Source organism: Agelaius tricolor, unplaced genomic scaffold (assembly GCF_023055355.1).
Source record: "Agelaius tricolor isolate 1412-34295 unplaced genomic scaffold, bAgeTri1.0.p SCAF_1, whole genome shotgun sequence".
Taxonomy (NCBI): Eukaryota; Metazoa; Chordata; class Aves; order Passeriformes; family Icteridae; genus Agelaius; species Agelaius tricolor.
Genome location: NW_027269261.1, coordinates 102,376,645 through 102,448,733, shown reverse-complemented (window position 1 = coordinate 102,448,733; position 72,089 = coordinate 102,376,645). Strand labels below are relative to the sequence as shown.

Genomic DNA, 72,089 nt, shown 5'->3' with positions numbered 1-72,089 from the left:
TCAAGCTAGCCGGCCTTGCTAAAGCAATACAGAGTTCAGGGCAGACTAACATGCAATATTTAGCCCAGCTTTGCAGAGGGATTTTGCAGCCCACAGTAAATTCCAGGCTGTTGCCAACACACTGCTGCCAGCAAAATGAGAAAGTTACAGTAATATGATCAGTACCCACACCTTGATCTGTGCTGCAGGTGCATCACAGGGCTCCTAGACTCAAAACCCAGTGTCAGAAATGTCAATAGGCTTTTTTACTTCAGAGGTCATTTTTGATGGCTTCAGATTTCACCATCAGAATCCAAATCTAACTGACTTCAAGGAGAATAAAGTTCCTACAGGAAGTTCTTAGCTTTTGATGTGCATAAGTTCATCTGCAGAACCTCAGCCAGTCACTTCAATCAATAATGTGTGTCTAGGGTGCAAAAACAATTGGCTCCTTCCTATGCCTGATTAATGGACCTAAAATAAAAAATAATAATAAAAAAAAAGAGTCTAAGGTTATCAGTTTAGGCTTACAAACCCATTTAAATGGCCAAGTTGAGTGAAATGAATTCTGGCAGGTACAGGTACTTAAGGAGGATTTAAGGCATATATGTCTGCAACAAGTGGATTGCTCAAAACCAGTATCTCACACATCTCAGGCATGAGCATTTTTGGGACAAGAATGAGAGACACCTGAAGCAACAGCAATGTTCAGGGCAGTCAGTCTATTCAGCCTGCAATGATGTCAAAAAAAAAGGGCTGATGGTCCCGTGATACCTGGAAGCTCTTCATTAACCTCAGCAGGCTTCACAGGTGGCACTGGCCAAGGCAATAGTCTCCAGAAATCACCTTCTCAGTGCACAGAAATTTGTGAAAAAGAGGCACATAGGCACTTATCTCTTCCTGCATTTTATAAACCATGTTTGAATGGGAACCTACACATCAGCAAACTGAGTTTTTCAATTCATAGTTTCCTTTGCATATTTAGCATTTGACACTTAAATCACTTTTGAACATGGGTACTAACTCAAGAGTAACACTGATCCTTTGATTTAGAAATCCAGATGTTTTTAAGGACTGTACTTAGAGTGAGAAGGAAGTACAGTAGACTAGATATGTGAGGCATTCAGTATCTTCTGTATTCATAAGTATTATAAGCTGTATAATATCCATAAAAGCTGATGAGGCATGTATACATGAGAAATACCTATGCTTGCAAGATGAAGGTGACATTTTCTAAACTAAACTACTGTAATAAATTAGTGTTCCTAGAATTTATAAAATTACTTCCAAATGGAGAATGGACATCTCCTGTCAAGATATTGGCCTTATTCAAGGAAACATTAGGTTTATGCTTGTGACTACACTGTGGTAAGCAGACATAATACCATCAGAAAATTAGATCTTGACATTCCCCTTCAAAACAGACCCGATTATTTTCTCTGATGGATTTGTAACTAAGTGCTCAGTACACTGCTGAATCGTGCCCAGCCTGGGATTTCATCTTGAGCATATTATGAACTGTTATTAACAACCCCCTGTCCTATATAATATCCCACTTCAGGTTTTTGAACACAGGATTTTTTTCAAATATGAAAAAACTGACAAAATCTGCCCAGAAAGCAAGACATTTTTTAGTGTATGCCAGTGTTTTACGACAGTCTGGCTTTTGCCTCACTTCCATTTAGGAGAGGTCAGAGGTCCCAATGTAAAGGTGTTTTTCTATCTATAACTTAAACTAAAAGCTCTTAAACTATAGGCACAGGCTTGATTTAATTTGTTGTTAGTTCTGTTTTTTAGCACCATAAATGTAAAAAATCTGACTGTATTTTTCATTGTAAACACAGATAGTAAATTGACACACAAGTACACAGCTTTGAATTAACATTTTGCAATATTTATTTCCCTTTTCAAACTCTGAAGATATATTATCCTGTTGGAAAATATTAGAAGACTGACAGCACTGGACATAGCAGAGGTCCTTTAGAAAGAAAACTATATAAGCAGCAATCACAAAATTGAATTAAAAAGTAAATTATTCCTAATTCATTTTAACAGATTAAGAGTATCTAGAGTATTTCTTAGAAAATCCCAACAACTGCAGAGCAATATTAAAGCAAAGCAACTTCTTTTTTGAGCAACAAAGGTTAGGATAGCATTATCAGAAGACATTCTGCTAAAGTACTAAATAAGATATGCATCATTTTCTGAAATTTTGATTCAGTTACTGCGTGGTGGTATTTACATTCTTAAAGTATGCATACAAATATCCATTGCATCTCTGCATATGAATGATGTGTGCATGGGTGTGGCTATTCTGAGAATAATGAGCACAAAGCAAAATATATATTCATGTTGAGATCTACTGTTTACTTTAGAAATACTAGTTATTTTTATGTGGACCAAATTTTCATTTCCACAAATTATACTCCAAGATATCATTTAATGAAAAGGGTTTGACATGGTATTTGGACAATACAGGAGACATGTTAAAATATTCTGCCCAGTAAAGAAGACGTGGATATGGCTAGCAAAACTTTTTATGTCTTTATTTCAACATCCATGTTGTTTTCATTAAAGATCTGATATATTATCCCTAAAATTTAATTATGCTTTCATAATTTTGAATACCATGCCTATCTATCCAACTTCTGGAATTGCTAAAATTGTTCCAGGATATTCTTGCATTTTACACAGACCTCTTTTTTACAAACAAACAAACAAAAAAAAAAAAACCAAAAAAAACAAACAACAAAAAAACCCTCCAATCTTCTAACAACATAATTTAGGGTTTTGTTGAGAAAGTATTGCCAAAAGGTTATGGAATTCTTTTCCACTATTACAGAGGTGCAATATAAAAGCATAAGAAAACCATGTTCATGCAAAGATCAGAAAAAGCAATTGGAAAAGGGAACAGAAGCAAAAACAGCAGCAGCAGCAAAATAATCTAGAAATGCCAGCCAGATAAGGTAGACTCATGCAATGACTTCACTTTGCAAGTGTTAAAAGAGAGCCTACATTTTTTTTCCCTAAGTAGTTCAAGAAAGGCAGCATACTTTTTTTATTCTCTTACCCATCATCCCTTGAAATCAGAAGAGCCCTGACCTAAAACACAGATTAAAGTGTTTTCAGACCAAATCACCATTCCAACTAGGCATGTTTCACGACTCCTTAACTTGTTAGTACATTTCTGGAGTGACTTGGAACATCCTTTCATGTATCAATCTCCCTAAAGTAGTCCTTAGGGCTTAAAAGTACCACCTAGGGCCAACTACAATGTGTTCAAGCAAGACTTGGTTAAAAAGAGTTTATTCGGAAAGTAAGAGAAAGCAGCAATTGAAATGAAATGTACCGAACAGCCGGCAGACTGCCAAATGTCGGTGCATAAGTCTTCCCCTCCTTCCCAACTGAGGAGAGAAAATGTAGTTAGATAGGCCATTGTTATTGGATGAAAAAGACACTAAAAAGTATTAATGTTCTATTTTTCCCATTGGCAATACATTTGTCCCAAAGTAGGGTCAGGGGGCTAAAGTCAACCTTACAAATTAAAAGGAGGAAAGGGGTTGTTTTGTCGTAAGCTTGAATAGTTTAGCCTGACCCTAGGTGAGACAGAAGGCAATTTTCACCTCTCAAAGAAGGTCAATTGCATTTACCAAGGCACAGCAGATCATCAAAAGGACTTTAATTTCATGCAGCATGACCTTCACCCAGAACAGGGGAGAATCATGCTGTTTAAGGATATCTGCAAAGACCAGAGACAAAAAATGTCAGCTTTCAAGCACATCTTTATCTGAAAAAAGAACATTTGCAAGATTAATATTTTGCTAAATGATGTAGCATAGAGTGATTCTAGAAACTAGGCTGAAAAACCCCAGGCTTGTGCAGTTTAGGAACTGCAAAAGATTCCTACCACATCTAGTAGTCCAAACCAGTCCAAACCCAACGCCCTGGGTTTCTTTAGTTCAAAGGATTTATTTTTTCTCATCATTCAGGTAGGAAAAATGGGGGGGGGGAATGGGTAGCAAACACTTAGAAGAAACATCTCTGACTGAAGAAACACAGAGCTGAAGTATCAGGTTCATATTACCCTTCATAATGTAGGGAAGAGGAATTTGTCAGGAAAAAAAAGAAAAGTTTACACAGAAGCCTCTGAATAGTTCAGAGGCTCTATCTATTGTTAGCTGTGTATGGATCCCCAGCAGGGCTGTTGCAACAGATTCAAAGGAAAGAAGTTGATGGTTGGTGGACTAGTCCTTATCAAACCTGAAAATATGGAAGGTGAAGAAATAACTTTGAGGGATTCGCCTTTTTTTCCATTAAATATTGACATCTTCTAGATGAAGAATGTGCATTGAAGATGAAAAATTGCACTGTACTTTAAACAACACGTGAATTTCTTGCACCCAATTTTATCTGTGTACTTCTACTTATTTATTTGAAACTCCATAACCAAGTGGAATAAGTCCTTTTCCTGGAGAAAGAGACTTTATAAATTAAAGAAAAAGTTGATAAAACTTTCCCCTATTCTTCAATAAAATCAGCTTGCTACAGAAAGGCATGTATTCCCCACTGTACACATGGAAAGAAACAGCTGACTCAAATCATTGAGCTCTATATCTCTTTAGTGTTATTTGTAGAACTAAGTCCTCATTGGATATTGAATTCTTCAGCAAATGGGGCCACCAGTTTGCTATCAACCAGATTTAAAGTGAGCTTGAGTTACTATGGTTTTGTTTTTCCTGAAGTGTTAGAAACTGTTGGTTTGTGATATTAATCCAGTATCTGTTCATCCCAGGTCCCCAATCTAAAGTTTTGTTCAAGATGGGAATACTTCAGCTGAGAAATGTCACAGCTGTGACTTCAAAACTCTGCAGTGCCAAGGGACAGCCTATAACCAATGGTAATTCTCTGGTCAATAGCTGGGATCTGAAGGTCACCAAGGACAGAGACAACCAAGTCTCCAAGGCTGCAGAGCAGCACTGTGGAAAGGGACCTGGGCATCCTGGTCAGCAGTGCCCTGGCAGCCAGAAGGGCCACCCATGTCCTGGGGTGCATCAGGCACAGCATGGCCAGCTGGGCAAGGGAGGGCATTGTCCTGCTCTGCTCTGCACTGGGGCAGCCTCACCCCAAGTGCTGGGGGCAGTTTTGGGTGCCACAACGTTGAACTATTAGAGAGTATCAAAGGAGGGCATAAAGATGGTGAAGGGTCTGGAGGCAAAGCTTTATGACGAGAGGCAGAAGTCACTTGGTCTGCTCAGCCTGAAGAAAAGGACACTGAGGAGAGGCATCATTGTGATCTTCAACATCCTCCTAAGGAGAAGCAGAGGGCCAGGTACTGATCTCTTCACTCTCATGACTAGTGACAGGACTCAAGGAAATGGCATGAAGTTGAGTCAGGGGAAGTTTAGGTTGGATATTAGAAAAAGATTTTCACCCAGAGCATGTCAGGGCACTGAAACAGGGTCCCCAGGGAAGTGGTCACAAGACCAAGCCTGACAGAGGTGAAGAACCAATTGGACAATTCCCTCAGACACATGGTGTGATTCTTGGATGTCCTGTGGATGACCAGGAGTTGGACTTGATTATTCTGATGAGTCATCAGAATCATGAGAGTCAGGAGAGTCAGGAGAGCCATCCAATTCTGCATATTCTATGATTTTAAGTCCTGACAAAATTTGAAACCGCTTTGGTACAGGATACAAAAGAGGTTTAAGATATGAGTGAGTGCACAAAGAGACCACAATACAGGGGGGAAAAAAATAAAGCTCACCAGATCAAGTAGATACAATGAAATAAATAAGTAAAAATGAAAAAAATAAAACCACAGATGACTGTGTCATCAACCTTCTGATGACACTGCTGACACTGAGTAGGAAGCAGTGAACAACAGGATGGTGAGTGATGAAAGATGGGCAGAGAAAGGATGGGAACACAAAAGTAAAGTTTCCTGACCTAATGTTTGAGGAAATGTTTAGACCTAGAAATGGAAACAAAGCAGGAGCATTGCTCAAAAGCAGGGAGTATGAAATAAAAAGTCTAACATGGATACTCATAATTAAGGAGCTGCTCTTGTTTGTTAACATCATGAAAATGTGACGTGGGGAAAATTTTTAGCAGAACCTGTTAACATTAAACTTTATCCATACACCACAGTAATTCTTGCACCCCTAGGCAGTTACACTTTGTTTTTCTTTTTTTCCCCATTTTTTCTTTTATTTGCTGACTTCCAGCTGCATTTTTTCTCACAAGAAATTCACAGCCCATTTATTCAATGAGGCTTATGGATATGACGGCTTGATGTTCACTCTATAAAAAAGCAAAGGCATCAGAACTATCATATACAATGCAGGGCAGCATCTTCAGCTTCAGCCTACTGATCTTGACTCTTTCTGTTGCATCTCTGTCACCTGCTGTGTAAGTCATGCAGTCAGTTCCTTAAAACAAATACTTCACCTACAGAAGTAAAAGGGTCCTCCACCGAAAAAAGTGCTTTAGCCTAAGAGCCATTACAGCTAAACAAATAACTCAGTGCAGTAGAAGCAACTTAAGCAAATAAGTGCCTTGGAACCTTTAGTTCTTAGTGCAAGAGACTACCTAAAGAAAGTCTAACCTTGCTGTGGAGGAACGTAGACTGGTATAACTGCTGTCCTTGGACAGAGTGATACACAGCCAACAGAGAACTTACAGAGCTTAGCTGTCCAGCCTTTACTGGGTCTGTCACACAGTGAAAAGATTACTAAAGGAAGACCCTCACTCCCGATCATTTAAGATTTCAGACTTGTTCTAATTTAGTGGCAATCTACAACACTAGTAGTGTGTGGTGTATCTTAGTTAAGAAGACTTTCTCTGTGAGTCTGTGGCAGTTGCAGTTTCCCTTTTGTCCTTACTAAGTTGTAATTTCCATTTCTTCAGGCTCACCCAAACCTACAGCTAAGCTGGCATATATGATTTACATGTACATAAAACATTTCCAAACTTGGTAAAAGGACCTGAAGGTCAGTTTTAACATTTTAACATTAGTATCAAATATATGCTAATTAATACAAGTTTCAGAATCCTGATTCATTTTTCAGGTTTTAATATGGTCTTCCTTTTCCTTCAATCCCACAGCTTTAGAGATAGCCTCTAACACATGAATTAACATTATGCACCATGCAACACAGTTGTCACGATGTTTATGCATATAATGGTGGTATGAGGTGACAGAAAAAAGCATGAGGAGACAAGAAGAGATAAGAAAAGGACAAAGATTCCTCTGTGCTCATCCCATATACTAGAATTTTTTTGGGTTTTGCTTTTGAAATTTCTCAAGGTGAATATGCATTAGTGAACATGAAAGTAATTACTACTAATAAACATTAATAAACAATACCAGGATAGATATTATGAAAAAAATGTATTCTAGTTCTCTAAGAAGCACCTGCAGAAATATAACAAGTCCATCTCTTGTTTCAATGTGGACAACTTTCCAGACAAAGTATCCATGCCTAAAACTTACCTTTTCTAGTGCACCATAATGTTAGCTCAATGTTTTACTAGAGAGGTTGAAGAAATTAATCTATTTTTTATTTATTAAGTTAAAAGGCCATATTCAGTGTACCTCTTCCTCTGGTGCAAACCTCTGTCTAATATGTATACCTTATTTTTATCATCTTCTATTGCTAGGATAAACACCAGCTTGTCCACTGACTAAAACTGACCATGTGAACCCTCAGTCTCTGTATATCTCAATTAATCTCAATTAATTTTGCTGCTAGTAAAATGTACTTTAGTCTTTATTTTTCCACAGCCAGCAGTTCCTCATTTTCTCCATATATCTTGGTAATTCTTCCATGTTTTATTTCTTATTGGAGGCAAACAAAAATTAATTAATTTCTTGAGGAGAGGATACAACAGTTTTGCAGACATTAGGTGTACCTGGCTCAGACACATACAACTCCTTTTATAATTCCCGTTATCTCTTTTAAAGTCTCAGATGGCAGAAAGAACACCTGAGCTATTTTTTTTTATTTCTGAGTATTTGAGAGGCACTCATGCACTACAGTGTGGAGATCTACTTAAGCACCAGGGCATGGAGATGATCCATCAGCCTCTCCAACAATTCAAGCCTCTCCCTCAGTGACAAATAACACCAGTTAAGAACAGTACATAAAAATGAGATTTATTCTTTCCTCTATGATCATGATTAAAGGAGAAGGGTATTTTTTCCTAAGACTATTAGTTGTATCCTTTTGCCTGCAAGTCACATCTCTGAAGCAATTACTTATTGACATATAAGTCTAAATCCTAAGTACACCTTCTCTTCATACCCTCTGTGACCCTCCAGCAGCCTGCAGACTGCTACTGTGTATTAAGAAACTCTGAGTCTGAACAGAGAAAATTCTTCTCTCCTTAATCCCCCATACAATGATGTTTTTCTCTCTGTTGAAATGTCTCTGCTACACCTCAAAGCTGCATGCTTCATGTATCTCAAAAGGATTCACTTTTCTTTAAGAAGGTTGATCAAATACCTAGGTGACTTTTTATTAAATTTTGCTTGTTTTAAAATAAAATAAAATGTTTATGTACAGATTTCTTTTTCCTGGAAATGAAATTACCTAGGATCACAAAGTATATTAGAAGAAAGAAAGGTAAAAACCAAAACTATTTCAAAGATATAATATAGCAACCCATTTAAGTGTGAAAATGTCCTGAAGGAACTGCTGATGTTCTCATTACTAGATAAAACCTGAGGATACTTAAGAAAGAAGAAAAGCTCCAAATTACTGCAGAAATTACTCATCTTCTTTGCACCCTCTCTTGATCTTTTCTAAAACAAACACTGAAAGTTTGGGACAGGATCCAAATGGTGGCATTCCTGAGGGAGATGGGACAGCAGCATTTCTACCAAAAAAAAAAGCGAATAATTGACATAAAAATTGCTAACTCTGACATGAATAAAAAAAAAAAAAAGGAGTGCTCCCAACAGCACTTTAGACAAAATATTCAGAAGAGCAATGAATATGCACAACATTTTGGAGGAAATGGCTGAGCCAGCAAACACCAGCACATACTGCTTCACAGTAAATGGGTTCCAGAGACTGCCGTGCTTTTTGCATTCACTCAGTGACAAATCAGTCTAGAGAATGGTAGCATCTGGATGAAGGCAGATGGCTAAACTGTCAAATAATGACATTTTACAAAATTTCAGCAGTCTAAGCACAATCTGGTTCCAATCCCAAAGGCAGACAGGTAAACAATGGTGCAGAAGCTATAGCACTAGCACATAAGATTATTGATTATAATTATTTTAGGGGAAAGAATTCTTCTCAGAAGATTAGGCTGACAGGAAGATTGAGAGTTCTCTCAGAAAGAATTAGGTGACATCTCCCCTGTTTTGTTCATTCATCTATTTTGCTACATTTTCACCTCAAGTGAAGTTCTTGTGATGTGCTAAAATAGCATAAACCATTTGGGGTAAAGATGCTCAAATCCACCATTTTTCTGCAATTCATCTTTCACTGCTAAATTTTTCATTGTTTCAGAAATTCATCGCTGAGTCAGGGACAGGCATCAAGAGAAATCTTTGCCCTTATTACAGCTGGAATGCACTTGGATCCAAAAGGTCTTGTCTTTATTGTTCAGAGGATAAAAATAATTCACAAAAATACCAGAAAATAGTAGCTGGTCCTGTGGAGAGAAAGTAGAACATCTTTCCACTCAGTTGAACTTGCATAGAGGCAAAATTTAAAGTTTTGAATTGTCCCACCTCAATCTGTGTAAAATCAATCTTCTGTAAAGAACAAGGAAAAAAAGCCCCCTTTTTGTGATAACCGGCATGTGTTTTGGAAGTGAAGTCACAAAATGGACAAGTTAAGAGGGAAATTCTTCCATTTTATCTTGGAATTTCTGTTCCTTTTTTAAAGAGGTCACAGCAAGGTACCTTAACAAGGAAAAGTGAACCTCAGCCTGTAGTTCCTAATGTCATTCTTGAAAAGCAAATGAAGAGTTTAACTGAATTTTTTACATCTGTCAGCAAACACTGACACCATAGCTCTGCAGTTACACGAGCAACAGTGCAGCCTTACAGAAATGACTGAGGGTTTCTTCTTTATCTGTGGTCCTTTCTCCTATGCTTAATGTGCACTCGTTCCTCAGCCCATAATATACTGGGATGCATAGTTTTGGAGATTGCCAGTCTGTCACCTGCCTTGTTAAACATATGGATACCATGCTTATACAAGCCCATCCCCTGAGAATGGGCAGAGACCTGTGAAGGGCAGATGGACAGGCAGACAGACAGGCCAATCCAAAGAGAAAGGGCTTGAGGGGAGGGAAAGAAAAGAGCTATTCATCTGGAAATATTAATAATATTACAAATATAAAGTTTTCATGTGCTTTTCATTAAACTCCTATACGTAAATTTCTGTGCTTTACGGTGCTTGACAGATGTGATAACATTAAATGGATAGCGTGAATTAGCTGAAGTTCAATCTAAATAAAACCCAAATAATACTGACTGGCAAAGGAAAGACTTTAAAAGAATAAGGAGTAAAGGTATCTGTTTTTAAAAATTGTATTTTATTGCTGGTATGGCTCCTAATGTGCATTTCATACTAGATTCACTTCTTTCTGAGTTCATACTTGGCAGCAGTAACTCAGAAGCTATTACTATTCCTCTCAGATACTTCTTTTAGCATTTTTATTGACACAGGGAAAATACTGAGGATATCTTTAGGAAAAATCATTCTGCTTGGATATATCACTGCAATATCCATAGCTTTGCCATCTGCAGAACAGAATTACGTAACCGTGGTGTGTTGACCACTGCAGCTGAATGATATCAATGCCTGTATCCATGCATATGCTATTAATTATGTAATAGTTCAGAGACAGTGTGCTAGCTGTGAATTAAATGTCATTAAACAGTGAAGAATATTTTTTCCCCTCATAGTTTTGTTTTCAGTCTTGACACATGGACTACAACTTCCAACGTTAGAGCCACAGTTTTCTCAAGAAAACCATATTTCTTAGGAATTTTACTTTCTCAGTAGAATTGTTATTGTCCAAAATGGGACTTGAACTTGTGAAATTACTTTGATAGCATGGATAACCATAGGGCAGATACTTAGGTGATAGAACTATATCACAGCTGTACATAATGGAGCAAGCCCCAGATTGTCTGGCTTTTTTGCATCAGGAAATCAGGTTTATTTTTCAGATACACAAATTCAAATTTAGTTACTTATAAACGACAGATTTGAGTTATCTGTTTCTTCAAAAGAATTAGGGCAAGGTTCTATAGCATATATCCAGCATCTATCGATATATGACTTTGCTTGTATTAATGAGTTATTTGGTGAGCACAGTATTTATAGCATGGAGTACATGCATGCTTTCACTATGATAATAAGGGTAGCAGAATCTGCCTTATACAGTATCATGGATTTTGAGAAGAATTTTACTGGCTATTCATGGAAGAGCCATTGAATTGTGCTTATTGTCATAAAGAATTCTAATATTGATTAGAGAATCTTGTCTCCTGTGGTGAGTGCTAAAATTTCAAAGCCATCATCCCAAGCCAAAATTCCGAAGTAACAGTGATTATGCCTTACCTGTTCTGTGTATAATCAAACTTGTAAGGTAATGTTACAGCTTGTTTCATATTTTACCAATTTTATCAGTCTAAAATCTCTATATTTTGTTTCTTATTTCTAAATTAATTTACAACCTCCACTTAGGGAAGGTAAATAAGCAATTTCTTTCCTACAGACCAAAAGAAAATAACACTGACAAAGAAACCAAAGAGTGATTTAATATATCCCCTTGCCAAAAACAATAAACTATAGCTGAAGTACTAAATCCTACCATTTGTCTAAACTTTTGTTAAAGCCTTGCATGACAGAAATTCCACAACTGCTTTGGGTAATATATTTCTACAATCATTTTACTTTTCCTTAAAATAGAAAGAGATTAAGCTGCTCGTGTATAAATATTTAAGTAAATAAACTGTCATCAACTCAGCAATCAAACTGTGAAAATGTGAAGGTGGGATGAATCCAAAACTACATAGCCATAAGCTAATTCATATTCATAATCTAAAACTTTTCATATTTAAAAGGATTAATGTCCCAGGGGGAAAAAAATAAGAGAAATATATGCTCGATAAGGATAGCAGTCTGTAACAGCACAGCAATTGGCTAACAGAAGCATGTATTTTGGGGAATTTTGATGAGGCAGCTAAGTTAGTTATATATGGTTCTGAATTAATGATATGCCCATATTTAGGTACAAAAATACAAAAACCTTATGAGATCTACTTTCTGTCTACCAACCGCACTACACAACGGAATCAAATCAAGCTGTAGTTGTACCTTCAAATTTAAAAATTCTTCTTGAAAAGGAGAATTTGCTGCCATGCCATTGTATTAGCTCTGTGTCTAAACTTATGGCTTCTCCCTTCAAGTGTACTAGATTGTGAGGGAGATCTGATATATTAAAATGTTACTAGAGACCTGTTTACGCTTCCAAAATTCACTTGAAATGTCTAGTTCAGAGCAAGCTTAATTGTTATAAAAAAATAAGGACAAATAAAAGAAACAAGTGTAGTTCATTGTAAAAATATATTACCTAAGGAGTTCGTGAAATTTCTATCATGCAGGACTTTAACAAAAGTTTAGATAAATGGTAGTGTTTATTACCTCAGCTATGATTTACTCTCTTTTTGGCAAGGAGATGCATCTTGATCTCATGCCTTTGAGCACAGGAGTGGATCACCTCCCATCTGGATGGGCCTTTTCCCACAATGTACGTCACTATGAGGTCAGCAGAGTACAGTGAAGTGAATTTTACTCACACCTAATCACTTAATGGCCAGTTGCCAGAGGCATGAGGCTGGTTTGGAAGGAACAGTAGTCCAAAAAACAGCTGTAATGAACATATCACATGAAAAAGTCCATTAAAAATGTCAAGTAAAGAATGATTCTTTTTTCATGTGATAAAACAGGTAGAACTTATGTTCATTATCAGAAAACTCTAACAGAAAATGTAATTCCTTCAATTAACTATTAAATGAGTCGTGCTAAAGCCTGGGTCGCCAAAAAAGTCTGAATTGCTGGAAGGGGAGACAAGAGGAAGTTACTAATTTAATCTAAACACTGTGCAGAACCTAAAACAAAACAAAACAAAAAGAAAAACAAAAAACCCCACCAAACAAAAAATAAAACAATAGTCTAAATAAGGAAAACAGGGAAAAAAAGAAGCATAAGATTAGGAAAGTTAAATTTAAAACCATCACAAACCAGTCAAAGAAAAATAATGGGAAACTCCAGGAAGAGGCATAAAACTACTAATAAATATTTTCCTTAAACATGTTTAAAAGAGAAAGCTTGCCTGTAAGTTGACAGATGTGGTCAAGGTGCAAAGAGTCCCCAAGGAAGGCAAAGTTGTTGCAGAAGTGCTAAATAAATTCCTAGTATTCGTCTTCATACTAGAGAGTAATCTATATTTGGGGGATACTATCTTGAACTTAAATGTCAATAGGAGAAGTTTTAGAAGAGAGTGGTAAAAAACCAGGAACAAATTTCTGAGACCCAGCACTATGAAGCCAAGTTCTAAAAGAATACCATATTGGTGAATTATAAACTCTGCTTGCAAGTTAAAATTAAATCTGACTTGCTACCAAAGGAATAAAAAATGCCATAAGGATGAATGTGTGAATCTTTGTACTAGACTGAATTCTTTAGCTAGCAAATTTGTTGAAATTAATATGAAGAATAAAATGAGTAGACATATGGATAAATGTGATATAATTGTGAACTGGGAGCAAAGCTCCTGCAGCAGTAAGCCATGCTTCACAAATTATTAATCACATTAAGAAGGATTTCCCAATATTTTAGGACAGCATTGCCAGAGATCCAACCCTACAGTCACATAGCCCTGAGTAAATGGCTGAGTTCAGCAGTGGGTGGAGACAGGAAGTTACCTTTCAGGAGCACAAATTAGCCCAAGTGCAGAGCCATGCTGATGTATCTTATAAGTCTCATAATGAGGTGAGAAGCTATTCTGCAAAAGCTTGAGTTGCTCAGTATCATATTTTATTGCCCATTGTAAACAAGATGGCTGTGAAATCAGGAGGACAGCAGTGAGCAAATAGAGCAAAACACTAGGAATACCTCTGTGTTCTAGGACATATGCACAGTCAAACTGGTGCCCATAGTTAGAACTAAATTGTGTAAAGTCCATGAAAATCACACAAGAAATCTTAACCACTTGACTGAATCACAATTGCAGGATGTGACCCTTCAAAGAAACTTTTCAAGAGATCCTTGCATGAAACATACTGTCAATACAGACAAGGTTCTCGTAGGCTATGTCCATCCTACCTGGCCAAATAAATGTAAGAAATTCAGGAGGTTAGAAGATGATCATGCTAGGAAGCCTTTAGAATAACAGCAGAGAGCAAGGAGGAGTCCAGTGGCTCAGCTGTCCATGAAATAATGAACTGGTTTGCTTTCCAACAGTCAAACTGATTTTCTACTTCTGTCATGAACAAAGGCAGGGCTCCTCAGCAGGGTGTGCAAAGACCCACCACACAGCCCCAACACCTCCATGGTCAATTCCTTCATCAGATCTAAAGGAAGTTTCAGAAACTCGCTTTATCTGGTTATTAAACAGCTCAGATTAAAAGGAAACATACCTGCTCCTTCCAAAAAAAAATTAAAAACCTACTTGGCTTCCATTTTGTTTGTTTGCTGTCTTCTGCAGTGTTTGGTAAACCTCTGTGCGTTAAATTGACAAAGCAGAGAAAAATTGTGATGATACAACAGTGGTCAACAAGCCATCCTTTAAAGAAAAACACTGCTGATAAGATAAACAACTTGTGATGTACTTAATTGCAATATTTCATACTCATTTAGCCATCTCCACATCACAGCACTAACAAAGTGGATTTCTAACAGGAAGAAAGACTCCTTTACACAAGCCCAGAGGGCTAATTATAAAATAGCAACCTACTTTTTTTTTTGGTAGCATTTTTTTTCCAGTAGAATTTATTGAGCTCATTACCAAGCTGCTTATGAAGTGATTTGAAATGAGGCAACATTAAAGCATTCTGAAAATCCCTTGTACTTATTCATCTTGACACTTTGTTTGAACTTGAAGCATTAATATGAAATAACTTCATCAGCCCCATATTCCTGATTCTATTGTTTGACAGTGCATTTAAAAGCTAAAAGATGATATGATCAAGGACTTTTAATCAGCACAGTAATTTGTAGGAGTGTCTCAAGTATTCATAACTTTGAAAAGACCAAAGAGACACAAATGTGAGAAACAAGACAGGTACAGTACATGTCAGACTAGAATAACACAGCAATGTGGAACCAGGAGTACAAGCACTGCTGAAACTGAGGGGGTTTTCGTTGCTTTTTACAGGCAAGACTGAAAATTGAAAGATACACATCAAAGCCACTAAAGAACTCCACGCATTGTACCTTATTAGCCTGCTTTTACCTTCTGTAATCACATTATATAATATGCATCACCAGATTAACCTGCTTGGGGTCAGCAGAAGGGCCATCTTAAATATACTTGAAGTGAAGCCTGTGAAGATTTTCAAAGTAGTAAAAAAATTTATAGTGAGGACTAGTAAAATCCATGGAAATCTATAGAATATTAAAATGCAATCTGTGAATAACTTTGCTTTTCATTGTTACCCCCACACACCCCTATGCATTAGTGTTTGAACTAATAATTAGAGCCAATGGAAATGCTTCTGTTGAAAGAAAGAGTTTAAAATCATCCTTTGCTCTAACTGCATTCTAATGTTCTGCCTACCTTATTACAAAGTCTTTCAAGGAAAGGGGGAAAAAATTGGGGCACAAATAGCACAAAGACTGAGTGTATTGCATTGTGGTCTCTCCCACAAAAGGGGAAGAATCCCAAATGCGGTTTACAAGGAGGAGCAGATTCCAGACAAATCAATAGGGGTACAAGAGGCTCCCCTCTCCCTCCAGTATTTTTGGGTGTCAGAGAGAGAGTGATTCAAACCCTTCGTGGGTGCGCTCTGATATGAGATCTCAGCGGAACAGCTTGGAATCTGCAATCCTCAGCAGCTCTCTTAGTATGCTTGATGGTTTTTTATGCACAGCCTTAAACTAATAAGGAAACACCGAGATAGATGTGTTGGTCTGCAAGCTGGAAAGAATTCATTAGCTAAGCAAGATCTAGCCGAGTCATTACTTAGGAGACCCCCCCAAGGAATTCCCATGCAGTTTATAGAAATGGTGTAAGGGCCCTGTTTTTCAAATCTGCACAGTTCTGTTAATAAAAGTGATGCCTGGGGTAGAAAAAAAGCATAGTCCCTAAAAAGCCAATATATTGGAAAAAAAAAAAGGAAAAAAAAGCAAAGTGGAAAGGAATAGGAAACAAATATAAATGCAATGGCTGGCCAGCTGCAACATTTGAATCTCCCCACCTGTTAAGCTACTCTCTGGCTGGAGAATTCAGCACTTGATCTGGAAGGTGACTTGAGAAAGGTCTCAGGAATAATGAGGTGATGCTTTTTTCATCATAATTCCAGGTTTTGTAGATGTTTTCACCAACTAGGACAGCAGCTTCCCTCTTTAGATTTCTTACAGTAAAGGCATGCTATCATTTAGATCAATTTATAATGGCATTTGCTATCTTAATGAGGATTTCAGTGAAACTCTGAAACATTGAAGAGATGTCAGAGTATGGGTTGCATTTTTGAAGTTGTTTCCTGCTTCCTTGAGAGAAGAGATGAAAGATCCCTATGTTGTGTTAGAGAAACAAGAACATAAAATAAAGAGATGCACCAGAGGATTTCAAAAAAATGTGTATTTTGTGTTGCACATTAATTTTTTGTGAGAGTAAATAGAATAAAGGTGATAAACTCATACCTTTTCACTACTGTTCCTTTTATTTGCATCCATGTGGACTTCAATGTGAATGTGATTAAAAGCTGTGACAATCTTTAGTTCAGTAGGTGGAATGAGAACACTTTTTCCAGGTTATTTCTTGTGTTATGTATAGAACGGTGGTACAGCATCAGGAGATCTACACTGTTGCAAATTATGCCCTTCTGTAGTAAGGAAAAACAAAGATAGTCACAAATATTTTGTTGTCAGTTCAGCTTTTTATGTTTTTCTAAAGAGTATTTAAAGATACGGATTTTTATTTCATAATTCAGGAAAACACAACCTTAACTTTAAGCCCTATTATATTCTTTTTGCCATCAAAGCAAATAGATTTTTGTTTAGTAATCAACATGACTCATTTTTATATGTGTTTTCTGCTTTTAGAGCAAAAAATGTAAACATGAATAAAGTTACCTATTATACATACTTGAAAGGTTAAAATAATGCCACAGGTAACACAACACAATGAATATTTTTATCTTATGGCATAGTTTTAATTGGCTATTTTCCTTTGTGAAAGTTACAGTTGGTTTAATTTGTACTCCTTTGTGTGTTTTCCACACTTCCACATCATATTTAGGACATATTTAGCTCTTTGATTTCATTTCTTAAGGAGTGAGATAGAGTACTTCTCATCACTCACAGATCCCATGGATGAACATGAATTAAATAAGAAGGGGTTATCTTCTAGATATGAGGTGTTATGTCTCCTGATTTTAAAAGGGAAGTTGCTGTTTCAATGCATTATCCACAGTTATCTACAACACTGCTGTTGCTTAAAACCCTTTTCTTTTTTTCCAAATGAGATGTTGCCCAGGTCTGACTCAATGGGGTAATCCTTATGCTTCTTCTAATGCTTACTTGGTATAGCAAAAGTTTCTCATTGATCTGGTTGCTAAGTTTTACTTGCTGAACTGGTTGAAAACACAATGCTGGAGTTAATATATAAAGGTGAAGTGGCAGTGAATTCCCAGCGAGTGTAACAAGAAAATTCTCTAGAGTACAAAGTACCAGCAGGAGCAGAACTGGAGACAGCAAGGACCAGGTTTGCTCCCACTCCAGTTTTTCCCTGACAGATATGTCAAACAGGGTAAAAGCACATCCTCAGCTGCTGCCAGTCAAGATAAGGAATTGCTAGTGAGGAGCTGCACCTGAAAAGTTGATACTCTCCAAAAAAAAAAATTGGAGGTTGTGGCAGTTGGAAAGACTGCAAATGTGGGTCAAAGTTTCACCATGGTTGAAGATGAAAATATTATCCCAAATAGCTAATGCATGAGAATATATAATAACCTGTACTATCTTTTCATTTTTCAGATCAATGACACCTAGCAGTTTTTCCCCAGCTTCACGATCATCTGTTTTCACTTCTGACTTTTATGAACTATGGCTCAGACATTTTAATGAAATTTAGTCATGGCTTTGCTCAGCCTTCAACAACTGACTGACCGGGAGAGCCAAGACTTGCTTTTTCAGAGCGTCATCTCAAGCTGAGGCCAACAGTAAAACTGGATCTCCTGCCTCCCAAGTAAATGTTCCAGATGCAGAGATCCAGCATAAAAGCCAGCCAACAGCACCACCAGCAGCCTGTGGAGTTTGGGCAGACATGAATACTGTTAGTGGGCACTTAGAGCCTGAAAGAGGCCTTCAAAGGCAGCCCTAGAGCACACCTTTCCTAAGGGACATAACTCAGAGATATGTACCCAAATGCCCTAATAAACAGCCATACACCTCCCCATGCACAGCAATGAGACTTCTGTCACTTAATCTAGATTTCAACTCAATTGTCACCGTCTACATCTTCGCAAAGGCAGGAGTAGATGGCACAGAGTTTTTTTACAGCATTCTCTCTGTCTCATATGTCCATCTTCAACATGCAGGGAAGTGCCCTTTTGCAATATCAGCCAAGATGCTTTGGAAAGTCCCTAGATGAATATCTCTCCCCAAATAAAATTTTAAACCTTAACCACAGTTCAGGTAGCAGTCTGAAACATCTAAGAGATTTACCTTACTCATTTACTTTTAAGCATCTGGACCTTAGAAACCTTTTATTTAGATTTAAAGGATTTTACCAACAAAAAAGTACCAGCATATTACACCATTGATATGCTGACCAAATGGGAAAAGATGAACTTTTTACTGAAATGATTAAAGCATTCATGAAGGGTAAAAGGCACTATATTGGCACAATAGCTTCTAATTTTTGGTTGTTTTCTTTAAATTTTGAGTCTGTATTGGCACTGTATCCTCTTTTTTGCATGTCTTCAGCCATGCAGAAGCACATGTCTACATATTCTAGCATAAGATTTTATACTGGTGATGCCAAGTCCTTGTCAAGAAGTCAACTAGGTGTTGCTACATCTACTGGAAAACTTTTAAATACCCTTAACAATCTCAGCCTAGGCATCTGAGCATAACAGTGACTATAACCAGAGCAAGCTGAGTGGCAGCCATCCCTGGAACCAGGATGCCAAGGTTAATTTAGTTTCAGAACCAGCAGAGCTGCATAGGAGAGTTTTGAAGGAGCAATGAAAGGCACCACAAGTCTGGTTCATTTAAAATCATCTGATCTTCTTTCTAGTTAAACATTGTATGAAAACTTTTTCAGCTCAGAAAAAAAGGCTCAAGAAAATAACTCTCCAGCTGGTTTTTGCTGATAACTAGAAGCTCTAGGAGAAAGCTGTAACTGCATTCTCCAGGAATTCCTGACTACTAGCCAAAGCAGCCCTCCATATTATATGACTGTAACTAGACTCTTCTTATTAATATTGTAATTCATGCATGAACACCCTCATATATGTTTCATAGCTAACCTTGCTTAAAATGCATATCTGTTTTGCAACTCTTAAAGATACCTGATATGAATCTAGAGAAGTACATAATCTTCCAATTAAGCCATCTAAAAGGCAGGTATTCAGAACTGATGAAAGCAAGTAAAATTATATTACATTATATTACATCTTCCTCTTAATAATGTAAAAATTAGAATGAGGCTAAAAGGGTGAAGTTTTTGTCTAAGAGTTGCTCCACAAACTCGTGTACATAAATAATCTTTGAAAGCATGTTTGCACATAATTTCAGTTGTGTCATATTCATCAAGTTGACCATGCTTTCAGACTATTGCCTACTGCTCCCTCCTTCCCCTAAGACAAAAGATTTTGTGATATAAGCTATTGGAAAGACAAAGATCAATAGAATAGAATAGAATAGAATAGAATAGAATAGAACAGAATATTTCATTTGGAAGGGACCTTCAATGATTGTCTAGTCAAACTGTCTTACCAATTCAAGACTGACAAAAATTTAAAGGAAGTCATTAAGGACATTGTCCAAATGTCTCTTTGACAGTTTTGGGGTACTGACTACCTCTCTAGGAAACCTGCTCCAGTGATTGTAAATCCTTTTGGTAAAGAAAATATTTCTAATATTCAGTCTGAACCTTCCCTGGCACAGCTTTGGAGCATTCCCAGGCCTCCTATTACTGGGTGCCAGGGATAAGAAATTAACTCCCTTTCTGTTTCTCCTCCTCAGGAAACTGTAAAAAGAAATTATTTCCCCCTCAGACTCTTCTCTTGAAACTAGACAAGCCCAAAGTCCTTAGCCACTCTTTATAGGACATTGCTTCCAGCCCTTGCACCACCTTTGTTACTCCCCTCTGGCCACATTAAAGGACCTTCACATCCTTCTTAACTTATGGGGCCCAGAACTGCACACAGCACTCAGGTGAGGCTGCACCAGTGCTGAATACAGTGGATTCAGCACCTCTTTTGACCAGCTGGTGTTGCTGTGTTTGATGCACCCCAGGATGGGGATTGCCCTCTGGGCTGCCAGGGCTCAGTGCTCACTCACTCTGAGCCTGCTGTGGGCCAGCATCCCCAGATCCCTTTGCAGGGCTGCTCTCCAACCACTCTTCTCCCAGTTGTACCCAGCATTATTCCATTCTAAGTGCAGAATCCAGCATTTGGAAGTGTTATATTTCATCCCATTAACCACAGTCCAGTGCTCCAGTCTATCTGGCAAAGGGCTCTTGTCCCTCAGCACCTTCCAGTTTGTATTATCAGCAAACTTGCTGACAGTGCATTGAATTCCTGCATCCAGATCATTGATAAGTACATTGAACAGAACTGGCCCTAGAACTGAACCCGAAAGAGCAGCACTGAGGACTGTTGTGGGTAACCAAATCTAGCCCCACTTATTGCAGTAAAAATCCCTTTGAGCTCTGCCTTTCAGTCAATTCTGCACTGTCAACCCACAGCCATGATAGTGAGGAAATCCCTAGACTTCTCTGACAAAGTATTAATTTACAATCTCTTGATTGGATCTGATAGTTACCTCGATCTCATGATTTTAAAAATCACATCCAAGTTGTCAAAAAACCCCAAAATCATTCTAAATAATGAAGTTAATTTTTCTGTCTGCTGTGTAATGGCTTATAACTTGCACATTTTGTAATCAGTAATCATTTGTATACTGAGAACAACTCTGTTTGTAGGTCACATAATGCCTGCTCATCTGAAGAAATATACCAGAGAACTGTCTTAAATGTCTAGAATTTCACTGATACTTTACAACTCAGCTCCTCTGTTTTTCTTGTATCTTTATGAACCAATTTCTATTTCAAAGCCATTACTCCAACTGGTTAATTAGCAACCAGGTAGATTTAATTAATTAGCTAGTTAGATGTGAGCTATCAGGGGAAGCTGAAATGAAAAAAGGCTCTGCTGCTTCTTCACTTTCAAAAGGACAAAACCTGCTTTGCAAAATATCTTTCAAATATCTTTTTACTTTCTATGGAAGTGTCTGTGTGCACTGATGAAGTTAAGGATCTACAAAATTTCCCATTATAAACTCATTTTTGAGCTCCTGTGCCTTCTGAGCACTGAAATAATCCACCTCAAGTTGAAATAGCCTACAAGGTCTCAGCTCAAAGGAACTTTTTTTCCTCAGAGAACAGAGGAGTTGAAAAAAAAAATACTTCTGTAGGTATGGCAGGGTGGGTTTATCTTTTTATCTTACCATTCTATATAACTCAAAACCACTCATATTGGTTTTTTTTCAAAGATAACATTCTACCACTCAAAACATATAGGAACTTACCATCTTGTGCTTCAGTTAAAAAAAAATAAATAAAAAGAGAAAAGAAAATACAGTGGTTGTGCAGCTGGTGACACACCTTGAAATTCAATAACTCTTTGTGAGCAGTAACTGTTCCTTTGCACATTTTATTGCACTGAAGGGCCTTAGGGATCCATGAAGCACACACTGCAGCAATGGGTTACACTAAGGCAGTTTTCCTGAGATAATATTTTTCAGTATATTGAACCAAGACCAATATATTTGAAAACCAAAACAAATGAATAGTGTAGTCACACTAAACTGTTCATCACATATTAGCTTCTACAACTGATGCTGGGGCTTTTTGAAAACTAGTAAATAAAATGAAAATATTTTTGTGAGGAAGCATTTGGGTAACGAAAAAGTGATCCACGAAGTGTAAGTGATTCTGCTTAAAACAGTCTGAACTTCCCTCCACCAATTTATGGTTCTAGTTCAGACAAGCCTGGAATTATATTTGTTATTCTTTACAGCTACTCACTCTATAAATACTCTTTCATGTCCCAGTGATTTTTCTTCTGGTTCAACAAACAAAATTCTGTTGCATTTCAGTACTCCCTACATTTTAGTCTCTTCTGTATATTCATGACCTTCCTTACATCTGGTTAGTCCCATTTAATTCACCAAAAGAGGAAGAAAAGGTCACACAGTCATTTTAGGAGTTAGACTCCAAGTATGGGTTTTCTGAAACAGTTTTGGTTTGTGTCAGTGTCAAGTTTAGTCTTTCAAAAAATTTAAGTGTGTATTTTTTCAGTTATCTTGTGTAAAGATATATCCTCTGCTTTATTGCCTTCTTTTCCCACAAAAGCAGACAGAAAGTTGGTTGATATCTTAGAATGAGAAGAGGGAGCGGGGTGTATCAGCATATCCCAGGAAACAGTTTTTAATAGTATTTCAGTCTTACTATTGCCTTGCATGTGCTCCAGGGCAGATCATTTGCTCACTCAAAACTTTGGGTTTTTCTCTGTAACAAAAGCAGAATATTCTCATTCCTGATAAAGGACTTGAAGAGCTCCAGGGCAATATTCTGTGTACTATCAAATGTTGCTCCTTCTACTCAACTGGGTATATATTTAAAGTGTTTTTGAAGCATTTGCACATGATAAGGAAATGTTAAGAATGTGAAACGTTTGGCTGCAGATGCGCTACTTTACTGTTGCTTTTTCTGGATACATTCCTGTTTTCTGTCCAGTGTTTCATACACAGGGACGAAATATAGCCTTACGAATGGTGTCATGGAAAGGAGGAATCATCCAGTTCATACAGTCAGTCAGAGTTACTAGGTGTCACACAATAAGAGAATTTCAGAATTCAGTGTTTGATCCCAGTAAGAATAGTATACATGCTTTTATTTCACCAGAGTCGCACCAGGATTACACTTAGAAAAAATAGCATTTGATGGTAGAATTTGAACACTCCATAGGCAAAAAAAAAAGGTTAGATTGATAAAAGCAGTATTTTATTGTATGAGAGCTCATAAGAATGGGAGCTTACATGCCTTCATGGGTGTGACTTTTGCAGATCTGACCTTATTCCCTCTCCCAGCAGCCAGATATAGAAGGAGGCTGTTGGGAGAGCATGCATGGGAAGCATGCATGGGGTTGCATGCTTCCATCTTGCTCATATAAAATCTTCAGTAAGGATCAAGCACATTTGCAATTCATCTGTAGACGATTGTAGAATCATGGAATCATTTAGGATGTAAAAGATTCTTAAGCTTATTGAGCACTTCTGAGTGCACATCTAAACCATGTCCCGAAGTGACACATCTACATGTCTTTTGAATACGTGCAGGGAGGATAGCTCCACCACTTCCCTGGACAGTCTGTTTCAATGCCTGACAACACTTGGTGAAGAAATTTTTCATTTCAGGTAGTTGTAGAGAGCAACAGATCTCCTCTCAGCCTCCTTTTCTCCAGACTAACCAAAACCAGCTCTTCATCACACTTGTGCACCAGACCCTTCCCCAGCTTCATTGTCCTTCTCTGGACATGTTCCAGTGCCTCAATGTCCTTCTTGTGGTGAGGGGCCCAAAACTGAGCACAGGATTTGAGATGCAGGCTCACCAGTACAGGGCAAGGATCACCTCCCTGGTCCTGCTGGCCACACTATTGCTGATACAATCCTGGACTTCTTGGCCACCTGGGCACACTCCTGGCTCGTGTCCAGCTGGCTGTTGACCAGAACCCCCAGTCTTTTCCCACCAGGGATCTTTCCAGCCACTCTGCCCCATGCCTGTAGCACTACATGGGGTTGCTATGACCCAAATGCAGGATCTAGCATTTTGCCTTATTGAAACTCAAACAATTGGCCTCAGCCCATTGATCCAGCCTGTCCAGATCCCTCAGTAAAGCCTTCCAACCCTCCAACAGATCAACACTCCCACCCAACTTGGTGTCATACACAAACTGACTGAGACTACAATCCCCCAATCCAGATCATCAATGAAGATATTAAACAAGACTGAGCCCAATATTAAGACAAATGCAGGATACCATTTGTGACCAGCTGCCAACAGAATTTACCTCCATTCACCACCACCCTCTGGGCCCAGACATCCAGGCAGATTTTAACCAATGAACAATGCATCCACACAAGCCATGAACAGCCACTTTCTGCAGGAGAATGATGTGGGAATGGTGCCAAAGTTCTTACTAAAGTCCTAGTAGACACCAGCCACAGCCTTTTCCTTATCCATGAACTGTGTCAAGATCAGGTTGGTTAAGTAGGAGTTGCCTTTCCCAAACTGCTGCTGGATGATTCTGATCCCCTGGTTGTCCTGTAGGTGCTGCGTGATGGCACTCAAGATGATCGTCTCCATGACCTTCTCCAGCACCAATGTCAGGCTGACAGGCCTGTAGTTCCCCAGATCTTTCTTCCAGCACTTCTTGCAAACCTCCAGCCCACTGGAACATCCTTGTGAGACAAGATTTCTGGTAAAAGATTGAAAGTGGCTTAGTGAGCACCTCTGCCAACTCTGTCAGTACCTTTGGGTGGATACCGTCCCATCCCATAGTCCTGTGTGTGTCTGAGAGCAGCAGATCACCAGATTATTTCCAATGGGTTATAGGGGCTTCATTCTGCTCCCTGTCCCTCTCTCCCAGCTGAGGGGCTGTGTACCTAAAGAACACCTTTGGTGTTACTATTAAAGACTGAGGCAAAGAAATACTGCAATCTTTTCCTCATCTTTTGTCACTATGTTTCCCCCTGCATCCAATAAAGAGTGGAAATTCTCCTTTCATTCCTGATGTATTTCTAGACCCATTTCTATTGTCTTTTAAGTTCTGTTTGGTGCTTTTAATATGCCCTTGCATAACCTCATGACATCCTTGTAGTCCTGTTGAGTTGCTGCCCCTTCTTTCAAGGCTCATAAATTCTCCTTTATTTCCTGAGTTCCAGCCAAACGTCTCAGTTCAGCTAGGCTGGTCTTCTTCCACAACACCCTATCTTTCAGCCTGCTCCTACGCCTGTAAGATTTCTTTCTTGAAGAACGTCCAGCCGTCCTGGACTCCTCTTTGTGCTTCAGTACTGCCTTGGAAGGGACTCTGCCAACCAGTCTCCTAAAAAGGTCAAAGTCTCCTCTCTGGCAGTCCAAGGTAACTCTTTTGCTACTACTCTTATCATTTTTTGATTTCTGTTGATTTTCTGATTTCAGGATGGCTTCCAAGCATCTCATCACTCACCTGTCCTTCTTTGTTCAAAAACAATGGGTCGAGCAGGGCACCTTCCCTAGCTGGGTCACTTACCACCTATGTGTATTCTACACACTCCAGGAATCTCCTAGACAGTTTCCTCTCTGTTGTGTTGCATTTCCATCTGTTAAGTCAAGGTTTCTCATGAGAACAAGGTTAGTAATTGTAAGACTTTTCCCAGCTGCTTATAGAATATTTCATCTGCTTCTTCATCCTGGTTGGGTTGTCTACAACACTCCCACCATGACATCTTCCTTGTTTCCCCTGATTCTTACCCGTACTCAATGCTATTGACACTATCATTAAGCCCTAGACAACCAAAGTTTTCCCTAACATACAGGATTATTCCTCCTTGCCTATCCCTCCTGAAGAGTTCATAGCCATCCATTGGAGCATCCCAGTTGTGCAAGTCATCCCACCATGTTTCTGTGATGGCAACTGTGTCATAGTTCTGCTGTTGCACAGTGGTTTCCTGTTTGTTGCCCGTGCATCGGTGTAGATACACATCAGCTGAGTTATTGATTCCACTGCCTTTTCAGGGGAAGAAGCCCTAATTCCTGCTTAACCATTGTCTCTACACTAACTAGCAAGTAGATTGCACCCAACCAGATAACTCTCAGACCCATTTTTGCTGTAAATCAGAGACCTTTTCTATTGTCTTTCAAGTGCGTGCACTTGGTGTTACAATGCAAATCCAGAGTTTATCCCCATTCCTCACTCACCAGCTCAGAGCCTGGATTGCAAAATGCATGTTTTGATAGAGTTGTGTGGTGGTTCATCCCACATTAGAATCAGAGTTGTCTTTGAATCAGCTGTCTTTGACAGCTGATACTAAAAAAAATATTAAAACATAATTTCTATTCAGCCAATGCTATTTTTTCTCCTGGAAATTGGACAGTTTTCCTATGAGGTTTTTAGACTACTTTACAGTTAGCTGTCTTTAGGGAGGAAAAATCTTGAATGGTACTCCAACTAGTTTTCTACACTAGTTCTAGCAGACATTTGGTAAAACCTCAACAAGTAGATTCTCCTGGCATTTGAGAACTGTGGTAAATGAGAAATTTACATGTTAAAACTTCATCACTTCTGTCAAAACAACTCACTATGAGTAAGTGCACACACTCAGCGTGTTGGAAATGCCTGCTGGAATTTGGCTTACTGCAAACCTTCATATAAAAGACAGCAATTTTCAAGGCCCTTAGCATCTGTCCAAGGTAGAAAAAGATACAGCCCATTAGGGGTCTTTGCTTTCATGCTTGTTTTTTTGGGGGTTTTATTTTTTGCCCCACAAGAACATAATTTAAACCAAAACATTTTCTCTCCTCCTTTATTCCCATTAAATGAAAAGCAGAGAAATTCACTTTCAGCTAAAATTGCATTTAATTCATAGTCCTGTGTCTAAAGTAACACAGCCAGGAAGGAAAAGGTTCTCAAGTCTTCACACAAGTGCCCTTGGGATGCCTCCCAGACTACAGTCGTGTGATTATACCCTTCCCACCAATGTGAGCCCTAGGGAAGCAAGCACCGAACTCTTGGTTCATTACAAAATAAATAAATATAGCCACTGAAGTTTTTACCATTGGAAATGAAGAACTCATGCTGGATACAAAAGAAGATTGGAATTGGAAACTCATCACAGATAAGAAAGTAGAATATGGAAATTTCCATGTTTCGTCTCTTGAGAGCTTGTCAAAATAAATATATTCAGAGACCACATGCAGATGCTTTTATCATTTTAGGCATTGTGCACAACCATATGAAAAAGGGATTAGCACAACAGAAATAAACAGGCCTTTTCTTAGTTCTTTCAAAGACATAGTGGAAGGAAGGAGAAGAATCTCCCTTCTAATTAGAAGGAAAACAAATGAAAAAATTACTGGACTAGAAAAAAATAACCAAAAGCAGAAAAAACATTCAAACTTTTTACTGAACTTTTAAAAAGAAATCAGAATGAAGGGATTGTAGTAGATATTCTCAGGGACAAATCCAATTTCTCTTCACTCAAGGAAGAACAATTTTTTTCTGTGTCCATGCCAGCATCAATGCTGACATCAGTTATATTTTCAAGGTATCATTTCTTTTTCATTCTAAGATAAATAACTTTCTTATTGCTATGTTTGACTGATGATCATGTCTTATTTTGATGAAAGAGAATAATTTCTGAGGATATGTAAGGTATCTCCCCCATTTTACAACCTTTAATAAACACACTATCTGTATTTCTTGTATCTTGTATCTACTATCAGCAGTACATATTGCCATACTGTAACCCAACTTAACTATTAAGAAACCTTGTACATCATACTTTTGAAGTAGCTATTTTTGCTTTTTGTTCCTTTGCTTATGGAAAGAATTTTGAGAAATAATAACAGGTGCAGCCAAATGCTAATTCCTGACCTTCAGGATGCCTAAGCAGAGAACACCAGTGTCCTTTGCCCAGCAGTGAAAGAAAGGGTGGCAGCAACTTCACCATCACTGGGCTGCTGGGTCTGTGTTGCTGCCCATCCAGAGCCATTCTGCCTTTCCTGCAATGGAGCAAAGAGAGTTCCCAAGGAACTAGTGTAATTCCTGTTTTTGAACTATGCTGGAGAAGGTGAATTCCTTGGCTTTCCAAATTATGCCACATATCTATATTGCTTTCACTGATGTGGGATTCTTGGCTAATGGCTCACAGAGTCAGAAAAAGGAACACCAGCACAGGACTTTAGATATACATTATTTTAAAATAGCCTATAGAGAGAATATTTGTATAATGCTACATCTGAGCTTTTCCAAATCACATAGGTACCCCTATAGCTCTGGTCTATGCTCATAGTAGAGGAAATGTATTTAAATATCTGTATAGAGGCTTTGCCCCAGAGGTCCCGGTTGCCCTTGATGGGCTGCAGCTGTGATGTCCTTAATTGGGCTGCAGCTGTGACCAATGAAGATAACTGGGATAAAAGGGGGCAGGTTGGCCAGTCAGGGAGAGCCTTGGAGGAGCCCTGACATGAGAGAGAACAGTGTGCAGAAGAAGGAGTCAGTGAAGAGCTGCAGCCATGAGAATACACTCAAGAGGTATGGACTTTAGAAATCTAATAACAACAATATGGGACTCTAGAAATAATAGAAGAACAACTACATATGCTCACAGAACCATGGAATATTCTGATTTGGAAGGGACCCACAAGAATCATCATGTCCAGCTCTTAAATGAGTGGCCCCTACAGGGATCAAATCCAAAACTGGTGTTATTAGAACCATCTTATGACCAGCTGAGCTAAGGCAGCTCTTCCATAAACCTTTTAGAAGTTTGCACTCTTTTAAGAGTAGCAGAAGAAGCATACCTTAACACCTTTGTAAATCCAGGCCCTAACTCACATCAAATTTCAATTAACTGCAGGATCATCTCTTTCTAAGGAGTTTTTTCATAGCCATGCCACTTTTTCCTAGCACCAGAAATGACCATAAAACAGGGTCCTGTTATTAGAGTATAAAACTTATTTTATAACCTTAATTCATGAAGGCCTATTGAAATTAAAAAAACCAAAACAGAGTACCTCTAAAATTCATGCTTCACTATTTATTGCAATTTTCCTTATATGTAAGAGATAAATACAACTGGATTTCTTGTAGATCATAGGTCACTGAATTCAAAACATACCATTGCTTTTACCCTTACTAAGTTCTTCTTGGCTGAAATACACTTTCTGGAAAGACATTCATGCTTGAGATGAGACCATGAGGCCATATTTCCTTCAACAGTATGTTGTATTGCTCAATATAAGTCCTATGAATATTCTTCAATATTTTTTTCCTTTGCATATTTGGCTTCAGCTTTCACAAATGGATTGTGTCTTCTCCTATAGTACACACTTTTGATGTCAGGTTTTGGTCTTTTTGTTGTTTTGGTTTTTTTCCCCAAATATTTCTAAGCTATCCGTAAACACTGTAAGTTTTGACATCTATTTTATAAGTCAAACTGATTGAAGTCTTCAGGCAAACCTTGCAAACCACTTTTTTGGTTCTTTTTTCCTCCACACTCTTCAGTTTTCAACATCACCTTGAGGATCTGGAGAGCAGAACACAGTGAAATACAGATATTATTCTATACATCCAATTGTTTTAATTCTACTGCTTAACCTGTTTTCACATGCAGAATCTCCTAAGGCCTTTTTTCATAATGTTAAACTCCACAAAAAAAAATTTCTACAATGAGTTTCTCAAATTCAATACTCACATCCATATACACTACTTCAGTCTGGTTTTAACTGGCACCGTTTCAGCATGATCTGTGTTCATGAGTTCTATATTCTATAAGTACTTATGAACATCTTGACTTACATTATATCTTATTTTTCAGGGTCTCCCCTTTGATCAACTCCTGCATTGTGCAACCCTCTCCTTAACAACAGTGATTTCAGAGGAGCTGTCACTTAATGCAAAATGAAACCTAAAAACTTCCAAAAACCCTTGCACACATGTTAATGATGCTTGGTTTATTATTAATGTGGACTCCAGTGGGAGAAGCAGGATCAGTGCATAATAAACCCATTAATAAAATGGACAAAAACGGGGTAATCTCTCTTCAGTGATGTGGCTCTCTAAGCTTCCTAGGGTCCTGGATCCCATGGAAACTCAGGGATAGACAAAAATATATGTAATGGGATAGGAAATGGTCCTGGGTTCTAATTAGTGGTTTTAATAAGCTGGTGTTCAAATTTTTGTCTGTCTCTACTGAAGTTCACAAGTTTTGCAGTGCCAGAAGTTCTCCATTTCTCAAGGAAACCTGACAAACTTGGAACAAGCTCCATTCCTTTGCTACAAGGAAAACACACATGTGCCTAGCCCCAAACAGACATCTCAGAAGAGCTGGTTAAAGCCATCAGCCTGTCTGGGCTTGCAGGACTGAGACCTGGGACTGCCTGTGCTGAGAAGCAGGTCAGCCACATCAGCATACACACTCAAAAGAGAAACTCCTGTTGAAGTTGTAGCTGAATGCCTTATCTCTCAAAAGAGGACCAAGGAAGCAAATTCACACAGACAGTGGAGCTGGTTCAAGGGCCATCCAAGTAACTCACAGTAAAGTTCTAATACAAAACTGGTGATGGAAGTGTCTGAGGAGCCCCTTCATACTCTTGGGGTTGAATTCATAAGGCATCAGCGACAAAAAGACATATTTAATAAATGGAGTAGAGAAGAGAAAAACTTCCTGAAAATCCCCTGTCATTTACCTTTTACAAATACAGAAGTCCAGAGGCTAAAACTCACCAGAATTCAAACATTTTATATAAATAGTCTGACCTGATGCTCCTTCATAAAATGGGACAACACCACCATGAAACACTGGCTGTTTTCCCCCCTGCTTCCTCTGCCAGTGTTTTTTCAGGTTCCAGGGTCAGTGTGCCATGCAAACCCCTGACCCCTGGCCAAAATGCTCTCTCACAGAGCTGCTTTTTAGATCTAAGTGTATTCATCTTATGCTTTGACCAGACCTTACTAGATCAATAGAACTAAGCTTTTCTTCACTGGGAGATATGTTTGCCTTTATCTATGGCTGAAAATTTTTTTAGTATTTCTAGCCTTATTTAACTCTTCAGCTGAAAACAAAGTACCCTGTTAAAAAGAAGACAAACATTTTAAAGAAAACTGTGCTTTCATCACAGACTTTCTTCTATAAGCTTCAAATTTAGTGAGAGACTTGTGGCTCCATAACTGTATACAAACAAGGAAAACCTTTTGACCTCTGTCCTTTCTCATAACTATATTAAAAGACAAAAAGGTTTCACATTTTTTTTCCCATGAGGAAGATTTCCTTCCCTTTGAAGATACTCCATCAAGATAAAATTTTCTTACATCAATATACTTTCACATAAATATACTTCATTTTGTTTTCATGTCAATCTAAAGGGAGTAAGAATGGAAAACTCCAAAGCTGATTTTAATAAATTAATAATGATGCTATCCTGTTTAAACTTCTGCATGTGCTACTTGGTATAGAATAACCTCAAGCAAAGAGAGTCTTCAATGAAACCCTTCAAAAAGGAATATGGATTTGAATTTAAGAATGAGAAACTTTATATTTACACCATGGCAGATGAAAGAGATTCTATCTGTAACATGAAAGCTTTAAAAACATTAAGTCCAAGGTAAACAAAGAGAAGTACAAGCAAGTGTTCAGCAACTACATTGGAATTTGCAGCGAGATGTCAGTAGTCAAAGGAACATCCGTTCAGGCTGGCTGAGGACTGTGACACTGTGACACCTTCCATCTGCATTTGAAAATGGCTTTGGCCCTGAGATCCCAGGGTTCCTGTTCTGGTGAATTTTTCCTATGTGAAACCTGAGGGCACAGATTTCTCTTTTATCAAGTCAGGGAATGAGGAAAAAATGCACTTTATGAATCTAATTCCCTTTTCTTCCACCATCTGTTTCTGTGTAGAAAATTTAAGGTGGTAACATGAGTGAAAAACAGAGTTTGTAGGATATAAGGGTTGGCAAAATTATGAAAAAGGGAGAAGCTTCCTTGTCCTTAAAAATGAGAAAGGACACTTCAAAATATATGATGACTGGGTAGCATTAGCTAAGATTTAAAGGAAACCTGTCTATAAAGGCAAAATTACACCTAAATTATGTGATGGTCAGGATCTAACCCCAATCTTGGCCAGAGCTTCTAGTATGCCTGAGGTTGGATTATAATGTCCATTTCCCTTGTAGTCCTTCAAAGCATTCTTTTCCTAAAACAGACAATTTCAGAATTCTTAGAAGGTGAGATATATGTGTTTTCTTGACTAAATTAGAATATCTCCATGTTGAAGTTAGAATTGAGAAAGACCTCTGATATTTTTTACCCCTTGACCTCTGCAACAAGGATAATTTTTTTTTGTGTTCTATGGGTGCTTTCTGCAGTAAGTGACGTTGTTTCAGCCTTAATAGGCCATTGTATTGGAGACCATTTTCCACACCTGCAAGGAAAAAAGCTGAAATTAAACCTCACAAGGGCAATTCATTCAGTAAAGGGGAAGTTTTTTTACTGCTCAACAGTGACACCTCTTGATATTCAGCAGACACTGATAACCTTCAAAGATAATTTAATACAGTTTGCAGGACAGAGTACTGCAGGCAGTGCAGTTTCTCCCAGTGGAAAGGTTTTTCTTTCTTGGTTTATTCAGGAAAAAGCAGCTCAGCATCCAATCTTTTGTTCCAATATGAGAGGCTCAGGAAATGAAAAAATTTATAGGGGACCAGCTCAGAAGAGTGAATCTGTATCCCCAGAAAATGCCTTTGTCATGAAATTTGAAAGTTTTTAAAATGTCACAAAAGGAAAAATATTGCAAAGGACATTTTATCAGCTTGGAGCTCCTCTTCTGAAATGTTAATATTTTTAATATGATTTTTGAAATTAATATCTACCCAGAAAATTTTTTATTCATTCAAATTCTACTATATGTCAGAATTTTTTATTATCAAACTTTCCATATGCATAGCTTCTACAAGGATGTATACCCAAAAGTCAGCAAAGAATCTGGCCACTTGCATATTCAGTTAAATAGAATTTTTAATAGCAACAATTGAATTTATTAACTCTTTAAAGTACTACTATAATGCAAGTGAAAATTTAGACTTAAAAAAAAGCCAAAGAACTGAAAAACTGAACTAAAAATAAACCAAGTCTAACAAGTATCCTTCCAGTCGGATATGGAATATGGCCTACTTTTCTGGTAGCTGCTGTAGCTGGCTCTGAGACTGTATTTGGGATCTAGCCATGAAAAGTTTAAATAATCATTCTTTCTAGGCCAAATGCTGAGTGTTAGAACAAGAACTTTTGGCTCACATTTATCTCTATAACAGATGTTGATTGGCCAGCTGAAATTTGTTCATGCATTTTACAAGTGCACCCTTTTGCCAATTCAACAGAAGCATTTGTGAGAAATCCAAGCACATTCATTTCTGTTGGAGCTCTAGCTTTATTCTGCTCATGGTACAAGTTCATTAGTGAAATAGCTGTAGATGAGCTGAAAATAGCTTGGCATTTAGGTTTCCTCCACTGGCACCAATTAGCATTATGGAATAACAAGATCTATGAAGAAAATCTCTGGGGACTATAACATAGATAGTAAATGTGTGAACAAAGAGTTAATTCCTGGATAATAAATTCTCAAGACATTGAAATGACTTAATTGTGAAAGGATTTAATAATTTAGTGCCAATAATAGACAGATTGTAAATTGCAAGGTTTATTTCAAAACCAGCAAAAACTGCACAGAGAGAGGATAACAGTAAAAGAAAAAGTGCGAACCTAGAGAGAAGAAAATTTGAAAACTGTAGGGAAGATTTAGGAGCAGCAATGGTATTAAGGGCACACTCTTTATATCTGTCATTATTTTTTAAGGGAACTTTAAACCATGCCTATCAGTAAAATGTTGATACTTCATCATTTTTAAGAAATCAGCTACTTCATTGTTTGTAAGAAATCAGCTGTTACTTTTGTCTAGTAGTAGAGTAATACTTGGTGCTAAAAATCTGGGATGCATGCTATGCCTGCATACCATAACAAAACCCTGCTGTCCAAGTTTTGCAATATGTCTTAGAAGTAAACAAATAGGAAAAAGCACATCAGACATGGAGAAAATAAAACCCCAGAGGTGAGACACATAACTGAAAATGCTCCTTATTTCTGGGCAGTGAAACTTGCCATTTTAATGATGACAGGGTTGTCTGTCTGAAATATTTTGAGAAAAGCTATTTGAAAAATCTTTTGGCCTCAACCTCTAGATACATACACATGGGGACATTGAAATAGAGCCAGGAATATTTTAATGCTGATTTTTGGAATCACATTATAGCACCCTACCTATTTTCAGGGTCTTAAGGAATTAGGAGAATAAAAGTATTTAATTTTGTGAGCTGAGTTCTTTATCTGAAAGTGGATATATTTCATTTCTCTGCAACCGAGAAGGGAACACCTTCATATAATGAACCCGGTAAATGAGTAAAGACCCATAGACTGGATTTTCTTGTTGTGTTTTTTGGGAAGAGACTCTCCTCTCTGCTCAATCCATATAGCTAGATTTAATTTTCTGAGCAGATTTCATCCTGTGAATGCACAGACACACATTAAAATTTGCATCTACATAGGAGAGACACACACACAAAGGAAAGAAAAATAAATTACCCCAGCAAATATAGCACAATATAATACTTGGAATCAAACTTACTCAAAACAGACACTAAATAATCCAGTACCAGTGGAAACTCAAGACATCTAAAAGCCAAGAATTCATGTTCAGTAAGAAGTATTTTCCTTCCTTCTTTGGCATCTGTTGATCTATACATCTGATAATAAGAGATTATTCTTTTTTTATTTTAGATTAATCAGAAAAGCTTAAATTCTTGGCTATAAGACAATTTGCCAACAGTCTATTAATCAAAATATCTCTTTAAAGTTTTATGTAAACACATCCTAGTTATACCAGCCTAGTTTTCTAATGGATTTTATTTTCCCTAACTTTAGACACCTAAATAAAAATTAAACATCTAGTCTAAGCTAGCCATCTGGGCTACAGTTATATCCTAAAGAGAGACAGACAGCCAAGCAGAGAGAAGGGCACCTCTAGAGTGTCATTTCCTGACATCCCTTTTTGCTCTGAGCCCTCAGATAAGACAGCTCTTATGGCTCTGCCATCTCCCTCTTTCAGCCATCATTGAAGTGTAAATAACTGAGCCTTGTCTCCCTCTCATTTAGGTGAGTTTGGCTATGTAAGATGAATTTCCAACCTATGAGTTTCACCTCCCCCAGTAGTTTTTTGGCACCTTTGTTCTTTGCTAAAAGCACATATACATCGTTATTTAAATAGCACAAATGGAAGAGGCAAATAAGGACTTCACCCAGCTACTATATCTCTCCCTTGCTCCTTCTAAACAAAATATGTGAGAGGCAGGCAAGATAAAATGAAGCATGGGGTTTTCTGCTTTGTGTGGTTTTTTTTGCTCTTGATTTACCATGAGAATTGTGCCACTCATATTCTCCCTTCAAAACAAATCATGTGCTTTTAAATAAAATACACTAAAGAATTGTGCCACTCATATTCTCCCTTCAAAACAAATCATGTGCTTTTAAATAAAATACAGTAAAGTCAATCCCTCATTTGGAAACTTGAAAAGTCCAGTTTTGTCCTAGATATGTATAATTATCAAAAGACAGCTTTGAAAAAAAAAGTAGAAGAAGAAAAAAATGAAGAAATTCACCTTTTTCTTTATTTTAGACAGACCTTGAAGTTATATAAGAACAACTGACCTGTTTCTGATGAGGAAGATATAGAATAATAACATTAATATATTTTCTTGAAATCTTTAAAGTTTTATAAATTGCCCATGGAGATTTGTGAGCCAAGGTCACTCTGTGTCTTTTCATTCTTTTAATTATCTAGTTCCAGCCTGATACACTAGCCTTGCTAATTGGACACAGAGAAATCCCTTATCAGTGAAGTTAGAAAAGGACCTATGAAAAAGGTGTGGGAGACTGCTGTAAATCAAAGAAGAGGAACGGAACAGAAGGAAAGCCAATCAACTGTACCCCTCCGAGCTGTGAGTTTATAGGAAAAGCTCAGCCTCGTTGGATGGAGGAATAAGGGGCCAGCAGGTAGTTACACGTCATTGACCTCTCCCTGATAGATACTCTTGTGAGAGAAGCCAAATGCAGATTCACACCTGCCCTTAATTTCTTGGGGAAGGGAAGATTTTAAGCAGTAGCTTGTGCTTTGGGGTGTGTAGGTGTAAATCCAATGTTATTCATTTCTATTCCCGTATCCCCAAGACGATAATCCATACCTCTCAAAGCCCAGTGAGGGAATTAATTTTCCTGTCTGGTTTTTACCATTTTCATGCACATTTGACAGGTGTGATGCACACCAGAATGTCTGTAAGTCTTTCAATCTCTGTTTGGTAGAATAAGAAATGTGCATATCTGTACTATCCTTGATTTCTCATCCTTTTCCTTTCCCAGGATTTTTCCACATTCTTCAAGGTTGCCAGTGATTTTTCTTCTCTAAATTGTGGTTTATCATTTGAACTACAGCTCCCTTCCATCTCAGCTCTTCCATTTTGAATTTGGATGGTCAATTTAAAGAATTCACTTTCCCCTCTTCATCATCATTTTTTAGTATGAAACCTGTTTTTTCATCAGCTCTTCCATTTCCCCTGTGTCCTAATGAGCCTCTGCAGTGCATATGCCAGTATCTAAGATTTGTTCTTCTGCCTCTGCATTCTTTTCCTAGTCCTCAAATGTCAGCTGTCCACAGAGATATCCAAAACTATATCTGATTTTCACAACTATATCAAGTCCACTGTCATAAGGTGTTTTCACCTAAAAAACCCATATGCCAGCACCCTAACATATTGTCCTTAACATAGAAGGAGTGTATACACAAAATATTTCAGAAATATTGAACTCTGTTTTCATCAGAAGATATTACCAAAGCAAGGAAATCCCATTGTAGCATCATGCAGAGTTCAATAGAATCCGTCAGGCTTCCAGAGAAAACACAGGGGTATTGTAGGAGAAAAGACAAGAAGACATTATCTTGTCAATAGGAAAAATATACTTACTGTTTCATATTTAGGAAATTGAATTGATTCTGTTTGGTTTGGAGACATGAAACTGAAAATTCTCAACATTTTAACTGTTAAAATTTTCCTTGGCATTTCCATGACATACAAAAGGCATAATACTGTTTTGGCATGTTGGTAAAGTGCAGATCAAAGCACAAAGTGCAGATCAAACAGCATTCACCTGCAATTGCTTTAACATGTTTGTTTAGCTAACTTTCTTCTGTATCATGCTATTGTGTGACTTCATAGTGCACTCTGGGCTTTGCATCCAATGAACCCCTAGCTTCTTTCACATCCAATGTTTTGAAGAAAAACCTGAACTTCTGCACACTTGGAACTATGAGGAACATCACATGTACATTGTCCATTTTGGCACATAGTTTTCCATAGTTATTCAAATGCTACTGTCTGTAAAATTGTGAAAGAGTTATCATTATTGCTGACTGCAAGACCTTCTTGACCAGAAGCATTCCTTCATGTCAAATCCTTCTCATGATTTATTTAAAAAGTATCAAGCGGCAAAAAGCAACAAGTTCTGTGCTGGGTACTGGCACCCAAATGTCTCTACCCTTTGAACACAGTGTTGGGTCTAGCCAGCAAGCAGTGTACACACCTATAAAGGAACAAATCCAGCACTGGAGATCACATCTAACAGGCAGATTTGTGCAGCCATTCGTTTTGTAGAGTAAGGGGGTGGCTTTGTACAAAAAGCTCTGTGCAACTGGCCTCAGTTTTAGAGAATAGTCCCAGCAAATTTAGCATCATTTTATGGTAATCCAAATAGCAGCTGAAAAGAGCATAACTGACTCTATCCACTTTTTTCAAGATTTGCTGTATTTCTACATTTAAAAAATTTAAAATACTCCTACCCCATAAATTCAATTGTATCCTGATTAAATTAGAGAAACTTGCAAAAACATGAGACTAACACAGCATTATGAGAGACAATCAGAAAGCTTTCTGCCTTTTTTTCCCAGAAGCATAGTGCAATTTCCCTTTTTTTTGATCTTAGATGTTTTCTTTAAAACAAAGATAGAAGAAGCAGATAATAAATGGAATACTTTCCTGCAAAACCTTTCCAGAAGGTTATTCTTTCTTATGGATTTCATTCACACTGCTTCACAGACTTGTCAATATCTCTTATTTTGTTCTGTTTTCCTCCAGCATAGAGGAAACAAACATTAGACAGAATATTTTAAGGTGCTCAACTCCAGGACAAAACAATCATAACAAACTACGTTTTACAGAAAGCACTATCATGTCCCTCTCTTACCTCTTAAAAGGGGCCTCTCAATGAATTGGAAATTCCTTCTAGTAGAGATGCATCTCTTAACAGTAAAAGTGATATTTTGCCCATGTAGTTTATGCTGACTACATGCATAAAAGTTGAAGCTATGAATAGAGTTGCTTATGTTGCTGGTTTTGTGTGTATAAAAATGTTGCTGGTTTTGTGTGTATAAAAACATCATATCCCCTAACTGGTGCAGCCATAATGACAAAACCCACATAGATGTGGGCTTTGTTTCCACTCTAGTGATAATAAAATGGCACCTGATTTAAGCTGCTGACAGAGTCCTGAGAGATTTGAAAGTTGCAACAGGTCCATGACAAATAGGTATCACAAGAAAGATTAATGTCATTAAATGCAAATGGTTGGAGTTGTGTATCATGCATGTCTCAGTCTGTACAAGCTCTTTTTATCATGTAAAGAGCACATTTACACTTGTACAGACCTGTGTTAACCTGTCACTGGTTTAGACTAGGAATAGTCTTACACATAAGGCTAATAAAGGCTTTTTCTTTTAGACTGGTAAAATTACAAGTAAAGTGGATCTCTAATGGGGACTAGATGTAGAGAATAGCCTCCAATTAGTAATCTACAGTGTACATGCCTAAAGGTAAGAGAATGGACTCCTATCCTGTGTGGCTTAGATTTCTATTAAGTATTATTCTATAGAAAATGAGGTATTTTGGCAGATACTCTAGCAGTTACCTAGATAATTTATAGCTTTTCCCATTTTCTTTACCATTGACTTCAAGAAAAACTTTTTAAAGCTTAAAAATTTAAGACATTTTTTAAAGCTTGAAATTTAAGATTTACTGCCTCATCCATCCTCTATTCATTCATAGTTTTGGCTATTGTCGAAGATTGTTATGGTGAAACCATAACAGTGAAAGGAAAAACCAGCAAACATACAAAATTTGAGATGGTTGCTAAACTATGTTTGATGGAAAGTAGCAATGAGTGAACATGAAAAAGATCATACTAATCAAAATAAAAATATGATGTGGATGTTTATCTGAATGCATCCACTTTCTTTAAGGAGTAAGGTTGAGACACCCTTTAATCTCCTCAACACTGTTTGGCTTAAACCTTAAAACATTAAAAACTACCTCTTTCAGAGCATTTCAGTGCTTCTAATCCCTGCAAAGAAGGAAGAAAGACTTGGCAGGTTTATTTTTGGTTTTGGGCAAAGGTTGAGAACACTCTTAAAAACAGAAATTTAGACTCAATGGCTGAACAGTGACAATATCTTTCCGGCTGAGCCTCTCAGTTCCCAAGAGGAGATAATATCCCCCCTCTATTACAGTAGCCAAGAAGAATGAACAGAGCTTCCAGTAATAAATATAGACAGAGAGGCGTCTGGTTTCTTTTCTGCCTCAGAAGCTATCAAGAATATTTAATCAGGCTTTTCTTTTCTAGTCAATCCTCAGATTATTTTAATACTTTCACATTCGGTATTGAAATTCTGTCATCCTCGTCAGTTTTTTTCCTGATGGCTGCATGCAGTCATTGCTAAACAATTTGTTAAAGTGTTATGCTTTTAGAGAGGTCTTTTCCCTTACCACCTAATGGTAATACCATTTTGCAGGGGTCATAAGGAAAGAACATATCCATGATGAGAAAAAATCAAGTGAATGGTAAGACAGGAACATGTTCCTATCTCATTCCCTTTGCCTCCCTATCCTCTTCTAAGCAGAGAAAAAATAACTCATACCAACCAGATTTTTACCTTATACCTAGCCTGGTGTTTTCTTCCCTACACTAAATTATGTAGTGCTTCTGCAGTGAGTGTGTACAAGAGCTGAATGTAAATCAGAAAAGGATGCAATTGTGAAACTAAAAGGCAGTCACTTCTCTCTAAAACCGCTTTGCTATATGGAAGGCTGGTCTGCTTACCTTATAAGATCATGGGATTAGTGTAGTACCTCAGGTATCTGTGCATGACAACACTGAATTTAAAATGCATCCTGTCCTTCATGTGTAATAACTGACACAGACCTGAGTGAATAGGAAGGAAAAAGGGTACTTTACAGCTAGAAGGATAAAGACATCTTCTAAATTAAAAGGAATTATTAAAAATCAACTCTTAGTTTTTCTGTGCAGCTCAAACACTGAGCAACAAAACGATCTGTATGTTCTGCTCCAGTCTGGCAGGGGGCTGAAGAGATAAACCCCCTTTATTTCTGAACTGGAACATAAATAGCAACAAAAGAGAAATACACTATATAAAATGTTGACAGCCTTGACTGATCATTCACGCTAGCTTATAGCTTTCATCTCATGAACTTATTTCATTGCTCCCTTTTTTATCATGTGCTTGTTAAAAAACAAAACAAAGATCATTTGTTGAACTAATTGCCAGGTTTTTAATATAGCAATAGCTTTTACTGCCAATCTTTACTATCACTTGGATGGTGCACAATACTTGCATCAAAGTATTTTACACAAAATAAAACAAAGTACAAAGGAAGACAGAAAATCCTTTAGGCTATTCTGTACCACTCATCATGACAATATTAGTGCTATTTTTAAATTTATGTCAAAATAGCTAGTACATGTGTCATTTACATCGTAAACAAAAAATCCTTTCATGATCTTTTGAATCTATAGGTATTTATGGACCCTGGAATGACCATAGTTAAAATTCAATTGTGTTTAGCTCATTCATATTTTTACATTGCACATTCACTAGAATGGGGTTCCCACTGGGACATGGGAAGAGGAGAGTGTAACAAAAGTGCAAAGCAGAGTCTCAGCTAATAATTTTAATGTTATTTTACACCTCTGGTAAGAAAAGTCTAGCACAAACTCACACACGTACCACACAAGTTACTACTGAGTCAATCAATGGTCTTTCAAAAAATTAATGAGTAATAATGATTTCACTGCATTCTGCTGCTTTGACTAGATGGCTACTGTAAGAAAAGCACTCAGCCTCCTTTCTCACATTACTTATAAACAAAAATTGTTTCCTCCAGTTCATGGGAGAGTTGTGAAATGGAGTGAGCACCTTGCACTGACTTTTAGTGAAAACTAACCTCCTCTACTTGTTCTTAGCTATTTCTTTTTCTGTTTGCAGGCGCATGAAACCATCTTTTCAACTCCAGTTTCTAACAGACATGAGATTTGTAAAAGTAAATTATAGTCAAGCATTCTCAATGCAAATCTTGTAACTCTAGAAGACCAAAGAGGCCTTTTTCATCCCAGTTGTCTCAGTGTGCCCTGTAAGGTAGAAGGTAATGGCTCAGGTGAAGGAAGGAAAATTTGTCAATACTGTGCACTGACAATGAACAACGCTTGAAGGGTCATTCGCAGCTACAGATTTTTTTAGGAGCTAAAGCATCACATTCCCACAAGCAAACCCAGACACATTCCAGTGGGTTTGGGATGTCAGTTCATATTTACAGCCATCACATGTAGCATCTAAGTTAAGAAGCCCAAGTCTGGATTTATCCTTCTAACATCAGTATGTAGCCTGATATCTGAATTAGAAGATTATTATCATCACTGAAATTGAAATCAAAGACAGTCATCTCCAAGATCAGTCCCACCCACTTATAGTGTTTCTCACTCTCTTTTTGCATTTACAATGGTTTTGAGGTTTAGTGACCATCATAACCATGGGCTGTGTTGCTAAAATTAACAGAATTGCAGATTTGATCTAGTAACAGAATAGCTGAATAGTCTAAAATGAAAGATTTTAATCCATGTGTTTTGAAGACATGACATTGATTATGAAACTGCCAGTGGATGGAAACAAATGTTCTCAAGGTTTTTTTGTTGCAGAAAAGCAATTGTTCTCCTCATCACGCTCCCTCCAGGGATGCGTGTGTATGAGACTGATCCAGAGATTTCTTATACAACACAGCAGGAGCAGTGATCCATATAACCAATTATTCCTGTACCTTTACTGACATGGTGAATCATGTAAGTTTTTTCTTCAGATGATAATTTCATTGCTCTTTTAGTTTGTGCATTTATTTCTTTATTGTTTCCCTTAGCTGAACCTTTTGTGGCATGAATTCATTAATGTTAGGTAATGAGGTGGAGATTCAGGCTTATAAAGAGGAATTAACACAGCCTAAATTGCAACTATATTATAGTACCACCATCTGTTTTACTCTTACAGAAAATTTACACATTCTCATTTCAATTAAGTGTGATAGTCAAAATAATTGTAAAATCATTCTCTCTCAGACATTACAATAAATAAAGATAGCATTACTTCTCAGGGACTTAATAACACTTAGTGTAAAACATGTACTTCTATTCAAGTTTTATAACCTTATCTTTATCACCTTTTTTGATAAATATCACAGTATAAATAAAACAAATGGAACTGTTTCATTTTGTCAGCTAGGATTAAGGTAATATATTTAACATACAAATGGCCCATGTAGTGTTGATTTAAGCAGGACTGAAAACTTACCACTTTTTTTCACTTGTCTGAGTGTTCAAGGCACTGCAATTTTTTTACTCAAGCTTAGACTGAAAACTCAAAACTTCATCTCTGTTTAGGAGTCAAAACTGAGATTTAGGGCCCAAGAAGAATTTTCCTTTCAATTGCTCCAAAATTATTCAATTTGAGTTTTGTTGGTTACATTTGCTCCAATTTGCTTATGTTTTGAATGACATAAAAACTGGGACACTAGACACCTTGTAAAACTGCTGGAAGGAAATGTGATCTTATGATCTTTTAAATGCTTTTCTGTTTATGTACTATTTCAATTTGACAGTTGATTTGGTTTGGATTTTTTTTTTTAATATTTTTAAAAAAATCTCCTTTAAAAAAATCAAAAACCAGTTCACTAACAAGCCTAACTTGAGGTTCAGAACTGCGCTATCCATCCTTGATGGATAGCTGTTTATTTTCTACTTTAACTTTACAAATAAAAACAGTAAACTTGCACTGCTTCTACCTTCACTTTTAATATGCTGCATTTTATGTTTCTTCCTTGCAATTCTCAGAAGCATTTCCAAGCTCTTTGCTTATTTGGTTTTATACTTTCCTTGGGCACAGCTTGCTCGTCTGGTCAAAAGTGTGTTTCCAGCATGCCTGCTGATTTCTGCAGCCACTGGATTAGGCCCATATATTATCTGTGTATTTCTTTTTTGCCAGCAATTCCAGAAGATTTACAGGGCTGCTTTAAAAGATGTAAGCCTCTCCATTATGGCAATCTATTCCCATATCATACAGTCCTTTTGTTACAGTGGAGATGCAAATGAAAATATCAATAACTTAAAACTAAAATGGTTTGATTTAATCTTTTAAACCAGACTGTATTTTTAATATCATGTACTTTGGAGTCTACAAAAAAAAAAAAACCATCATTCAAGTCTTGGTCTTTTAATCAGAATATAACTAGCAGTGAGGGGATCAATGTTTTATTTATGCTTCTGTTCAGATCATGGTCAGATGCCCTAATTCAGCATAGCAAATTGAATCTGGACCTGTCATGCCCCAAAATATGAGTGGCATCTGTGAGGACTTAGAGAAGCACAATTAACTGACTCAAGCACTGAGGAAGGTCCCCCAAGGTAAGCCACCACAACAGGAGCTTTGAGATGAGCATGATGGCAAAGAAACCCAGACCTAAATGGAGGTGAAGGTTTGAAATTAGCACACTGGACAAAACCCCACTGTGTAGACTGCAGGAAATGTGCAGACAGAAACAATGGGAAGACGCCAGGCCTGGTGAGGTGGATCTAGGCAACCTATCTGGACAGAAATTCCCAAAAGGGCAAACTGTGAGAAAAGGAGCAGCCAGTTACACACCTGCCATCCCAAGCTGTGGGAACAGCACATAGATCTTGTGCATTCACAGTACTTGGATTCAATAAAAGTGGTACCTCAGGACACTCAGGGGAACCCACAACAGAGCAGACCAGAATGAAGCAGGACCACATGGTGATATCTTTGTTTAATCTCTCTCTCTCTTTTCTGTCCTATTTATATCTCTCTACCTCGCATTTACTCTTAAATAAAATCTCTACTATTGAATTTGGTCTCATTTGCACCTTTATTTGGGCAGAGGTATTTCTTAATAATCAGATCCTAACTGCATTACGTGAGGCACTGTCCCCAGGGAACATTTTTTTCCTTGCCTCAGATGTATCAGGGCATTACTTATTCACATTGACAGAAAATTCTTTGACTTCTAAGTTTAAAATCTAAACACCTGGCAACCACAGTTGGATGGCCTTGCAAACCCTCATCAGCTGCATTTTGGAGATCTGAAAAAAAAATTCTGCCTCAAACTAACATAACTTCAAATCTGTCTTCTTTTTTTATCCATCAAAAAAGATTTTATTAATTATAATGAGTTTGAGATAAAAAATTTGAAGACTTTTAGAAGATATATTTGTTGCATAGGTGAGTGATACACAGCAAGACTCACTGAAGAGTACTTCCTACACTTGCTCCAGACTATTTTTCCACAGCACTTCCAGCCCTTGGAATGACTAATAATCCACAGACCATCCTGACCTTTCCAGATCATTCTGCATTTTGTCGTGAAATATAAAATCAGTAATCTATCAATAAGACCAGCAATGATAAACACTGACTACAGCTTTGCTGATTCATGCACTCTCTAGCAGGTTATCCCTCTAGAACTGATTGGAATCTTCTGTTTTTATTGAACTGATGCGATGAGCCTGCATCTTTAGAAGATTTGTACTCAAAGTTCAGGGTCTATGGAATAAAAAACCCAAATCCCCCTTTCTTCAAGACACTGTAAATAAATAAATTAACAAAGAGCTCTTAATCTTACTTTGAAGACTTTACATCAGGGTCTAGAGAGAAACCAGGCAGTTTTCCAAAGAAATTTTTTACAGTCAGCACACTGAAAGCAGTCTGACTAACAAAAGGGGGAAAAGAAATTCAGCTGAATTAAAATTGCTCTGGACAAAAAAGGGAGCAAAGACAACAATGATGATTAAGAAAAAAACTGTGGATATTGGTCACATTATTGTACTGCTAAAAAGTGCTAATCAGTCACTCAGAGAAAAAAAAAAGAAAGAGATCCCACTGAAAGTTAATGTTATAAGCTCTGGGCACCTGGGCTGCTGGAAGAGTAGTCAACAAGAACAGTTAACATATACTAGATAGAGAATATACATTGTCACAGCAGGAGTTTTACAGATTAAAGCATTGCTGGGGACTACACAGGAGAGGAGGATAGCAGGCAATGGTTTTACCAAGAGTAGTTTTACCAAGGCTGGGGAAAAACTGACTTACCTGGGGTCAGTGTAATCTTTCAGAGGCAGAAGGAGGGTATGGAGGTGTCCTGTGAAATAACACTACTCTGGAGTCCTCATGGAGCTTTTCTTGAGGGCAATCCACTTGTGAAATGTACGGGTTTTTTTGGTAAGTCACACTCCACTTAGATGAAGTTTCCCAAGACTTGTCCTCCCGAAGAGAAAATGTTACAGGATTCACATCATAAATGGAAAAAAATCACAGAATTTATACAAGCTCAAATTTTTACTTTTTCTTTTTATAAAGGGACATTGCCTCTGAGTCTTCATTCTCCTTGTAATATACTCATTCTTTCTCCTTAGAACCTCTGCTGTCACACATGCAATTACACACAAATTAAGGCTAGAAGATTAAAAAATTAAGGAAATCAGATGCAGAATCTGGTTTTCAGCAGGACAGCTTCTATTCCTATTGAAAACAGGCAGAAATTTAGCTATTTTTACCAAAAGCAACTTAGATAAGTACTAAAAATCTCTACACATTTACACACACTCTATTTTCTGCCATCTCTATAACAAAGACAGAAAAATATGCTGACAATCACCATTGCTTTCCTTTAGCCTGTCAGCTGTGCATTTCTCTCTCGTAAAAGCCAAGGAGTTATGTACACAGGGATGGTGTGATTAGATGCTACAGGGCAGACCAGGCCAAAGAGGAGCCCTGCCTCTGGAGGTACAGAGATTCAGTGATCTAACAGGATATTTCAGGCAGGTTTTGTGACAGAGTTCATGCTAGATGTAAGTCCTATCTATGTGCAAATGCTCCCCATTCCTCATGAAATAATCCATGAACATTCACTGGGCTTCTGTGGAAGGAAGAAAATCTCACACCACAACCAGCACTCATAAAATGTGAGAATTTGTCCTGCTGACATTTGGGAACCTTGTCATTCTTACCTGGTTTCCCTTTCTCCTTAGCTGTTGGTCTTAATTTAATTTATTGCACATAAATTAATTTATAAGATACATTTTGTTTTCTGATCCTCTCTAGTATTTTTGAGAGGGTGTGGGAGATGGAGGGGAAGTATCCATACATTTAATTAATACATCTGTTACGCACAGAAGAGTTATGAAATACCAAAACAGTCACCATTTGCCTAGTTTGGGGTTTATTCAGTTGATATAATCAGTAAGAGTCTTACTGGTTTCAGCGAGTTTGGGGCAATGCCAGGTCATTTTAAACATCCTGTTTTCCCTTTTTAAAATGTACTAAAATTTAAATTATATTGTAAACATGATCAACTTTACCTTTCACAGAGAGATGCTAGTCTTTATCACCTCCTTATTTAGTACATGGAAGCTCCTTTTTTAAAATCATAGCACTGCCTCTGCAAGAAATCCGTGTTAGCAGGGAGAGACACTTTTCTTATTTACATCTATAAATTGTAAAAAGTAAAGTTAAATTCAAACACTGAACCACTTGTAACCATATTGTCTTAACCATTTATGGTTTTCTGTGACATTGCAAACTCAGGATCCCAAAATTCTGTAATAGATAAGCAGTCTTATTACCCATGGTTGTTTATTTTCTTCTGTGTTATTTCTGTTATTGTGGCAATTCAAACAGGAAAATAATATCTTTTGATCCTTAAATAACAGGAACTAGAGAAATGTAGTTATAAAATATGATTCAGCCTTCTTTTATCTGAAGTATTCTTTTCTGATGTTATTCTTTAATCAGCCATCTCTAACTAAAAAAATAAACCTGTAGAAAAGAGGGTGATATTTTTTTCTGAATCCAAAGTTTTCATAACTTCACGTTAAGTCTAATCTTACTTAACAGCTCTCTTGAAGGCCATTAGGATGGCAGCAACTGTATTCTGTTATTAGAAGGGCTGGCAAATATCAAAAAAGACAGAATACCCACATTTATTTGAGGCCCATTTCCAAGAAAAATAAAGCACCCACTACTAGAAAAAAATGTATGTCAATTAAATAAAAGGTAAAAGGACTGACCTATACCCAGCAGAAAAAATAATATTTGGTAATGTGTTCTAGAAGAGATATCTATGTTCCACAGAAGTGGAAAGTGAAACAATCAGAGAATAAATTCCTACTTGGTGAGTGTTAATAGGGGCAGAGGAGGGCCAAACTGCCTGTACATCATACAGCCCACTCTTTGTTATATGTAAAAGGGACATATACTGGAGCCAGAAGATTTTTTTTTAAATGTTTAAAGCAATAAAGTTAGTGGGATTAAATCTTCTTGAAAATATCAGATTCTTATGCATGCATTATTTTGTTAGAGGGAATAGAAAAGAATCTCTTGTGGTCTTTTTTCATGTATTTGTCTTCAAGGGCAAAAGGAAAATTTGCTATAATGTACAAGAATTTAACTGCCAGAATCACCCCAGAATGTTCCAAGGCATGTCCCCTTTTTCTTTAAGTCAATTTCTAGCAGACAGTTACAGCACCTTTCTCTAAAACAGGGTATCTGTGGCTTTACCAATACAAAAGGCAAAAATAAATTTCAACCCAAGTATTTGTACCTCATGCTGTATGATCAAGCTAAATTGGAATCCTGAATCAAGCACTGAAGTTGTTGATCTCTTACCTGAATATCTGTGTGCAATTCCTTTCCTCATCACCCTCCACAAAGCAGCAGCCACGACCCTTCCACATCCAGGAGCAAAAGCAAGCGCTTACACAGCTGCATTCTTTCCAGAAATCTCTCTCATCAGCCTTTCTTTGTGAACCTTATTGCAGGGACTACACATTGGCTAAATCTATGGAAGCCCAGAAAAGAGGGGGAAAGTGCAGGTGCCTACACAGTCCATGGACACACAAGAGAGTCGAAATTTAATTCCGCATTTTGGGCCACAGCTACGGAGAAAAAGCCCTGCTAGATATTGGGGAAGCAGAAAAGGATCCAAAGAAGCAGGGTGTTAAGGCCCATTCACACAATAGCATTAAATGGGGGAGAGGGATAGGGTCCTCCATTCCAGCCCTCAGACTTTCAGGAGGAAATTTTTGAGCAGCAGGTTCTTATGTCATACAAGAACTGGATAAGTTCTTGCAAGACTGCTTAAATATAAGTAGTGAAGATCATTATTATTTGATAGGTAAATTATAATTTTTTTTAACACTCTATAGTAGTTTTGCATGTCCTTCCAAATTTTGTATGATTTCTGGGCAGAGTGGATTGAAAAAAGGAAACACCAGTTTCAGAAAGTTTTGCAAAGAAATTTCCTTTTTGTGTTTGTGGTAGAAAATTAGCAGACTTGATTTATTACCCCATCTCTGATGTATACTTGCTGCTAGAATTGACCACACAATGTGTAGTCCCTACAGTGTGGGACTTGGCCACGAGCACCTTTAAGTCATTCTGATGATTTTAACCACCCTGCAATACTTCATGAGTAATAACAATAAAAAGAAAAAAAGGATTTGTCGCACAGCAAAGTGTATTTGCATACTTGAACAAAGAATAGGTGAGGGAGTCTGGGCTGCATTCCTGCAGAACTAGAGCAGCTTCTTTGTCCTCTTTTGGCTGCATAGTTGTGTACATGCTGTGTAGCCTTTCTCAATTGATACTGCAGAACCAAAGGGAAGGAAAGTAGCTAATATTGAGATGTGAGTCCACAAAATCAGTTGTTAAATTTGCTTCTGCTAGCACTGATAAATTAACCAATTAGGAATAATGTTTTTTCCTCCAAAGGAATTTTGTAGCAAAGCAATAGAGAATAGCATGGAGTAATATATATTGAATTCCGAGTCAAAATTGTAGCAAGAAGAATACATTAGAGCTGGGGAAAAACTCAAGTCCACGAGTTTTCTAACAGAAACACCCAAAGGAAATTTCTTTGCAAAAATATCAAAAGACAGTGTGTCCCTTTTTCAATCAACTCTGCCCAAAAAATGTACAAAACCTGGAAGGACATGAAAAACTACTGTAAGTTTGTGGTGGGTTTTTTGTAAATGAAAATTCATGTATAAAATAGTCATGTTTTTCTGTACTTACTTTTAAGCAGCCTCCCAGGACCAGTTGAATTAATCTTAGTGGCATAAATAGACTTATAGAGAGAAGAGGTTTGTGTTGTATTGCCATGGTATTAAGCAGCTGGAGAAGGCTGGATATTTCTAGTACAGAGAGTATTAGAAGTGCAGTGTTCAGTGGACCACAGGCAAGTGGTCCACGAGTCAGGCAAATTGTCCCAGTCATCTGTAGATAAATCTTTCCTGCTTTATAGCTCCTTTTGCCACATGTTCCTGCCCCTGTGCCTGCTCTGGCTGTCACTGAGCTACCTCATGGGCACTAAAGCCATCAAAGTATACCTGCCAAGTCAGCAGACTGGGTTTTTTTCAAGTACATGAAAGCCTCAAAACAATGTAAATGCTTCCAAAATAAAAGAAACTGCACCATAACAAGCTGTTTTAAGTGTTCCTTTTAAAGCCTTTCCTAAAGAAAAACAGGGAAAAATATACATTCTGATGCTTCATTCTATACAGGGACATTGGAAACGAGCAAGAAAACTTTCAGAAGGGATTGACTTTGTAACTGCAAGTACACTTACAGCAATAAAAACCTGGATCAATTAGTGAGGACAATAGATCTCTCTGGTCTTGATAAGGTGATAACAGGAGACATCTGAACTCTCATGCTTCAGGAGATGCTCAGTCCCTACTTGAATTACTGTTGTTTTTTTCCAAAGCAGCCAGGGCCCTGCAAGTTTGACTTCATATTCTTAAAAAAGAATGTGTTTCACATAGAAACGCACCCAAATAAAGACACAGAGAGTCTTGAAAACATGGGAACAAAAGGGTTTTTAAGATATGGTAAATTAATTGCTGTGCAATTCCAAGTCTAAAAGCAGTTGCTTAATACGATCCAAGAGATACAGGTCATGGTACAGCCCTAGAGCTTAAACCATGCATGTGTGACCATACAGTAATTTCAGCTGTGAACGACAGCCAAAATATTCAGGTTCAGAATATTTAGAGTTTTTGAAGAGTAAATAAAGTATCTCAGGTTCTCACTGAGAATGTGAAACACAAATTTCCTTACTGGAGAAAACTTTCACAACTCAGGTATCCCAATATTGTCATCAAGCAAGGAAATCTTCATATGGAGAAAGGTAGAAAAAGTAATAAACTTGGACAGACATAGAAGCTAAGTGATCAAAAACACTCAGAGCCAGGGAGCTGAACAAAAACGTTACTGATGCCATACCATTTATATGCATTTAGGCAAATACTAGAGTTTAATTTACCAGTACTTTTAGGCAATACTTTAGAAGCAGTTTTTCACTGCTGTGTTTTATATGCCTCTGAAAACTGCTAATGTTCATGCATATTAAACTGTTATCTGGTGCAAAATGCTAAAATCTTACAAGTTAAAAAAATATACTTGTTTCTGTATATGTATATTTGCCTTTCAAGCTAATTCTGTCTTCTAGCAAGACTATCTAAAAGCAGCAAGAATAAGCATTCAAGATAATAGTTTTCTTTATGGATCTTCTTCTCTTAGCAGTGCAGCAGATGAAGTAACAAGGAATCTGCCCAGCAGGTGAATTTCTATGAAAGGCTTTCTATGTCTCGGCAGCGTCTCACAGCATTGACATTCTTTCACAAAACACTTTGTATCAAGGAATCAGCATTTTTCTAGTGACAAGTCATTTACTAAAATTCCTGACGTGGTCCAAGTACAATTCCTAAACAACAGTGATGCAGTTAGGATGGTTTAAAAGGTGTGCCAGAATGTGAGTTTATTACCACCTGTAAAAAAATCTGCAGCACACACAAAGGATGGTGGCTCTCTGGAGAAAACAAGAGGTTATTGTCTTTGCAGCCTCATGATTTTGCTCCCTGCCTCAGCCTCTCATGAGGCAGAATGTTTCCTGCACATTCCAGAATCACTCTTCTAAATGGAAGCCTCATGCTTTCTAAGCTAAACAGCCTCAGCCCTGGCTGACACCCATGCCTGCTTCTAGCCTGCCATTAGTCAGCACACTATCAGACTGCCCTGTAAAAGCACAATCACATCAAAGCATGGCTTCACACCACTGGACACATCCAATACCCTCATGTGAAGAATGCATCTGTTTTGCATCTGCCCCAACCTGCTCTTATATTCCTCACTGCTTAGCAAATAAAGCCTCCTGCAACACAAAGTACACTCCAGACTGATGCTCAACATATTACCTCTGTGGTGAAAAGACTTAGCAGGCTGTCAAATAAATTCTTCTTAGGACACCATCGTAAATTTCCATTAAGCTATAGGAAATAAAATATTTTATAATGTATTTCCAAACACATAGTGATTTGTCCTCTGAGTGCCCCAAGAATGTTTACAAACTGCTGTGCAGGCAGGACAGTAAAGCAGCTCTGGTCAAAAGGTCAGTTTAAGGGTTTAGGGCAATAATGGCCCAGTTTATAGAAGTGAGGAAGCAGAGGCCATAGAAAGGTAAGGGCTGAAAATGAAGCATAATAAAAACTACAATTTCACTCAGTTGTTCTACAGGAATGAACAACATCACCCACTCCACTTTCCCCTGCTGCCCAGAAGGCCCTTGTTACAGTTGCAGTTTATAAGGTTGATCACTTGAAGGTAGAAAATTTTCCTTTCTATGAGCAAGTATGCAAACTACTCAGCAAAGTTTGGACAATAAATAAACTGACCTGAATACTTCAGGAAAATTAAAAAAAAAATCATTGGAAAGAGAGGATCTCAATTCATAAAGGGATGATGGATTTTTTTTATTAAGTGAATAACAGAAATCTGAGACTTTCTGTTCCAGCTCTGTCACAGGCCCTTTTGTGACCCTGACCTGTGGTCTGAATGCATTTCTCTTGAAGTCAACACGAGTTTTATAACTGTCTTTACAAGAATCAGCATGATTTAAGAAATTTCAGCAGCACTTGTTGACCTCATATCCATCATGGAGCAGCACGATGCAGACACACAGCACTGAAGCTGTGCTTGTGGCATTCAGCTGGTGCAGCCTGGCCCCTTCCCATGCAGAGATCCCAGCTGGGGATGAAAAGAGCATTACCCAGTGCCATGCTGTGCCCGTGCTAGTAATCTCTCCCTCTCAGCCTATCTACACAAGAGACATCTTGACATTATAACAAAGAGACTAAATGAAAGACAGACACTTGACGAGTGGACCTGGCAGCTGGCCATTCCACAGGAGTCAGTGCAATAAACAGCAGTGCAAACTCACACATAGTCTAAATCATCATTGCAGAAGTTTATCTCATTTTCTTTCCTTCTGTAGGAATTGCCCTTTGTTACTGCGAGTGTGGGAACACCAAAATCACCAATATTTTACCTAACTGACTTAATTTACATTACAACACATTTGACCTGATTGAACTGAACAGCTTTTTGACCTTAATGCTGCCTGATTTAGATTTATTTTAGAAGGGATACCTTCCAAATGAAAAAAAAAATACTCCAAGTTGAAGGAAAGCATTTTTAATTTAAGTCTAATACAGCCTAGAACAAGGGTTTGAAAATCATGTCTCCATGATTTTCACTGCTGTCCAAGCTGCCAGCCTGCAATGTCCTCCTTCTGCCCCCTAGAACCCCCAAATGCCACCCCAAATTCTAGCCCCCCCCAAAATCCCCCCTGTGTCACCCCCCCTTCCTTTTCCATCAGAATTTGGGTTTTGGGGGAGTTCTTGTGGGGGTCCTCAAGGTCAAGGAGGACAAAAACAAGGTCCCCATCCCCCAACCCCACTGGGACCCCCAAATCCCACCCTGCAACCCCCTAATTCCCTGGGATTCCCCCCCAGTATTACCTTCCCAAGCTTTTTTTAAATATTGGAATTGTGGTTGAAGTGTCTTAGGTGAGTTTTGGGGAGATTGAGGGGGTTGGGGGGTCCTGGAGGGATTTTGGATGGTCCTGGATGGATTTTGGGGGGGTTCTGAATAGATTTTGGGAGTTCTGGGGGAAAAAAAAGGCAAAAATCAATAATAGGCAGCAAAATGACCCTGGAATTTGCAGAAAATTTGTGCAGCATAGGGACCTCTGGCTTCAAGTAAGATGTTCAGCAAATCTGAAAAATATATTGCCCAATGCATCAAATGCAGCTGAATATTCATTAGACAATATCAATGGGTATTTATCTACTTAATTTATCCTGTTCAAATGACACTCCTGGCTTCATATACGATTGTATGATAATAAAGACCTGGGTCATGAAAGCTTTACTGGAAACTAAAACATTGAATAAAAATATATCATGTTTATGAATGTTTTCCAGGATTTCATACTTGCTCCTGCTCCAGAGATAATGCTAGTTTCTGTTTTGCAGGCCAAATTCTAGGAAGCTTTTTTTTCCCAGCTTGTTTTTAATAATACTTTTTGTATGAGAGTTGAGTTCATGACCCTCTTGGCTGGTAGGAAGGGACTGTCCTGTCAACAGTCCTTCACCTCCCTCTCTGCCAGAGTGATGTGTGTGAGAGCGTGCTCCGCTCCCCTCCTGCCTGGGAACAGAGCAGGGACAAGAACTGGGACCCCGACATCTCTCCATGTTCCTCCTGCCCCTTTCCTTCCCTCCCAAGAGAGCCTGAGGCACTGTCTTCTCACACTTCAGCTGGGAGGGAGGAAAGGGTAGCGCTCCAGCAGCAGATAAAGGCACAGGGGACTTGAAGCACGGCAAGTGCTGGTTCTAAGCTCTCTCTGACTAATGGGGCTGCCTGGCCCTTTTGTGGGAAGGCAGAATGTCCCATTAGAGCAAGGCTGTGACATTGAGAGCAGAAGGCAGGCCTTCTCCTTCCCTACATCCTCATGGTGAAAACCCTCCCCTTCACCCCCTCTGAAAACCTGCTCACGGCAACCACAGGCACTTGAATCCTGTGAATTACTCAGTTGCTCTCCATGAGAGACGTGCCCTTGATGGCTGACAGAAAATATGACAAGAAATGGCTTTTTGAGTTAGGAATTGTTCCCGACCTCCCCCGTACAGCAGCAAGTGCCGCAGACAGGGAGCCATTTGTAGCTGTCACAATGTGTCCTGCCATTATTGCAACATTAAACCTGAATTATGGAACTGAAAAAAGGTGGTGAGTTTTGAAAGCGTGAAGATAATCTTACCCTGCCATACATTTACACACTTCCCAAGACTCCAGGTAAACACTGAAATGTAACCTGGTTGTTTGTTTCACAGTCCTGAATGGCTTTGTGCCAAATAGCAAGGCTACTAGGAAATCTTTTCTGAGAAATTTTCAAAAGCTTTCTAAAAAAAACACAGTGCTTCCCAATTGTAGAGGGTATATCTAAAAATGCAGCAAGAGTCTCTGCAAAATGAGGACTCAAAATAAATCTATAGTCGTTCAGGAAGCTTAGTAGAAAAGAAGTCTTTTTCTATCCCAGGAAAAAACATCTTTTAAAGAGGGCTTTGTTGGTTTCATTTGGTTTGATTAGGTTGGGGTTTTTCCCCTACTTTTTGCATTATTTTTTTAAGGAATCTGGAAATAATCTTTTCAACAAAAAATAATTTTAATTTATGGATTTGATACTGTGATTTGGAATATCTTGTATTTCATGAACACATTTTGCTTTCATCAGATACAGACATTTGTCATTATAGAACACTTACCATTTAATAAAAAATAATTTCAAGGAAAAATTTGGTTCTGACGGTTTCCAAGCTTAAATTCCCCTCTGGAATTTTGACTGCCATTTGAAAAGAGTTACCGTACTTCTACTTATATACAGCCACAAGAATTTCTAATAAGAAATATTTTCTAAGAATTCAGTAAAAAGACATTCTCCGGGTAGAAAATCTATCACAACTTACATTAAAGTATTGTAGCCTGACTTTACAGTTTATCTACCACAATTTTTCAAGAGAAACTCACAGCTAAATAAATTATGCTCAAGAGAATGGAAGTCATCTGGGTAGGCAATGGATTAGTGATGGCAGATAATTGATCTGGCTAAGCAATGGATTATAGATAATGATATTCACAATATTCAAAAATAATCCACAACAAAGTAAAACACTGATATTTTAATGATAGATAGCTAACACCCAGATCAAAGCTAATAAAATTTACTTTTACAAATTAATTATCTGAAAACTTTAGCAGTAAATTATCTGTAGATATGCTGTGATATTTTTGTAGTGTTTAATGACTACATTTTAGCCAGGGGTTTATTCACAAACTGGTGAACAAGAACTCATTATTTATGACTGCCCCTGTGAATCACACAGGACAATTTCTGTTCCAGAACTGGGTGACCGGCACTCTGAGATTATGTAAATAATATTAAAGTAGGAAAATGGGATTCTCCTTTTTTTTACAAACTATGTTCAGTGAACATAACAGCACCAAAATAGAAAAAAGCTTTTAAAAGACTATCCTGAGAGGACATTTTTGCACAAATATTTCTGTAACAAGTTACTTCATTTTCCTGATACTTCTGTTTATATATATATTCCTAAATAAAATCTCACACTCCAAAGTTGTGCAGGCACACAAATAAGATGCCAGAGGAAAATAAGCTTTTTTGACAAGAATATATACAAACATTATTTGGCAACAGTTACACCCAGCTGAGCCTTACACACCTCAGCTGCCACACACACACAAGGAAGTGCATCAAAAACAATTTTAGAGGCAATTACAGCAGGAAGAAGGAGTGAAGAGAAAGGTGTGTATGATATACATACAGGGAAAAAAAAAAAAAAGAAACACTGCAAAATCACTTCAAGATGACTTTCATATTCTCTGGAAAGAAAATTCTCTCTCCAGACTGCAAGTTCAACATTTTGAAGTTCCAAGGTGGTGGAAACTTAGGCCTGCAGGGAAATTCCTGGCACAATCTTCCCATGGCAGGGAATTGTTTTTCTGACAAGAAGCAAGAAGTGATGAAAGATGTTCTTAGGCCCTGAATTAGTTTTGGTTTCCTCACTACTGTCAGATACTGAAATTAAAATAAAATGCTACCAAGGTCTAAGAAAAAGGAAGATGCAAAGATTTTTTATAATAAAACTAGATATAGGAATTACATTTGTGTTTAACTCTTGTTTATCATATGCTTTTATATGCTTAAACTAGCTTCTACTCGTGCAAACCCATGGAATCATAGAATCATTGAGTCTAGAAAAGATCTTTAAAATCATTAAGTCCACCATTAACCTGGCACTTTCAATTCCATCTCTAAGCAATGTGTCTTAGCACCACCATAGTACTAACATGCAAAAAATACACTCTTTGGACAGCTGAAGAAAACCTCTAAGTCTCAAGATCTTCACAGAAGTTGTAGCTCTGTGTCAAAAATCCTTGTCTCCAAACCCTCTTCTCCAAACTATTCAAACTTTATCTGAACCTATGTGAAAAGACAGCAAGAGGTTAACTAGGATTCCAGCAATATACAGATGACTTCAAGGAATATCTCCTTTAAATCAGTAACTAACATGACCCCCCAGCACTCATGACTGCACAAAGCCAGCAGCTGTTTGGGCCATGGAGAAGACAGGAGAGAATGGAAGTCCACGAGGAACTTCCTTCCTTCATGACTCTAGGATCACTGTGTCATCACAGGGTAATGGAAAAATTCAGGCTGGAAGGGACTGCACAGGGTCTCTAACCCAAGTGAAAGCTGGGTCACTGATCTTGACAGACCATAAACCAGCTCACAGCTGGCACCACTTTGAGACCTTTATGTACTACTGTCCCTAAGAAATTGCCTGTTAGATTGTACCCCATCCTATCAGACTCTGACCCTGTCAGTCTGACCATGGTGACCCATGACTTTGTGGACACCTGAACAGGTCAGATACATCTGAGGATTTCACTGAGTGCCAAAAGCAATACTCTACTTCCTTCAAAACTCCCCCCAGGTCTATCACCCTGCATTCTCTTTGTTTAAGGCAGAGGACAGACAGTAGCTACCCCAGAGCCTTCCTTCTTCTCCATGCCTAGGGTTTTGTATAAAGGCAGTTCTGTACTGCAGTGCTGAGACTATTTATAAATGAAGGGATGTAGCACAGTTAGGTGCCAGCTCTGCACCTAGATTAGAAGAATTATTGTCTTCTGACGCAAAACCAAGGCACTACCCCTCACGGAATTCTTTATGCAAGTAATCATATCCAGCCACGTATGCTTAAGCAAAACATAGGACAAAGGAAGTGAAAGCAAAATGAAACCACAAAACTGTACGCTGATCATCCGGTGTCACTTGCTGACAGAAGAATAAATAAGAAACTGGAAAATTTCATTAGTTCAGCTTGCAATACTGAAGAGGAGTTCATATAAAAAAAGAACATGGGAACATGCATAACACCACACCATCATTTTTACGTTATATTTGAAGAACAAAATCATACCTGACAATTTACACTTGGCCTGTTGTCACTCTTTTCCTGCATCCTCAATATCTTCTGAATTATGGACTGTATTTCTCACAGAAAATTGTTGTTATCTTTCTTCCTTTGAAATCCTGTCACTGCTTTAAAACTGAGAATTACTGGAAAATATCAGCATGCTCACTTAGAAAAAGCTGATGGTCTTCCATTTCAGGTGAGAGCACCGAATAAGGCATTCCCGGATTTCAAATAACATTAGCAATTATGCTTTTGTTTTCTAGTTAAATATAGTTTCTGCTGCTTCCTCTACTCCCTGTAAGAAACTGATATTTTTCTCTAGTGAACCAAATATTGTCTGGCTGTCTCTGATTTTTTATCCTATCCTTTTTGGAGAGATTTTCCCACCTGATAAAAACTTCACTTAAAATTGAGGGGAGAGTTTATAGATAGCATCTGCAGTATGTAAGCCCCAAAAATGCAGCGTGGAAATCGGGAGCAGGAAGACAGAAGCACAAGCATAAAAGGGGTGGGGGTTTTTTCTGTTTTCTGTAAATATATAACAACTCCTTTATGGTACCCCAACAACTGCCAGAGGACCCCATAGACCTCATCTACAAAGGATCTCTGTCTTACATTTCTTCTGTAGGGGGCAAATGATCTGTCAGGTTATCCATACTCTCAATTTCTAAACAGAGTTGATTGGGTTCATATAACAGAAAAATAACTCTAACTTGCAGCGCTAACTTATGATTTAGGACAAGGGGAATTATTTTTTTTCTCCATTGCGAACTTGACTGTACAATCTTCAGTAAGTTGCCTCACCTTCCTGTGCTACCATTTCTCATCTGTAAAGTCAGGACAATAGCATTTTCCAGGTATACTGTGAGGAAAAATACATTAAAGACTGGGAGATTGCCCCGGTAGTACAGCGGTTGGAACATAAAGGAGCCAAAATAGAGTTTTGCTATTGAAGGTTGTCATTAAAATACTGAGTAGTGCTCCTTATTAGAGCTGGCTGGAACACTTCCCATCAAATACATACCGATTTCATCATTTGGCTTTCATCAGAGCCAAAAGCTTTTTTAAAAATCTCAGTTTTGACAATGTTTTTGAAGGAAAGGTTTCTTTGATGAGTGCTGGACACCTCAGTTATTTCCAGAGACAGGGGTCATGCTTTTCAAAGCATCTAAGAGGTTTATCTTTGACCCTATGAAGAAGAAAAGGTTGAAACCTAAAAGGCTACTATGCTACACAATCACCATTGTCCAGCCGGTCCTGCCACTCCTGACTCAGAACACAATGGGGAGAAGAACTCCTGTGCAAAGCAAAGAGAGTGCCTCTTCCAAAAAGGCCATGGAAATGAAACTGTTGGGCAGGGTTTTCAGCAACTGCCAGCTAATCCATTCAGAGTCAGCCAAAGTGCTTGGTCTGACCTACCAACTTTGGCATAAGTATGAGCTGCAGCCTGATTATTCAAACCATGATTATTTAAACCTGTAGGTACATGCAGTTGCCCTCCATCTACATTTTTCTATTTTTTTCCCCAATCCCACATCAAGGATATACAATTCCATTTACATAACATTGGGGCAGTTTGATCCAGGGGAAGTTTTGCAGCTTTTTTTTCAGTTCCTATATGCACACTTCGAAGAAGTGTCCCTCATGCCCAGCAGCTCAATAATTCAAGCAATGCCATTGCCTCTGCAAATTTTTCTTTCTTTTGTTGTTGTTTTTTTTTTTTTTTTAAGGAACTAGCACTAATTTAAGTGTAACCTGATTTAAAGCACATCTATATTGGTACTAGCTATAGCAGGGAGCATACGGATGGATGTGATGGTTTCATTGTCTAGCTTAATATACAACAGGCATTACTGTAGAATAAAAAAAAATAAAATAAATAAAAAGAAATTTTTTTAATCCCCAGAAAAACATCTCATGACCTTCCTACCCCCTACAAATGCCTTCAGGTTTCTCTCTAGCTGTGCCCTGCTTGGACTGAGACAGGCGAAAACCCCTCTGTGCAGGAGCGGGGGAAGGAGGGGAGTGCAGGACTGAAGGGTTCAGGCTCCACCTAGTGGGAACAGCCTCCCTTCTCTTGTAAAATCCGCTCCTGGGTGGGCAGACTGTGCTCCCACACGCGGCTGAGGGCTGGCAATCACCCCCAGGAAGGACAGCTGGAAGGACAGATCCCTGTTTCGAAGCTGTGCTCCTCCCGGGCAGACCCGATGGCACAGCTCCTGCACTCAGCATCCCGGTGATGCTCAGCATCCTGGGCTATCCCTGCATCCCCGCTGATGAGCCGGTCTCTCAGCACACTGAGCCACTGGGCTGGAGGTAAAGGGCACAATTTGATCCAAACTGTTTGCTGGGATCTGCACATCCCCCAGAGGACCAAAAATGACTCTCTACTTCCAAAGCATTACAGGGCAGAGTGATTCTTCATAAGCAAATGTGGACTTTCCCTCCAATGTTCAATCTCTGTCTCCTTTCTCCCTGAGGCAGCAACTCAAAGAAAATGACCCTCAAAGGGTATGATTTTCTGCTTCACACAAAGCTTGTTATCCTGGGGCTGCTTTTTCTGTTTCCTCTCTTCTATTCTCTTTCTCCCCTCCCCTCTCCAGAACAAAAAAGATCATACATCTCATCAGGATCTGTCTTCATGGGAGATTCTTTTTTTTCCTTCTTTTGACAACTTTCTTTTCATAAGGAGAAAAAGTGTATTTCTTTTTTTTTCAATATAATTGTATTCTGCTTTGAGTACTTTGATATAGTAACGACTGTCATGAAGTAGATACGCTGCTTGCTGTTTTACGAAAAAGACTTTTAATCTGAAGTACTAATCATTTAGTCTCATGACTTTTCCCATCTGTTACAAGCTTCTTGTTTTTGGTGGGAGAGGGTTAATTCTGGACATTTATTTTGTGGGCAAAGTTTCAGATTAATTATCTCTAGTGGAAAAAAATCTGTGCCTAGCACGTTAAAAATAGCCCTTCCTGAATTCATTTTTCTTTTTAAGGAATTTTAAAGTCCTTCATTTTTGCCTCTGTAGAAAGTAATTTTTTGTAATTATGATCTAAGGATAGGAGAGAGTCAAAGATTCAGGGAGATCTAACATCTTTTATTAGACTGAAATAGATAGAAAGAAGAACCAAGTCATCACATACACACACCTAACACCTGAAGGATGCCCTGCAGACCCCAGAGCAAGTCTTTTTTGCAGTGAAAATAATATAGATATTCTTTAACTCCCATTGTATTTCTTCAAACAACTGACAGCATTGCAAGGAGTGTCATAACATATTTTGTGTCTTTCTAGCTAACAGTAAACAGAAATATGAAATCAAAATCTGAACAATGGATTTTCCACAGACCATTAAGTTAGACTCCATTTTAAAAATTAAAGTTATGCAGTGAAATTTTTAAAAAGCTGTTTTCATACCCACATCCTGACAAAATTAAAGATCATGTCTGATATTGCAGAGGTCTAACAGTTCAGCTGAGTATGTGGATAGCTTCTCTGCTATCTCCCTGCATTGGTCACATCACTTAACTGTGCAAGTGTGTTTGGGCTCCTCTCTGGCTCTCTTGCAACCAGAAATAAATTCCCTCAGCTTTCAGCTGGATAAAGGGTTATGTACAAATCCAGCAGAAGGGATCTAAAAAGGCAGGCAGCTCTAGGAGATGTTTGGGCTTGGATACAAGGCTGTGCTATAGATGCTTGGACACAAACAGCTTTTTGCCTGCACGGACCCAGCATAGGAGAGATGCTCTGACCCTGCAGAAGAGGGACACAGGACCAGGCAACCCAATTGCTGGCATGCAGGCATGCATGAAACAACAGCAATGACACTGTTTGCTGCTAACAGTCTCACAAAGCACTCCTAGAGGTTTGCTATTTTCTCTCCTTGTTTTTGCAAGATCTGAGTTATGCTTTCTGTGTTTTTTGTTAGTGGTATTTGGTTATGTTCATAGTACTTACTGTGTTTGCTGCTGCTTGACTACTTGCATGCTGTGCCTGCTTTTGCTAAGTAATGAGGAGCTTCTTTCTTCTATGAAACCTGCTGCATTAAGTAGCCTGTCTTTCATCCCCTCCATGCTTAAACAAAAAAAGCTTGAGCTGCTAGTCTAAGGATTTTGAGACATTTAAGGCTTCATTTTCTCTCTACTGTGCTATTGTATCCCATCACATTTATCTCCTGCCAAAGAGAAGCAGGATCAGGGCCCATTGTAAGCTAGGAGAAAATAAAATTTCCAATTTAAGTTGCACCTCTGCAGGGTAAAGGGGACTAGAAAGATGAATTTTGCATGGGAGAGAAAGCAAGCAGTATGCGGTAGAATTGTACCCATCAAATGAAAGATTTGCTCAGAGAGCTGGTAGATTTTGTGAGGGACAGGTTGCCCAGGAATCAGAAAACCAATCTTTCCTTCTATGCTAGCTCACAGAATTTGAAGAAAGCAGTAAGAAAGAGAAGCCACCCACAAAAGATGAGATTTCTCTATCCTGAAGGCAGATAATGAGTTTGTTCATGGGCTCATCACAAGTTGTCTCTGCCACTCCTTCCTCCTCAGAGCAAGGGCTCCTCTCATTATTCCCCCTCTCCAGTGTGGGGACCCTTCCACAGGAGACAGTCCTCCATAAACTTGACCAACGTGAGTCCTTCCCAGGGGCTGCAGCTCTTCATTAACTGTTCCAGTGCGGGTCCCTCCCACGGGGTCGCTTGGCAGTGGGAATTCAGGAACCTGTTCCTTCAGGAACAGCTGCTCCAGTGTGGGTCCCCTGTGGGGTCACAAGTCCTGCTCTAGCAGGATTTCCCCTTCCAATGTGTTGTAGATTCTGCCAGAATCCAGGACAGGCTTCCCATAGGGTCACAGCCTCCTTTGGCCATCCACCAATTTCAGTGTGGCATTCTCAGTCTGGTCAATATCTGACTCACTGAGGATCTCCATGGTTTTAATCGTGGGCTGCAGTGGAATCTCAGCTCTGGCACCTGGAGTTCTTCCTCCTTATCCTTCTTCACTGACCTTGGTGTCTGCCGAGCTGTTTCTCACACTGTTCTCACTTCTCTCTCATGTTACAGGTTGTTGTACAGCTTTTCTGCCCTTCCCCTTCTTAACTCTATTATTCCAGAGACACTACTACCATCACTGATCACCTTGGCCTTGGCCACCAGCAGGTTCATCTTGGAGCCAGCTGGAATTGGCTCTGCTGGACACAGAGGGAGCTTCTGGCAGTTTCTCACAGAAGCTACCCCCACAGCCCCCCCACTACCAAAACCTTATCAAGTGAACACAAGACAAGTAAATATAATAATATTCTTTTTCAGGTATTGTATTTATTTATGTTTTGAAAATATTGCAGACTTTCTGTGCTAGTTTTATTTCTTTCTCATTAAAAGAACAGGTGGAAAAAATGTCAGCAGCTATTTCAAATACATAAAGTTCCACACCTGCATAAATGTCTGGACGACCTAAGGAACAGCCTGTGGGTGGTTTTGTTCTCTGTGTTGGTTTGAATCTCCTAATAAAATAAATTTTCAACAAATATAATGGTAGATGCAGAACATTATTACTGAACCTGTGCATACAGATGTTACATCTGAGGTATATTAAATAAGCTATACCACCTGATGAATCGCTTGTGCATGTACAGGCAGGAACCAGGTGAGTTAATGAAAAACTGCTATAATTAGGTGACCTTTTCCATAGTGCATGAAAGATTGAAATTTTGTTTGAATAGGTGAAGTTAAAAAAAGGTATTTCTGTCAATTCCTAAAATAGATATTCTCTTAATATATGGCACTCTGTATCGAAAGAAACAAAGTTATTTCACAAATACATAGTTTACCAAATGTTGTCAGTGAGTACTTCTGATTTTTAAGGCCATTGCCACTTACATAAGTAATTCTGATTTTATGGTTTTTACTGTTTCTTTACAAATCAGTGAGAACCTTAAAATATTAGGGGGTTTTTTTCCTTATTTTTATCCAATTACCAGTGGTCTTCATATGGATAAAAACCAAGTCAGTAGCATGTGGGAAGTGCAAGAGGACTGAGCTCACCCAGGCTCCTGGCCTCCAGTTCCCCAAGCCCTCTTTCCTCTGTCTCCTCACACTGACCCTGCTTCTGTTTTCTGGGTGTCCCACACAAATTACCTGAAGACTTGTTCCCATGGCACGAATCTTTTAAATGGTATGGGCACATGAACTGTCCATGTGAAAATATTCGTGGTTTTCCCTGGGTTTCCACTATCACAGGCTGCAGGCTCTTCTATGAAACATTCTGCAGCAGAATAGAAGTTTCCATTACATCATACATGGAACAACTTTAATATTGATCTAACGTTTTATACAAGGAAATAGTGTAATACTGCTTTATAAAAATGACTTTCAAATGCTAAATGTCAGCATTTTTAAGAAATGTGAGAACAGCTGTACCTGGTCAGAGACAAGGTCAGTCTAATTTAGCATTCTGTCTCCAAGAGTACCCAATTTCCTAAGTGCTTTGTAAAAAGTGTAAGAGGTAGGCAAGCATAGTGAGATGCTCACTAAGGTTACTCTCCCAGCCTCCAGTAATCTGCAACTCAGGAACTTTTGGCATCAGGCTTAATGAAAAATACCAGAAAAGCAATAACATGTCAAAGTAAACCATGCACAAGCCTATTGCTTTATATATTCTCATATATAAATTGAAAACACATATAAGTCTCTCAGTCTGATCCCAAGACCCTTCAAGCAGAAATTTCTTTCAAATTTCTTTTTAGTCTTACTAAGAGATAAACCACTTACTAGCCAGCCCTCTTCATCTTCCTCATCAGTCCTCATCACAAATAAATTTAAACATTGAGTGACCCAGGATAAGTGGTTAAACAGCAAAGAGAAACAACATAAAATGAAGCTTTGCTGGTAATATTCTGGAAATTTAGACTCAAAGCACCTGTGTGTCAGAAGGGGCCAATGTATCCATCAGATCTTGCACCAAAATTGTTAAAAATTACTGCTCAAGGTTAGGCATCTAGAGCTAGGTGCGTAAAAGAATTGGTGAACTATAATAGCCATTGGTACTTTGCCATCAGAAGCCTCAGCCATTAAGCTGGGAAATTCTATACAATTCATGGCATGGGAGACAACCATTCAGGAATCAAATTTTTAGGAAAAAGAAAAAATTTAAAGCTTTATGCTTCAGATTGTCATCCTTAAAAACCCTTACCAGCTGCAGCCTAAATCCGGATATACCTAGAATCTATTCCTAACTTCATTTTTCACCTTAATGTACTTCAGGTCCCTGGAGTAGTTCTGAATTTGTGTGTTGTGTATTTCCAAGTACGCCTGGTTTTGATACTCGTGGTTGTCTGGGGACTTCTGAATAAGCACCTATAATGAAGAAAAAAGGCACCTTCCTGTGAGAGCTCTTATAAACAACAAGTTTATAAGAGCTTGGAGGTGCTCTTTATATGAGTTCGGAGGTGGTCTCACTACACCTCTGGAAACTGTAGCTTCTTATAGATCAGGCTCCAAAAGGAAAGTACTCAATTGGACAGGACCTCTGATCCAGCCACTGCCCTGAACCTGTTTCTCAGGGGACTGTATCTGCAGGCAAGATCCTTTTCCTAAAAATACTGGAAATGCTTCTGTCAGAATGCAGCTGTGCCTCTTTCCTTGAGCATGTACCCCATGGACGCTCTCTCAGAAACAGTCGCTAAAGTATTTCATTCAAATGAAATTAATTTTGCAGTCAATCAGAGATGGTCATTTCTTTTCACCCAAAAGCCTGGCAGAATGCTCTTGAGGAGAGGTGGCAGATTTCAGTTCTTTGTCTTTTCTCGCACTGAACAGATTTGAATTTATTATAACATTCCCACTGCAGTGACCCAGGTACCAGGCAAAAAGATATTTTGGAAAAAAAGTCCCCTCCTTTGAAGTGTGCAGCTTTGTATAAAGCACGTCAATGGCTATTGAAGCCCAGTTTGCAACCACCTCTGGCATTAGCTGTTTCATTTTTTCAAGGATGTCCTTTGGTAGCAGTGGCAATCTGTGTAGGCTAAAGTCTGTTTACAGCCATTTGCAGGTAAAGAAGGCAGTCCGCCCTGTGTGTGTCTTTTACATTCGTTTCATGCACTTTTGTTCCTTTGCCCAGCTCTGAAATAGAAGAAGCACACCGGGAAAAGTGTGATTGAGGTTTGCCTAAGTGTTTGGATTGTTTCTTCCATTCTGTCAGAATAGCTTCAAAACAGAAAATATCTCCACTACAAGATTTGCATGAAACAATATCAACAGCAGCAAGAAAAGATAATGCTTGAGTACAAGCCTAGCTTATTCTTTTACTAATCTGTTTCTTGATACAAGTAAATCCCCGAAAGGGATCTTTTTTCTTTTCCATGGCTTATGATTTATAAGAAATTGAGAAATGCATCCTCTTTTAGTGTTCTAAGATCTTTTGAAATCCATAGACAGGTATTGCTATGGTAGCATGATTAATATGCCACAGTCCAGAGTGAAGTCTACGAATATATTTTTGATATAAAAGGTGTAACTGGAGGAAAATTAGACAATAAGCTTGAAATGAGATGGCAATCTTAGTATTAAGCACTATTATAAAATAAACACTATTTGCATATAAATATAATCAAAAGTACTAACATTGTCATGAAGCAAAAGTATTTATTGCTAGCAGCAAAAATGTAAATAGTTCTTGAGGATGCAAAATAATTACATTTGAAAACACACTTTCCCCAAAGAGGGAATTTTACAAATGTCAACACCAAAGCCAAACCATGTTTGCATTATTATTCTAATGTGCCTTTCTGTTCTGTTTTGTCTCTTTCTTTTACATTTACTTTTTTTTTATAATTCCTTACCTGATCACTCTTATTCTCATTTGTGTTTTGTCATCACAGCCTTTTGTTATCCTTCCATTACTCCTTATAATAGTGCCTTTTCTCCTTGAGATTTCTTTGGTTTTGCCTTTTTGTTCTTCCATGATGTCCCTTTCAGACATGGATGATTTGACTCTTCGGTGTCTCTTCAAACGCCAGAGGATACTTAAAATCACTGTCTCTAAACTACCACCAATATCACACTGCCACATCAGAGAAAGCTGGGATGATGTGGAGGTGAAGACACTTAAAGATATCCTTTTGATCTACTGATTCAGACATGACCTGAGGAGTGGGACAGCTTCTGTCCTTCTGCCACCTGCCCCACTCCCCAGTGATGATGATTTCTCTCTCATTTCTTTTATGGAATGTTCAGGCAGTCCAGAACAGATTTTCAGTGCCTAACTTCCAAGTTCCTGCCTCCTTGAATAGCAGGTAGGCTGTTATTTAGGAAGTTCATTGGGAACGTTGAGGGGTTGGACTGGACAGCCTTTAAAGGTCTCCTGCAACCCAAACTATTTTATGGTTCTGTGATTCTAAATGAGGCACTTTCAGCAAGAGTCAACTAGTCTGTGTCCTGGTTGAGCTCCATATGCCACAGTATTCATGGCCAGCAGGATGCCGAGACTTCAAATTAAGACTCAATATTTGCCACCTTTAGACATTTAGATCCAGATTGCGGCAAGGAACCTTTTGCCCATCTAACATTTAGCACTTAGCTAACAGTGGTATCTGATATATATTTTATCATACATATCATAGGTAACACATGCCTAAGGGTATACCTTTATACTCTTGTTATACACAGCTTGAAATGGTGATACCAGTACTGGCACTGACTTCCCTAAAAGGCATCACAGACAGTCTGGAAATTTTCCGGTCATCCATAGAGGCAGCACATGCCATTCAGCATCCTAGGTTTTCATGAAAAGATGCAGCAAAAAGCCTCCCCTGACTTCCATGTGCCCACACATGCACAGAGATGCACAAACTCACAAGTTTTGCCAGCGTTATCTAGATTCATCCCCTTAAGAGGCTCATAAGTTACACATATTGCAGTGCCACACACCACAATATATCATAAGTCTGTTTATGGATCTGCTCTTTTTGTTTAGAGCACTTACATGGAAGATACAGACTCTAGATCAATTGTTTCTTTCACTTAAATTAATCTCTTCCTAATTTAAGAATCCTTAAATTGATGTTGTTTTTCTCTGGTTAATAATGAAGGAGAAAATAGTGTAATGACTTGGTCATGAGACCTGGTATTAACTAGTCACATTTGTAATGAAAATACAGGGAACAGGTGTACCACATTAGACAAGACTTACACAAAGGTGGAGTCGATATTCATGTAGTAAATTGCAGATCCATGTGATAAATTACATTTATCATGCACCTTTGACTGACTTACCTGTGTTCTGCCTACTAATCTATCTCTGTCAAGATTCATTCCATCACTCTTAACCTCTGAGCAGTTCTCAAGTGTCTGCTATTTTTTAATGATCTGTCACCAAAAACAAAAAGGTTTTCTGTTCACCAAAAAATGCACAAATTCCTCTCAAATTACATTGTGTTAAGGAGAAAGATGGGGAATACTCAGTTCTGAAGCAAAGAGATGTTTGAGGTTCTCCTTATTCTCAAAAATGCAGAAGAAGCATGTTTCTTTCAAGGGAAAATAACTGGTAGAAAGCTCTTTCCATCTGAATTGGCAAATGTTTCTAGCTGGCATATGCTAGACCTCGAGAGTGGAACACAGTGATTTATACACAAGTTGCTAAAGATCATTTAGAGGTTCAGAACTGTATCAGTAGTCATTCTGAGGCCTATGTAGTTGCCTCATATTAGCAAGTTAATTTAGCTTTAATATAGAAGGAAGTTCAATAACAGTATCAATTTAAAAAATCATAAAACCTCCTGAACCGTTTCTGAAATAATTTTTGTGTTAAATTTGTAACATAGCCTAACTGCATATGTGTTATAAAGTTTTTATTGGCACTCATTAGAGATGATCTCTGTGATAAAGTCAGGAATAAACCACAACTCATGCATACTGTACCTGAGTCCACACACCACTTGGCTAAAAAAACCTTGATTTTATTTATAGAATGGGGATATGCAAATGCTTTCACCAGCTAAGAATCTACCTCCAAAATACTTAAAAATCTTCACTTTTTTGCTTTACTTTTCTTTCTTTTACTTTCTTTTCTAAAAATATTTTAATGTGCATATGATTGCGAAAGAGCTAAGAGTGACACAAATTAATGAAAGTGTTCAGACTTTTTACTATATATCTAAGTGCACACTTCCAAAAGGGACTGCCAATTGGTTTTATTCTTATGTATTTTAGGAAAATCACAGTCTAGCAGAGTTTGCATTATTTATTAAATTAATTTGATGATGAATCCATAATTTCAGAGTCATTTACAAGTGTGCACATATTTGCTGATTTATTCACAGACATGGAGAGACACACACACTTCTCAAAGCACCCAAATACAAGCATCCTGTGTAGAAAATTTCAAACTTAATGACTTAATTTTGGTGCTGTTACAACCAGCTATACACAGAATTTTCCAATTGGGAAAATTTCATTTATAAGTCACTGACACTTGAGCTGCTTGTATTACAGCACATGTGTTTTTGAGAGCAAAATTACCAACTACTGTAGATTAGGGTTCAAATTGCAATAAAAAATAATTAATCCTAAATTAACCAAAAATCAAATTAAAATTATCCAATGGACAGTTTTTGCAAGAGTAATCATGTGAAAAAACTATTCCCAAGAAATATTTTACTTCATAGAATGCTCACAAAGAGTGTTCAGATATTTGTGTTGGCTGGTTAAGTGTATCAAGTAATATTATGTTGCTTTTGGACTGCATGATTTTTCTCTTTTTTTTTTAGTTAATCAGCAGACTACATAAAGGAACTCAAAAATGCAGAATCCATAACAAAATCCAACACCAGCTTCAAAAAGATATTTGATTATTAGACAGTAAATTTGCTTATCTGGAGTTTTTCACACTAGTGGTTCTCATTTGATGAATATTTGCAGAAAGCAAACTCAGACATTATATCAACATGCTTGAAGTAAATTTATTTTAAAATCTGAATGAAGATATGTAATGTTTGCCTAGAGCTAAAAGAAATAGGGTTATGAACACATCATAAATACTATGCAAAGCTTTGAATTCTGTTGCTGAGACACATTATCAAAGGTCGTGCTATCAAGCAAGACATAAAACACAATTTTAGGATCGTCTCTTATCTAAAAGTTCAGAGCAGAGTTAGAAATTATAAATTTTAAAGTGATTCCCACACAAGCATACCCATGTTTTGGGGATTATTTGAGTGTTGTCAAATACAATGCTGAAGCAAAATTGTTTTTCTTCATTTTTTCTACATTTATAGTTTTTCTTCTTCTAATAAAATTCATGTTGCAAAACACATAATGATCTTCTGTATATACTTCTAAAGATGGATATGCTATGTAGTTATACACATGCACAGGATGTTTTTCTTCAGTTTTCTCTGTTAACAAGCATTCTGAACCATACATATGCTATGCACATATAAACCAATACACTCGTGCCCAAAGGAAACAGGAAAACATTTATTTATTTTCTTTTTAAGGAGCTTCCAATTTTGGATTTTTTTTATGGGCTATTTTAGTATTTTCTTTTGAAATAAGGAAAACAGGAAGATGTTGTAGAAAACAATAATCATTCTTTTTAAGACTTTTTTTTATGACTCAACGAGTGGATAAAAATTGTGAGCAAAGGGAAAAACTGCTATTCTCTCTTAAATATTATCTGTATGCATGGTTATCATTGTCTTTGACTGTGGAACATCAGATTCTCGTACATATGGTGGAGGCACCATCAAAATGTATCTTGGTTAAAATTCTCAAGATCATAGTGGACAGAACAAAATCCTTCAGGATGTTTTTTGTCAGGAAAGACATAAAAAATGTTGGGATCCTTTTCTAAGCAAAGCACTTTAGCCCTTTGTGAGTGGCAGACCTTTGAGAAGGGAAACTGCTAGATTGTGCTTTAACTGAAGCAAAGGTTCAATTTAGCTGTTTTCTTGTTGCCAAGAGAGAAACATAAGTATATCAGCTTTCATGTTTTGTGGGAAATGAAAAAGTATAGAACTGGATTACTTTCAGGTTTTTTTTCAGGTCTGGGGTCAACCACAAACAGCTTTTGGGTCAATCTCCCTGCATTACAGTCTCTGTGCATCCAGAGTTTTCCCTCCATCTACGTAAGGCTGGCTGACAGTGTTAGTACTTTGCACTGCCTTCTTAAAGGTTGATGAGGTGATGTATCAAATTGGCAGGCTTTTGTAGTGCTGGCAAACCACAGACATAAGATAGGCAAAAAATCTCAGTCCCAACTGGCATGTGCAGTGTTAACACCAGGAGTAATTTGTTTTCAGCATTTTTTGCATTGATAAGAGTCAAGAGAGAAAAAGAAGTATGTTTAGTTGAGTGGAAGATAACAAACATGCAGTGCCACATTCCCTCTGTGTGCTCTTTGTTATCAGCAGGACTAGTGGCATTATGTACTGTACAATGAAAGATAACCATAGAGTGAGAGATAGCTGGCTTTGTAGCTCTATTGATTAAACAGGACAGCCGGCTAATCAGAAAAAATGTTACAGGGATGGGAGTCAAGCCACTTGGAAAGTGTGAAAGATGATGGCTACACTTGAAATGCTAATTTTTTAATAAGATTGTATTGCAGAAAACTGTTTCCTAGATTATTTGTTTTTATTAAAAAAAACCCCAAACCTATGCACAGAGATGTATCACTCCATTGCCAATTTGCAAAGATAATAACCATACATGTATCTGAGACAGCCACAAGACAATTTACAATACAGGTTTGAAGCCTTCATAAATAAAATTCACTGGTCTAGAGTTTTGCTACATACCAGTATCTACATGGGGGTAACCTGTCAAAGAAATGGGTATACCAACTACCTAAAGACTTTAGGGAAGGTTTTTGCATATAGAAATACTCAAAGAAAATACTTCAGAAACCAGTCATTGCAAAAATGAACACACAACCAAAAACCTACAACCAAAAAAAAAACCCAAAAAATCAAACAAGACAACA

The 72,089-nt window shown here is 38.0% G+C and overlaps 1 long non-coding RNA gene across 1 annotated transcript; it reads right to left on the bottom strand.

Moving 5' to 3' along the window:
* Positions 1-29,241: 29,241 nt before the first annotated feature.
* On the bottom strand, positions 29,242-50,677 carry LOC139598996 (uncharacterized). Its single transcript, XR_011682126.1, has 3 exons — positions 45,814-50,677; positions 40,470-40,571; positions 29,242-29,750 (listed from the first exon to the last, which is right to left on the bottom strand). It is a non-coding gene; the product is annotated as an uncharacterized lncRNA (long non-coding RNA).
* Between the last annotated feature and the right edge of the window lie 21,412 nt (positions 50,678-72,089).